Source organism: Barbus barbus (assembly GCF_936440315.1).
Source record: "Barbus barbus genome assembly, chromosome: 13".
NCBI classification, from domain to species: domain Eukaryota; kingdom Metazoa; phylum Chordata; class Actinopteri; order Cypriniformes; family Cyprinidae; genus Barbus; species Barbus barbus.
In genome coordinates this window covers 24911259-24963679 of record NC_136741.1, presented here as the reverse complement: position 1 = coordinate 24963679, position 52421 = coordinate 24911259, and the positions used below count along the sequence as shown (strand labels likewise).

The 52421-nt window shown below is 38.5% G+C and overlaps 1 protein-coding gene across 1 annotated transcript; it reads left to right on the top strand.

Moving 5' to 3' along the window:
- Nucleotides 1-18839: 18839 nt before the first annotated feature.
- LOC306879431 (RING1 and YY1-binding protein B-like) lies at nucleotides 18840-41611 on the top strand. Its single transcript, XM_079432369.1, has 5 exons — nucleotides 18840-19214; nucleotides 19849-19974; nucleotides 35505-35771; nucleotides 35854-35949; nucleotides 38393-41611. Exons 1-5 carry the CDS (start codon nucleotides 19189-19191, stop codon nucleotides 38640-38642), a joined length of 765 nt encoding a protein of 254 aa, XP_079288495.1. The 5' UTR covers nucleotides 18840-19188; the 3' UTR covers nucleotides 38643-41611.
- The last annotated feature ends 10810 nt before the right edge of the window (nucleotides 41612-52421 follow it).

The window sequence follows — 52421 nt, the reverse complement described above, 5'->3', positions numbered from 1 at the left end:
TTTACTTGTGTTATATTTGATTAAAATTTAAATTTGTTTGATGATCTGAAACATTAAAGTGTGACTAACATGCAAAAAAATAAAAAAAATCAGGAAGGGGGCCAACACTTTTTCACACCAATGTGTGTATATATAAAATTTGTTTTATTTTTTTTGGTGTAACAAATTTCATTCTAGTTCGGTTTCCTCTGCAAAACGGCACGTCAGCAAGTTTTGTTTAAATATACAGTGTTGTCTTATAAATAATACCCATTCAAGGCAAATGTCTCCATTCCTGTGGCACTTCACAGAGATTTTTGGGTTTCTTTATCTGTATGAACTGATCTTTTGCAGTGAGTTTCTGCAGTGTATGATGCTGCTGTTATTTACACGCATCCTGTTTGTGGTGAAGCGCGATCCCTCGCATGTCAGTCCTCCACTCTGATGAGTGTGAGATTAGCATGTTTGGGTTGCACGTTGTCATTTCCTTGGAAGTCAAGGAGCAGGAGGTGGTCGTTTGACGAAAAAAATGGGGGTGGGGGTTTATCAACAGGAAATGTTAGTAACAGCCCTCTCTTCCGAAAAATGTTCTGTTACCATCCTGCTAGCATGATAAATAAAGACATGTATTGTTAGGCACTCCTTTTGTTTTTTCTTTTTACATTTTTGTTCTGCTTTTTTTTTTTTGCGCTTCTAAACTGTTATTATTTTAGCATATTGGCAATATTAAGTTCTTAAAAGTCATTTTATAATGTTTAATTTTTATTTATTTGGCTTTAGATTGTAATTCAAGTCCAAATGTGCATGGTAGAACAGCCTCACTTGCACCAGTTTTGAGTGCAACTGATTGATTTGATTGATCGGTTTTGAATAGAGGAGTCTGGTGAAAACAGTTCAATATTGCGTAGAGGCGAGATAACAAACAGGGAAGCACTTGTCAAGCAGATAGATGGGGAACTGTGTAATGTGCAAGTCGAAATTGAGGAGATAAGGTGGTAAGATTCCACCTCCATTCTTTCAGAAAACAGACAGCATTTAACTGACTGCAGTCAGCAAACACGCATCACTTTAACAGACCTTTATCTACTAAAGAGCTTTAAAATAAAGCAACAACCAACACAATCTATGTTTAGGGGTGGAATGTCATACTTGAAGAGGTATCATACCAATCACAAGTGCAGTATGGAGTACCTCAAGGCTCAGTACTTGGCCCCTTACATTTCACGCTTTACATGTTACCCTTGGGAGATATCATTAGGAAACATGGTGTTAGCTTTCACTGTTATGCTGATGATACCCAGCTCTATATTTCTTCACGACCTGATGAAACTAACTAATTTGCAAAACGGAATGTATAGTTGATATCTCAAACTGGATGACTAGCAATTTCTTACTGCTAAATTCTGAAAAAAAACAGGTGTTAATTATTAGACCAAAAACTTTTGCATGTAATAACCTAGATCACTGTCTAATACTTGATGGCTGCTCTGTAAATTCTTCGTCATCAGGTAGGAATCTAGGCGTACTTTTTGATAGCAATCTTTCCTTCGAAAAACATGTTTCTAGCATTTGTAAAACTGCATTTTTCCATCTTAAAAATATATCTAAATTATGACCTATGCTCTCAATGTCAAATGCAGAAGCACCTAGAGATGACCTCTGCAGGCAAGACACCTAGATGAGCCCCAGAGACTGATCCCCAGTGAAGACCCTGTCTCCAAGTTGGCCATCGGGACAAGACCACAGGAACCAGATGAGTCCTTCGCACAATCTGATTCTGTTTTAGCCTAGATTTAAACTGCTGATTTTGTCTGGCCAGAGGAGAATGACACTATTTCGACAAACTATTTCCCGTCTAAATACTGTAAAGCTGATATAAATCCACCCAGCTTTATATCAAGCCGATGTAAAGCTGCTTTGACACAATTTGCATTGTTAAAAATCACTATACAAATAATATTGACTTGACTTAAAAAATGTACACTTTCGTACAACTCAAACTGTAAGTAATTAGCACATAAAATAGTTACATTTGAGATTTGGTTGCAACCGCTTTGAAGGAGGTAACGATTTCACATTAAATATGCAAAGTGCCTTTCTAAAATTTATATAAATTGTTAACTTCAAGTAGTGTCAATATTAGAAAATAATGCAATATTTCACACCGAGAAACGGCGAGTTTGAAATTGACCTTCTTGACCTTTTTGTCCCGCTCTTGTCAAAGTAGGGCCACTGGTGTTGCAGGAAGGATGCAAATCCACACAATCGCATTAATATCTGGCTTTATTCTGCATGTAACTCTCATTTTTCTTTATATAATTAATTCAGTGGATAAAATGAAGCCCCATTCTACGTTTTCGTCCCTGTCTATTACTCTTCTACTCAGAAATATGTCTAAGTACAGAAGTAGAATAGGCTGTGAATGCCATTTCACGTTAACTTTGTCATTGACAGTCTGGTATCTGTTAAAGTGAGGAGCAGCTTGGACGAAATGCTGTTTTAGGCCATGTGTTCCTGTTGGCTGTCTCCCCTGTTCAGTCTCTGCCTGAGTCTGTCTGATACCTTGGAGACAGACACTGTCTCTGTCTGTAACTAGAGCTCTTTATTTCTGTCCGTCTCCCCATCGCTTGGTCTCTCTTGCTCTTCGCAGTTCTCCTTTTTGTATTTTCTCTCTTTTCCTGTCTCAGTGTGTTGAGGATGGATGATATCGTTAAAGTAGCTCCCTCTGAGTGGGACCGACCGAGCTCTCCAGCAGCAGCCTAATCATTTGCCGACCTCTATCAAACCCTCCTCCTTCATCCCTCCATCTTTTATTCTCACTTCATTGCTCAGTAGCTTGTGGGAGCCCACAGGCTGTAGCCGCCTCTCCCCTGTGGGGTCCAGCATTGATTAAGTGACACTCTGTTGAATCGCCGTTTTTCATGGTAAAGAGGTGCCTATATTTCCCATTATGATGCCCACCCCTGGGAGCAGGACTGGTGCTTCTCACCGTACGCTGGCTTGAGCGTTTTCCAGCCAGGTTTTTAATAGGTTTCACCTGCAGCTAAAGGGACATTTGTGCCTTTTAAATGTATTCAGCTGACAAAACTGGATGAATGCGGTTTCAAGGGGCTTATTTTTTTCTCTCCGTCTTCTGCAGTGTGCAGTAATTACGAGCAGCTCTGAATCTCTGCTGTGAGCTGCTCATTAAAGTCCAGCTACATCTCATCTTTTAACTGTTGTTTGTGCATATTGTCAGTGGGAAGCTCATAACAGTGAGTGACCAAATTTGCTTTGCTGGGATCTTGCTGCTCAAATCAAACTTTAACAGCTCGTAAATGTATGAACAACGGACTAATATTTCCAGTTGTCACTTTCTCAGTAGTGTCATTTTGACATTCATTTGGAAATAAGACTAAACTGCTCACGCTCTGTTTTTGATTACCTAAAAAGAACTCGCTTATAAGACTGGTTTGGGAATCAAACTGGGAATAAAACTTTTCAGCTAAATTTTGCAGGAAACATTTCCATTATGTATTGTCAGTGGTGTAGCGGTTATATAGGTCTGCAAGGTGTGGAAAATTTCTGGTAAATAAAAAAAAAAATGAAATTTTCCAAACACTTTTCAAAAAATACTATTAAGTTTCCAAAATTTCTGGAATGTTTAATTTCTGCTAAATTTCGCAGGCAACAAGGTCCATTGTGTATTGTCAGTAGTGTAGCAATGGATAGGGTCCCAAAGGGGTGGAACATTTCCGGTAAAAATTCTGAACCTTTCCAAACACTTCCAAAAAATTATTTTGAACCGTTGACAGAACCCAATGCCATGCGCCTCCAGAATTTTGAAAGAAACAGAAATCATTGTGAATAAGAACCATTTCTTGGGTCTCAACCCTACTTTTTGGTAATGTAGCTTATTTATTTGGTTGTACGTTAGACCTGGATAGGAGAACATATTGTAATCCTTCGTAGTTCGTCATTAAAGGTGAGATTCTGTGCTCTGCTGTCAGATGTCATTACATTAGGCTGGTGAAATCTTTGAGACACATTGCCTCAAACTGTCCTGACCTGCACTAGGTCTACTACTGACAGAACAAGGACAATGTGTTCACCCCCACGCACAGGATCCCCCTGTGTGCCATACTAATAGAAAACTCAATCTCTTTTCCTTTTAAGTGGTGTGATTCCGGTACTTGAGCACATGAATAACCCTAAAGGAGAAATGAATCTCTTCCTCTCTGGGGTCTGGATTCTTCAGTGACCGTGCAAGTAAGGTTTCTTTTGTGCCGTGTTTCCCTTTCTGTCTCTCTCTGATTGTCAGTAGAGAAAGAGCAAATCCTCTTCTCTGGACTTAGTTGCAAGTAAAAGTCCTTGTGATGTCTCACGTTATGGGTGCTTTTGCTCTCGTTCACATGACAACTAGAGCAAAAAGCGTAAAGCAGCTGAGCTATAGAGAGCTACAGAGGCCCACAGAGAGTGCTTGCATCAACTGTTCCCACATGCCGAGCTTCCGGATGCACTCTAATTGGCGTAAGCAGCATCCGTTAAATCGCTCCTGTTAAACAGAGAAATTAAAGTAGTACATGCCTTAGAGTGTGTGTTAAATCACTCCTCGCTCGCAGCTGACGTTTGCTATCAGCCTACCTAATGGAAACTATTACCCCTGCCTATCTAACAAGGTCGATGTTTGGTACACTAGTGCAATGTTCGAGAGAGAGAGTGAGTATCTAGAAGCCATTGTCCCATCGTTAGCTCTCGGATTGCAAAGGCACTTTACGCTGTGCTGAATCTTGCGCCATATAGCTTTACTCCCAAGGCTACGGTAACAATTAGCCGAGGTGTCAAGTTCAAGTAGCTTGACTGTAATGTGAATATACTCCCTTTGTTTGCTCCATTGAAGTTATTTCCTGGCTAAAAGAAGATGCCTTTTTTTGTCTTTTCGTGCCAGAGGCTTCTTTCTTAGATTCATTCAACTTTTCAAGAGCGCCATGTTTGTGTAAAAGCTTCATAAGTCAGCGTAGTAAGCAAGGGTCAGCGTAGTTTTCTAAATTCAATCTGAAAGTTCTCACCACAGAGCTTTCTACATCACACCATAAATCTTGACTTTGAAGAACTGCTGCTTTGAGAAAAGCCACAGTCCCTTATTTGTTTTCCATTTGAAACAAAAGTCAGAGATTATTAATATTGTAGCGCAAGTTGCTGTTGGAAGGGAGAAGATCTGCTGGAAGAGACTGGGGGAATTGGAAGCCACAAAGGCAGCGAGCCAACCTGTCGAAGCACTTCTCTCCTTTCCTCCTTCTGAACTTTAGTCTGACCACTTCACAGTTCCATACTTCTGAACATTTGTCTAAACTTTTCCACACAGCAGAGTTTTGCACTAACAATGCCTTACGGTGAGCCACTTTAACCTATCAGCTAAGGAAAAAGTACAAGCAACACATGCTCTCCCCTTTTGTCCTAAACAAAACATACTGTGGAAAAACAGCTAAAGGCTACCTCAACCACCTTCGCACTTTTCACTTTTCAGTGAATGTTGTTTGACTAGCTTTCCACCTTGTTTTGTTTATTGGTACTCTAGCTGTTCATTTAATAAGCTCTTGTTACCTTGTACAGCGCTTAGCATTGATAGAGCCTGGCGTCCATTCACTCCAACCACTGTCTTTGTGTTCATAGTTTGCAAGGTTGTGGGTCTGTCACATGCTTGGCTTAGTGTCTTTTCTCTCATTCCACACACACACAGAGAGTGGCCCAGTGCCCCTAGGGATATGGTGTAGAGAGACAGATCTCCTTACATGTGCATGGCTGAATGTGTTAGCTTGTCACCCCCTAGACTGCCCTTTGAGACTCCTGTAGCACAGCTCTCACTGCCTGAGTGGTGTGTGTTACGACTGCACACACCCACACCCACACCCACACACACCAGAATGATGGTAGTAAAATGCATTGACAGAAACAGGAAGTGATGGCCCAGCCAACACACACAAAACATGCTAGCACTGTTACAAAACTTAGTGAACTGCCTTGTTGGCTATGTAACATCCTAACTTTAATGCAACTAATAATGTTTTACTAACAACTTAACTAATAAGTGACTAATATGGTATGCTGTACTTTTGTTATTCTCTCTGCTTTATATGTTGTTTTATACTGTCCCTATTTAAATAAAGAAAGTGTAGGATTTGTTTTTGGCATATATTGCTAATCTACATTAGCATTCAAAGGTTTGGGGTCAGTATTTTTTTTTTATTATTATTATTATTTAAATACATTTATAGCAAGGATGCAATAAATTGATCAATTGTGACTGTAAAAACATAATGTTACAACAGATTTATATTTCAAATAAATTCAAGTTATATACTTTCAAATAAACATTCTATTCACAATAGAACCGTTTTCAACATTAATAATAATAATAAAAAAAAAACATTCTTGAGCACCAAATCAGCATATTCTGAATGATTTCTGAAGGATCATGTGACACTGAAGACTGGAGTAATGACTGCAAAATATTAATCTTTGCTAAAATAATTACATTGTAAAGTATATTTGAAAATATATTAGAGTAGAAAATTTCACAATATTATGTTTTTTAATGTATTTTTTTTCCTCAAATAAATGCAGCCTTGGTGAGTATAAGACACTTCTTACAAAAACATAAATAAATCTTGCCAATGCCAAATTTTGAATGGTAGTATACATTTTAATCCAGTCTTTATAGTCTGAATAATATTGAAGGAGTGGATCACAGATCTACAATGAACTTCATAATAATAGTAATTATAATTTTTCTTGAATAATTATTAATCAAAGTAACATTTATGCATGTTAGAGAATAAGTTGAATTTCGTTGTGTGTGTGTGAGACCATGCCCGAATAAGGTTTAGGGCTGAGGCAACCAGACAGTCCAGGACAAACGTTCCGCTGCCGATGTCCAGCGTATCAGATATACGTCTTTGGAGATACATATTGCGTCGGACCTCTGATCACCTGTCACTAAAATAGTCATCATCAGAAGATATGCTTCAAACTTGCGTCCATATGTGGAAATTGTCTAAGTTTATCTAGGCTTTAGAACCAATCAGAATTTTGATGACTTATGCAACCTTTGTTAGGGTATAATTGTGGTGATTTTTGTATTATAAAGCTGGTCTGCCTACGATCTCTATCGCGAGTGTTAAAGCTGACTTCTACGGATGAAACTGCAAACTATTTCTTCAGTGAATTTCTTTAATTAATTGCAATCTGACTCCTGGTCTTTGTTCATCATACCTGGTCCATGGGTTTTAGCTGTTATTATCCAACAATATTTATTCAAATATAGAAGCATCATGAATTTTTTTGTTCCCCTCTGAACTTGTTGCATTGCGTTCTGGGATTGCTTTTTTAGTGAAGGCTATATATATGATATGATATATATCCTTAAAATATATATCATTATAAGGATATATGCATTGCTGCATGAATTTATGCATCTTAGAAGGAAGCAAAACGTTGCTACCTACCATTTGAGACAGACTTCATACCAGAAGCTTGCTTACTAGACCTTGAAATGCTGTTTAGATAGGCAGATCGTTAGGTTTTGGAGCCTGCACGGTGCCCTGCAAATGTAGATGACACTCATTCAGTCCAATATACATTGTGAAAGTCAAATCCATCAATCATATCACACTTTCATGTGCAGCTAGCGTGCTAACAAACGGATTGTACATTTCTAGGTTTAAACATATTCTGTCAGTGTCACACTCTCAGGCACACAATGAGGGGGATGTGTGAAGGGAGGTCTCATCAACCCGGCATGTCGTTAGAATGTGTCACCCTGCTGCTGTCTGGGTCTCTCCTTTTCTCTCTCCTGCCTCTCTCAAGGATTCTTGGGATTGTCAAGGACTTCCCTCGCCTTTTCAATGCCAGAATTTTGTTATTTGAAACTAGACACTGTGAACTTAATAGAAACCAGAGTTAGAGTCAAGACCTCTACCTGGTCCATAACAGACTCTATAAAAAACAGACTGAGACCCAGTGGTATTGAGGTACACTACCATTCAAAAGTATGGGTCAGTAAGATGTTATTTTTAAAGAAATCAATACTTTTATTCAGCAAGAATACATTACAACTGATCAAAAGTGACACTAAATCTGTAATTTCACAAAAGTTTTCTATTTTATATAAATACTGTTCTTTTGAAATTTCTATTTATCAAAGAATCCTGAAAAATTGTCACGGTTTCAACATATTAAGCAGCACAATGGTTTTCAACAATGTTTCTTGAACACTAAATTGGCTAATTACAATGATTTCTGAAGGCTCATGTGACACTAAAGACTGCAGTAATGATTGCTGAAAATTCAGCTTTGCATCACAGGAGTAAATTGCATTTTAATATGTATTAAAAATAAATAAAAAAATATATATTTAAAATTGTAATAATATTTCAAAGTTTTTACTGTCAGCCCTTAAGGTGTAAAATATGTTGGTAGTGTAACATTCTTGTGGAATGAGTAACTCGGTACTTAGAAGTCAAGCCCTGGAAAGTGTGTCAAGTGAGATAAGATGCTAATATACTTCAGTGGAATTTGTTGCTATTGGCTGCCCTGGTTCTTCTTATGTAATCTCTGAATAGACTATTACAGAGTCCATTACACTCTCAAGGTGATTGCTGACTTTTGAAACTTTGGCGATTGCTTCACCCTGCTGACCTTCATATAGGGCTGCAACCGTGTTTGTTCATTATTCAGTGGTTGTTCTGCTCAGGACTGCACAGGAGGAATGAAACTGTTATGTAAAATTAATGTAAAAAATAAACTAGCTGCACCCTCCCATTCCCAGATAAAAAATGTGCTGAAGAATTATTTAACACAGAGGTTAAAGGGAAAGTTCACCTAAATATAAAGATTCAGTCTTCATTTACTCGCCCTCAAGTTGTTCCAAAACTATATGAGTTTATTTCTTCTGCTATGCACAAAAAAAAAAGATATTTTGAAGAATGTGGGTAACAAAACAATTGACTATATTGACATCTGTAATATGGAAAAAATACTATGGAATCAATGGCTACTTACATTCCTCAAAATATCTTCTTTTGTTTTCAAAAGAAGAAAGATGAAGAAAGAACAACATGACATTTTTTTTGTTTGTTTGTTTTGTTACCTTTCATACATTGTTACTTGAAATGAACAATGTTGTATGGCAACATAATGCTGTATTGTACTCTGGCTTGACTAGGACCTACGGCTGAGGCAAAAGGGTGTCTATTTCTTTCTAATCTATCCCATGCATGAGTGTGTGTAACCTTAACATAGTCTAATCTGCATCTGACACCAGATCAATAAATCGCCCACCCAAGTGCAATTAATCTGCTGTCGTCGGCCATGGGACTTGTTCTTAGTTTCAGCACAAACCTCACCCACCGCACATCTGTATGGCATTAGCAACGCTGAGAGATTTACAAGCGCTTTGTGAATCCTGCGAATGCATAGGCGTCCTCCACTTACCCCAGCTGGGCAAGAAACACTGCAAAGCTGAGTATACCTATAAATATGAAAAGTCACATTTGGGATTCTATCATATTGGATCAACAATTTAGTGTGCTTCACATGGCATTGATCCTAGATGGATTTTTCCTCAGCTAGCAGCAAGCATTTAAACCCGTGAAACTGTAGCGATGTCTTAATCTTTGACTAAAGCATAATAAAAAAGTTCAAGTACCCCAGCCTAATTTTCTGTTGACCACATATTTATCTTCGGTATTAAACTATATTCAAGTCAGATGTGAATTGTTTCTGCAGACCAGATGCTGTTTTTTTTTTTTTTTTATCAAGATTGTGCTGTTATATTGAATTCATTAGATGTCTAAATATTACTCTCATATGCCAGTCTGGTTTTCTGAATGTCTTCTATTGGATTTAATCACTGGTCACTCATCACTGTTGAGTTTGTTTCCTCATCAGAACAGATTTGGAATTAATTTAGCTTTACATCCACCAATGGATCCACTGCAGTGAATGGGTGCCATCAGAATGAGTGTCTAAACAGCTGATAAAAACATCACAATAATCCCTAATCCACACGACTCCAGTCCATCAATTATCATTCTGTGAAGTGAAAAGCTGTTTGTAAGAAATAAATTTGTTATTAAGGTATTGTAACTTTATTTATATATTAATAATACTACTTCCTAAAGTGAAAAAGTCAATTCTCTGTTGTCCTCTCATAAAAATCCACCAATATATTTGATTAGAACAGTTTTCAACTTTATGGATAGACTGGTTGAATGGTTTACATTAATTGATGAACTTTTTATCAGCTGTTTGAATTCTCATTCTGATGGCACCCATTCACTGCAGAGGACCTACTGGCAAGCAAGTGATGTAATGCTAAATTTCTCTAAATCCATTGAAAATGTACATTTTGTCAACAAATTTCTTTGCCATTTTAAAGAATATACTGTATTACCGCTGCTGGGCCATGCCGTGCTGGCCACTTTTCCACTCTGAAAAGAACGGATTTGGCAGCCGCAGGGAATTGCCATGTGGTGTTTTCCTGCCACAGTTACATGGATCAATGCATAACGCATGACCTGCCCTGGGCGCATGTTTTATAGTTGAAGTGACTCGCTCCAGCGATCCTGCCATGACGTAGCTCGCTCTCTTTCGTCTCCATCTCCATCTCAATCTCAAAGCCAGCAGGGGAAGCTGCAGGCACTGTCATTTTAACAATTTTCCTCCAAACTGTGTAATCACTGTTCACCCAGATATGAATTGGAGCATAAAAATTTACAAAATATTGTACAAGAATAAAAATGTTGTACAATATATGTATATATACACTACTGGTCAAAAGTTTGGAATTTTGGATTTTTTAATGTTTTCAAAAGAAGTCTCTTATGATTACCCAGGTTACATTTATTGAATAATTTTTCTATTTTTAACACATTTAAAAATGTCATTTATTCTTTAGATGGCAAATTTGAATTATAATTTCTCAAGTCTGATTTGAACAGTATTTATTTGAAACATGTCTTTACTGTCACTTTTGATAAATGTAATGCATTCTAGCTGAATAAAGGTATTTCTTTCTTTCTTTGAATGGTACTGTATCACATCTTCCACAAAAAAATATTAAGCAGCACAACTGTTCTCTGGAGTCATGGACTGGAGTAATGGCTGCTGAAAATCAACTTTGCCTTCACAGGAATAAATTACATTTTCAAATGTATTAAAATATCTAACTATTGCATTAACTTGCTATTTGCTTATTTTTCCAATTCAATCTGATCTGATTTCTCTCATTGCATAATATCATGCAACAAATTAGAGTGGTCGAACAGCAGTCTTAATGACAGTGTTGGCTGTAATTCCATAGTTGTTGTTGCAAGCTGTTGCATTCCATTGCAGCATGAGTGAGTGCATCATTCATTTGATGGAAATGCTGAACAGCTATAACAGGTTTAAGCTGGAGTCCAAAAGCAGACCCAGAGCAGAACTGTTTAATGCATAAAGTATGCACACACGCTGTGCCAAGAATCCCCTTATTGACGGGAAAGGGCAAACTCCAACCCCTGGCGAAGCTTGGCCAGGTGGATTAGCAAGTCAATGCTAACATCATGTGTGGGTAATCTTACTGCAGACACATGTGACCTTTGTTAATGATTTCACTCAAAGCTGAAGGTGGTGTTTCAATTACAGCCAAATGAACTCTCCTGAGGGGTGAGTGCTTGGCAAAGTAGTCACTCGCAAATGTGTACTCTAATAGAAGTACTGCACTAATTTGCAATACAAATAATACCACCCTACACTGGGATCATGTACTGCTCTGGGCTGTGTAATTGAGCTCTGGTTCTTTTTGACAATTTAGACAAATTGATCTCTTTCCTTCCTCTGTGGGAATAACTCTCACATGTGTCTTATGATGTATGTTTATGCAAGGAATTCATGTTATGCCCTTGTTCATGTAAGACCACTCCATGATGGATCCAAATAAGAGTAATTTGTGAGAGTGATAATAATCATTAATCACAGAATTTGGAAAGTAACTATAGTGCAAAGGGCTTGAGAGAACTTGGGAAAGGTTCACACATCATTCTCAGAATGCAATTCTAGTTGCAATTCCTATAAAATTTGCAGGGAATAAATTATTTTCTCATTTGATGCATATTAAAATATATTTTAAAAGCCAGATTGAGAACAAATAATTATAATTAATAAAATTATTAAATAATCATTCTTGTTTTGTTTGCTCTTTTAAAGCTATAAATTGAACTGGAGACTATGGAAGCTTGTTTCTGGCAGAGGACTAAATAAATAAAAAATCAAATAAAAGGTAATTGCAACTTTTTTTCTCTCACAATTTTGACAATTTTTTCAGAATTGCAAAATATAAACTCAATTCTTAGAAGAAAAGTCGAAATTTTGAGATATAAACTCAATTGCAAGAAAAAGAATAGAATTGTGTGGTTAAAGATTTCACAATTTTTATGGAGAAAAAAAAAAAAGTAAGATAAAACTCTAAATTGTGAGAAAGTAAGTCAGAATTCTCAGACATGAGACTAAAATGATCAGGTAGGATGTGCAGAGTTGCAGGCTGGTAACGGTTTGATAATATTTCCTCATTGTATTCTAACATTGATATATTGTTGCATAACCCTTATGTTGTTCTTCTAGTCTTTATGCTGTCCTTGCTGTTTCAGTAAACTTCAGTGAAAATTGCAGTATGTTTTTTTTTTTCTCTTTAATCTCAAAAAGAAAGGTTTTGATTCCTCATGGTATGACTCTTTTAAGAATTCTTCTTTGAAGGATTCCTTTGATTGCATCACAACATTCTTCCTGACACTTAAGCAATGATTTCGTCATAAGGTGTGGAGAACTTATTTCTGCTATAATCAGATAACGGTATAGACAGTGTATCTTCTGTGTACACTTTATGTGCTCATTCACAATATTTAGTATTATAAATATTTAGAACCTAATATTCATGCATGTATTTGGTTCATTAAAACGGGACCACTTCAGGGCATTAGGTTTATTTGAAAGAGCTTTTCTTGGAAAGCCTATATGTTCCATGTGGCATTAGCGACTTGCCTGAGGTTGCCTGCTTGATCAGTCTTTCAAACACAATAGCTTTAATACCATCATGAAAGGTTTCTGCTTATGATAAAATGTCACCCTGCTTGTTATTGAAGCCCAAAAAAAAAGCCTTGGTCTTCTCTCACCTCAGCAACAACCCCCTGCCATCTTTCCTGATTCTCTCTCTCGCCTCATGTTCTGATGAAACACTCTCCATTATCCAATCCCACTTAACCTATTGTCCCCCATTCTCTGCCTTTCTCAGCCTCTGTCTCTGGCTTTAATGCATTTTCCCACCCACACCTCTCTGCTTCCCTCTCTCTCCCTCCTCTGCTTTTCTGAGTCTCACACTTATCACATGTAATAATATGAGTCTAATGTGAAGGTTTCTTGCCCTCTCAAACTGTTGCAGACACATCATAATGGAGCTTGGGGCTGTGGAGGAAAGTGATAAACACATAAAGTATCTTGTTCCTCTATCCCGTGAGTGCCAGATGGATATTTTCTGATAACTTCAACCATCTGGGAAGAGAACAGGTAATAGGCATGAAGAAAAAAAATCCAGAACTTCAGCATTGTCCATTTTTGTGCAGTTCACGTAGGGTTGTGTGAGTCACCAGAAAGAAAAGGGGAGAAAATAGACAAAGAGTCCTCTAAAGGTTCTCAGTTAAATGAATCAAGCACACGGGGGATTGATTGGCCAGTTGATTGCATCGCGCTCGTCATTGCGTTAATCAGTCAAATTGAACTGGTACCCACTGTTACCTGGTGAGATTTTACCACTTGGTTCAGTCTAAATGAGAATGAGAATGAGCTTTATTGGCCAAGTATGTTTACACATACAAGGAATTTGTTGTAGTGACAGAAGCTCCACAGTGCAACAGAAATATTATCCATACTAAGCTGAAGCTTTCCTAGCCATAGACGGCAAGCAAACGGAGCACCTGTTTACAGGTACAGTTCCTGAAACCAAATTGAGACAGCAAATTGAGTTTGAAGGTAAGAATATAGAATTGGAATAGAGTTCATAAAACTAGAAAAAAAGATGCAAATATGCATATACAAATATTTAAAACACCCATTTACCCAGAATGTAATACCTGTTTTGAATTTCCTTGAATTCCATTTCCTTTTCCTGCCCAAATTTTATTTAATTTACACTTCCTGTGGCCTATGGTTAATTAAATTCAAATTCCACATCCTGAAATGAAAGAGAGCAAATTCTAAATTTGGTTCCAGTCTGATGGCTTTTATACAACTTCCAGGAGTTAGGATGGGATTTTTATCTGTGTCTGCCAGAAGAATAATTTGCAGGGTTCACAGCATCTAAGGTATTTTGTTTAAGTCACTTTTTAGTATGAGGTTAACTACCTATTGACATTCATAACTTAATTTTGGTTTTCAAGTTTACCTGTGGAATAAAATTATCTTATTACTTGTGTATAGACTGAAATTCTTTACACAGTAGTGTATTATTGTGCTCCCATCAATTTCAAATGTACCCACCCTTAAATGGTATGTAAAACAAACTGTGGTTGGCCTAAATGTCAGTCAGACAGTTTAATGTCTAGCTCTGCGAGACTCAGGTCTCCTTGACCACATCGGGTGATTTATAGTCTTCTGGATAAACCGCTCTTGACAGAAGTACCACATAAAAGCATTACAAAGTCTCTAAACCTCTCTTTCCTTCATCTAAAGGTGACCTTTGCTCAAAGAGTTTGATTTGAGTTTTTTCCTGATGGAAAATGTGCTACAATTCTCGGTCTGTCATGCCTGATTGTTTTCAAGTGACTTTGGTTTTGATAAACCTTTTGGGAAGGCCTTTAACTGTGAAGAGTGACAATTTGAAAGATAAGCAAGCACTCTCCTTTTCAAAGAGAGAAACAACATCTGAAAGTGAGAGCGGCAGAGCTGGCAGCTGATGCAAAGCATCTTGTTTTCTTGTTTAAAGTTACAGTGCGCCTCTGAGTTAACAAACCATGGGATTGAGCCTTCCCACCATGCTGCCTGCGTGCATATGCATACTCCCCTGCACACACACTTAGCTCACAGGCCTTTGTTCTGCAACCTTTTGTGAAGCTTGCCCTGGATTCAGCAAAGCTCTACGCTGTAGAGTGAGACTAAAGGAGTCTCTCTCTCACTCTCGTTCTCTCCCCCTTTGGCCCCCAACGCTCAGTCTGGCTCTCTTTGTCGCCATTTTTTCAGTCTATTCACCTGACTTTAGCAGTCTGCCACTTTCCTTCTTTCTCTAACAAATAAAACACTCACGCTCTGAGCGTTTGCCAGCATTTGGTGGGATAATCTACCTTCCTCAAGATTTGGCTGCGCTTCTCCTTATCACTATGGGCTCATCAGAGCATAAGCAGCTCTTGGCTCTCTACCAGAGTGAGAGAACCACTTTCCAAACAGGAACTCTTATGGAGACATTCCTTGTGTGGAAAAGGAAATCATGTCCTCCATTTCCCCCTCATTCTCCCAGAGCACATACGCACACACACAAGAAAAATGCCTCGCTATTTAAGTTGACATCACTGAGAATTACTTTGAGTGTGTATATAAAAACATATGTGCACTGTAAGAACAGTCCATAAAAATATTTTTCATCTGCATTTTGACTTATGCATTGCATTGTGTTGTGTTTTAGGATCAAAGAAAATGTCCATAAACTCTCTGTTAGTCTATGGATTTTTTCCCCCTTAAAGTATGTATTACAGCACTATTAGGTCAAAATTAATCTAAAAGTAATCAAAAAGTAATCTGATTATAATACCTAAAATATGCAATGCAATGGATTACATTACTAACTACAGTTTTTGGCATGTAATTTGGAATCAGTGATGGGACAACAATTTGTACGTATGCCGTAAACACATTTTGTTTTCAAAGTTGTAAACAAAACAAAAATGATTGTAGTAACATACTATTTCACATTTAATTCAAAGTGTTACTTTGTAATTATTAGTGAAATTTACTAGCAATTTCTGAGTAAAAATTCCTACAATATATAAAAACTGAAAAAAAAAAAGAAAGAAAAGATTTTGCTTCTCTTATCTCTTGCCACAAATCTAAGTCATGGGTGATAGTGTGGGATCCTAAAAGAATGTGCATTTCAAGTACGCCTATCGATGGAGCCCTTCATTTGGTAGCATGCCAGCTGAGAGCTCAGGCCAGATTTTGTTTTGAATCAGTCAGTGCTCTGGAAAAAAAACACACATAAAATTCCCAGTGTCAGTGCCAGATATGCATAAACGGTCAACCACATCTGTCTCAAGAGAGAACAGGGATTGTATGTAGCTCAAATGTGTCACCAAACACTGTATTTACTGATCAGTGAAAATGTGTTTGAAGTCTAACACAAGCGTATGCACACACAATGAGTTTAGCCAACAAGAAGCAGCCCTAGGGGCGGCAGCCAGATGTGTTTTATCTGTAAGGTTAAAGGTCAAGTAGAACAAATTGCATAAACTCATTCCCAGTAGCAAGAAAACTATCCACAGGGCTGCAAATATGCATCCGATTCTTTCTTCTGGCTTCAACAACATTAAATACTGAATTAACAGGCCCATCTTTTCTTCTTTATCGTGTCTCCTTAGCTTAAATAGAAAGGAGAAGTACTGCAGAGTGTTAAGTGAGACAGGCTTGAAAATGGCAGCAAAGGTCAGAGTTGTGCATCAGAGGTAATTGTCGAACACAAACAAAATGATAGAAATCTAGAGGTCACCCCGATTTTGTCCTTGAGCCAGGCATATACTGCTCTTTTATTTTTAGTATGCATTGGCCCCCTCTGATTAAATTGATTCATAATGTGTTTTATTTACCCTGGAAACAAACATTTTAAATGGTTTAAAATGTCCTAGTAAAAGCAAGCAGGTCAGTACTTTTCAAAGCCATGTTTTTGTAGTAAACTTTGTTGTTGTTTTTTTGTGATTATGACTTCAATATGATTTTTTTTCTTGAAAGATTCATGAATACTTCAATTCACTAATAAGAATTTATTTATTTATTATATGCAAATGCTGGGTCTAAAGCCATTTATGTGAAACAAATAAGATTTAAAGTTTAATCATCTTTAGTTCTCACTTTTTTTCTTTGTTAGAACTTCCTCTTTGTTAAAACCCATGTATCCAAACACTGTGGGCTTTTAAAATGCATCATCAAAAAAAGGTTGACCGGCCACACTGAGAGAAGAAAGAAACCATGTTCTCACTTTCTGTCGATTTCATCTGTTTGCTAGATTCTCAGTTCTGATTGCTGTGTTCATCTGAGTCATCTTTCTAATTAATCTACTCCCACATCACATCTCATCATTCGTGAGACAGCACGTAAGAGCTAAAAATCTGTGACATCAATCTGGTACCACAAAGGTGACAGCCAAATGTACTGTTCTAATTTTAAGACATCACAGGCTTGCTCATCTAAATTAAGGATCTGACAAGTTCTTACAACTTTTCTCCAAGTTCTTTGCATTCATTTATTGAATCAGTGTTTGAAGGCAGAGCGTGAACTTGGTTTGTAAGCTCAGGTAATCAATGCAGTGTAATATTTCATATTCATCTGATGTGACTAAAAACACTTTGACAGCATCTGTGTTGTATTTTGTATTTACAATTGTGTGATTCATGTATCATTTTCATGTTCATACTTCATTGGCCTTTGAAGTTCTTGGCTTTTCCGAACCTTAGATGTTTGTATTCTTAGCTTCCTGGATTTTGTAAGGAACCATCTGCAAAGAGTTCCAGATCAAACATCCAATCAACATCAGCCGGTAATAAACTTATGAGTCTGTCATGAAGTTGCAACAGAGACCCAGCAGCACATGGAGAGAAAAGGGGGCACAGAGGGGCTGGAACCCCGGAGAGCAGCTAATGATTCACATTTCATATCCCCCCCACACAGGGGCCCTTGTGTCTGCCATGAGGGGCCTCTTCGAGGGTTTGTTTTCACTGTGCAATCCAAAATAAATGGAAGCCGCAGATGAGGACTGGACACTTAAGAAATTGAAATCATGAAGTCCATAAGAAAAACACTAAAAACACTCATATCATCGTCTGTTGCTCGTTATGTGTGTGTGTTCCCTTCGTGATCTCTTTGGCTGTGTGGCGATGGTGGTGTGTGTTTCACACCAAGAGAAACAGGTGAGGTAAATGATGTTTATACTCAGGACTTCTTGTATCCTCCATAAGACCACAGTTTATTTTGGCACAGTTTAGTTTCTGGTCAAGCTTGTCAAAGCAGATAAAAAGCCATAACTTACAAAATGTCAATATGCTAATGTCAGTGACAACAAAACTCCATTGGCTCTCATTCAGCAATTTAAGCTCAAAGTCACACTAAATGAAAAATATTTTTTTCTAAATCCATTTTATGAATGACTGATCCATACATGTGATTCATTTTTAAATTTTATTTTAGGTCATGATTTTTAATCAAAATGTCATAAATTGGTGACGTGACCATTTTTTTGATAATTAGTTTCACTATCATTTCCATTAAATTGTGACTTTACCAATGAGCCAAATATAATATCATATAGATAACAAAAACAACTTTTCATAATACTATATAAAATCTTGATTTCATTCTAATAATTTAGTTAAGACAGACTTAAAATTGTAGTTAGGTGATCATTCGATCCCTGCATTTCCATTTTTTGGCTTTTGATATAGTTAAATGATAATATAGTTTGAGATGGTAAACCATAAGACAAAGTCATTTCAGTATTGAGGTGTCCCAAGTTGAACTTGACTTTTCTCCCCACACAGCCCAATCTAGCGCACAGTACCCAGTACCCAGTGCTGCTGTTGATATACAGCAGAGTCATTCAGTCATCGAGTCAGTCTTTCACTACTGCTTTCTCTCACCTCGACAGGCACACGGACTAATTACGTTTGGCAATCGGAAAGTAGTGTAGTACTATTACTCTATCCGTGCCGATTATTTCTGGCGAGACTTTTAAACCGACGACAGCGGTGATTGGGCGGCGCAGTCACGGGGTCCGCAGTCTCTTCGCCCTGCCTAGAGTCAGTCCGTCAGTCGGGGAAGGCGAGTCTGCCTGCAAGCGCTTCTTTCTGTGTGGATCCACCAGACGCACACATACACGGACCTTCACACACAATTATTGTTAATTACTGAACCCTTTTCGCTCTTTTGAGAGTCTGTCTTTCCACCATGGGCGACAAAAAGAGCCCGACCAGGTAAGAAAGCGTCAACAGTCGATAGTTTGCGAGGCGATGTTGGTGTCCGCGCGGCTGTGTGTTTCTCGCTCGGTGGATATTCCGATGCTTTTCTCGAGGAGTGTTTCTCCTTTCTCTCAGAAACAAGCGCAGCTATGGCGGCTTTCTCTTCTTCTCAGAGGACTCTAAACACGACTCGGTGCCTCTCAGACAAAGAGATTTTCTTCCTATGGGATACGTCTGGCCTCTTCGGACGGGGTTTATAATCGAAGTTCGCCGTTAAATTGAGGGTTTTTGACATTCAATTTCACGCCGTTCACCGACGCGATATCTTTAGCTCGCTGGCTAACGCTAGCTGCCGTGCCAGCGGACACCAATCTAGTCCCTTTAAGTGTATTATATCTCTGTTAAGCCCGGTGACTAGAAGCTACGGAGAATAACCGTGGCTAGTTAGCGTGTAAGTTATTTCCAGTATTTTCCGGTTCCAATAAACCGTCCTCGCACGTCATGGCTCGGATTTTCTGTCACTTTTCTGTGCCACTTGGGTTACGTTAAGCGCATTCGAGACAGTATAAGTCAAGGTGTAACGTTAGGATGTTAGGGGGCAAACGTGGAAGTTGACCTTAATAATTTGGGCTTCTTTTTGTTATTTAAGGCCAAAACGACAAGCCAAACCGACAGCGGACGACGGATTTTGGGACTGTAGCGTGTGCACTTTCAAGAACAGCGCCGAAGCCTTCAAATGCAGCATCTGTGATGTACGGAAGGGCACGTCTACCAGGTATGGGCATTTACACTGGACTTCTGCAGCATTGCGATCCTGATCTCATCACTAATGCAGCTGATTTCGATGCTTTACTTGTTGATTTGCTCTTTAAGATTCATCGAAACGCCAGTCCTCTCATGCAAGTTGAATGTCATTTATTCAGTCTGATGACTGGCGCTAGATTGAGTGTGGCAGCCAGCCTGTGCAATCATTGCAGTGGCAGGCAAACTTTCTTTGTCTAGCATTAGCTCGAACAAATTTTTTTGCATTGGATTTGCGTGCAAATGTTTTGACTGCAGCTCCCTGATCATGCATGCTTGCTATTGCAGTGCTGCAGTGTTTGCATGTGTGGCTCCAGTCAGATTTGCCATTGAACGCTGCGGCTGGCATTTGTTGGGTTTGATCAAAGGTGTTTAATGTCTGGGTGTGTTTATATGCTGTCAAGCTATTATAGAGACGTTTGCTGTTCAGATCCAGAGCAGGAAACAAATTTTCTTGGGTTTTTAATGTGGCTGAAACGGTTTAAAGGTCAATCAGGTGTCAGCAATTCTTGTTCTGTCTTCAGGATGTGACGCTTATGTTATAACAGGTCTGTAAGGGAAACAGTTTCTGCTTCATTTAATAATTAGTCACATGTTGCCCATTTGTTATATCAGTTTAGCTAAGAGCAAAGAATCAGACGTTAATGTTGTCTTTCTGGTTTGTCTAATGGGATGATTGGATTGCTCTAATGTCTGTACTGTTTGGTTGGAAGCTGTCACTAACAGGTCTAGGTGTGCTCACGAAGATCATTTCATCAAGTGGTTCTCATTCTTTGTCCTGGAAAACTATACGTTTTGGAGGTCACCCTTATTTGACCCCTAGTTCAGGATGTCTGGTTGGTTTTTGAAAGCAGCATATGCATGCTACCTATGGTATCCCACAAAAAAATGTACTACTGTTAAAGAATTTAACCATCAAAAAAATTATTTTGATTTTTAAAATGTTCTTTACATTGTTAACATCACTGTTTTTTGGGAGCCCTAAATCGATTCTTTAATGGCATTGCTATGAAAACCCCCTTTTTTATGAGTGTACTGGGTTTTGCATGCTGTATCGCAGGGGAAGTATGTTGATAATATTTCAAGTACGGTAAATAGGGGAGAGATCCAAAATGCAGTGCTGGGGTACTCCAAAACCAGGATTGAGATCCGTTGATTAAATCAACAAATGAATGTGTTTGATTTGCCTGAAATGCCATCGTGGTCACATTCCTGTAAGTGAATGTGGCTGTGTATCCTCAGTTACGTATGTTGTATGTCTGTCTGTGCTTCGCTGTGTTTGTTATGATGTGTGAACCCGCCAACACTTCTCATCAGCTGACTGATGTGGTGTCTACAGCTATGAGTAATATGCGGCCGCACGCAGTAATCCCCGTGCTCTAACCTTTTCATCTGCTCTTTTACACCGAGTGCTTTCCTGACATTTGGGGAAAGAAGAGGTGTTGGGAGAAGTCAGACGCTCCAAAACGGCGTATTTGTCAATAACGATTAGTCCGTTAATTCCCTTTCGAAACCGAGCTCTGCTCATGGATCTGTTTGCAGAAAGCAGGCGCGTTACATTCGTGGTAATGACAGGAAATGATGCCATGCGTGTCAGAAACCCCTCGTCTCACTCTTGCTGGCAGAAGCCCAGCTCCTATCAGTCTGCTAAATAGAAATCGCGCTCTATTGCTGATGAGAGCTGCTCTGTCTCTGTTTGATCTGCACTGTCAAGCTTTGATGGATGTGATTGTTTGCTGATGTAAGAAGCCTGGCTCTCTTTGTAATGAGGACTAATTAGCCATCTTGTCCACGTTTGATGTATTCCAGTGGTGCACAGGAGGGAGCGTGGGGTGCTCGCAGAGAAATGATGCGCGCTGTGTACAGCGGTTTATGCTCCCATCTAGGCACCTTTTATCTGTTTCCCCTCAATGAATGGGTCTTTGTGGTGTGATAACGCATTCCACTCAGCAATTATTTTATCTTTGTTGGTCTTTGGAGTTCAAAGAATGCAGAGACCCCCTGTGCAAGGATGCTTGTAGATTAGCAGTGCATGTTTTTTTGTCTTGTAAAGAAGGTCTGTTTAAAGCGGCAGGATTGTTGCGGAGCTTAATCTGATTCCTGAGCACTTTGGATTCGAGCTGATCGATTATTTTCATGTGGCGTGAACTTGGCTGCCGTGGACTTTTAAGATGGTAATTAGAGGCAGTTTTTAGGGAAAATGTTGTCTGAGCCCATCAAAATCAAATGTCCTCACGCAGCATTCCTTGCAGATCGTGTTTTAATATTACATTGGAATCCTGAGAACAGGAGTGAAGAATGTGACACCTTGTTTCAGTATCAGATTCCGTGGTTTCTGTGTTCCAAGATGCATATCAGTCACCCACAGGTTAGAGGGAAGAATCCATTAGGGGATCCTTAAGTTGATTGATGTGCCAGATCAGGGAGAAGTGCCATTTGGCCTTGATCCTTCAATGCTGGTTTACTTGTACTTCCCCTGAAGCTCCCTGCCAGGTCCCAGCCAAAGTTTTTCCTCTTTTACACAAGTGTCCAAGTAATGTTTTTCCTTCTTTTTTTCAAAATCGATAGACTAATCAAATGCAAAACCACATGAAACATTTTACCAAATTCTATGAAGCGAATCTGATTTTGAATGTCAATTTGAGTCCTTTAAAGCTCACGCATGACAAGAGTGTTTAGTCTGTAGACATTAGCAAATTGACATTTATTAATGTAGGGTAATGGTAATTTATACTTTTGGTCATTTAATTCATGTAAGTTTATAACACATTAATGTTAATTTATACAACTTGATATGTTATTATATATGATATGTATTAGCATATGTAGAAATTAACATTAACCGAGATTAATAAATGCTGTAATAGTTTTGTTCATTATTAGTTCATGATACCTAATACATTAACTTAATGAACTGAACCTTATTGTAAAGTTTTACCCTTTTAAATTTCCCCCACAGTTTCTTCTCCGTGTTTGTCCAGTATTCTTCAACTTTCTATATTTTAACACACTCAGTGGTAGAGGTGGGGGAAATCGATTCACAGATGTATTGCAATTCCTTTGCGCTTCTGAAGCGATCCATATTAGATTATTAAATATTCTGTTTATTGATAAAGCATACACAGGACAAAACGTTACCGATATAGACTGTATGCAGTGTGCAACCTTGCAGAATTGGCTCTCCCAGTGCTTCTACAGCAGCGTATACTTTTATATTTAAAGGGAATGATGTGCATCACATGCTCAGTAGTTGATCAGTCTGCATATTTACAGAACACAAGACCTACTGATTGGCATAGGTTAAGGTCGTTCTGATATGTTATTTCATTTACACTGAATGAGAGCTGCCACTTAATGTATTTCTGTTTATTGGCCAGACCAGATCTTTTACTATGGCTTTTTACAGAATCCTTTCATTGAAAATGCAGACAGATACCTTGTTGAAACCTTTTAGAGTCACTGAATCAAAATTGAGTTGTTTTCAACATTCCATGTTCAACGAGTTTCAGTGTTGACAATCTCTCTCATGTGTCATGTGAAGGTAGGCACATAGAGCAAGCGGATAGAATATTAAGTATGTCACGGCGCACAAATGCATAGATCTGTTCAGCTGATTTGGTTCTTTCCTGATTCAATGGGAAATTGAGGTTTAAATGCCTTGTTCCACTTGGAATAACATAATATTGTCTTGACACTTGATTCGTGAAATCAGCAAGGATGGCTTAGATTCGGTGTGTGTAATTGATGAAGCAGAGATTTACAATCCAGTAATTTTCTTCGCCATTGCTTGAGTGCAGATTGTTGAGGATAATGAAATTACATAATCAGGCGGTGCTAACACTGTGTCAAATTCTCCCATGCCTCTACAAACACACTGTGACACACTTTTACTTATCCACAGTTATCAGCATTTAGACCTGCTTTAAACCACAGGCATAAGCTTTTAATCTATACCAGTGTGTTAACTGAGGGTTTAAAACTTCTTAATGAGATTGTAGACATTTAAGCGAATGAGCACAATAGTCGTCTTTCACTGAAAATGAGAAAGATCCGAATAAACAGATGGGATTTTAGTCTTGTAGAGTTCAAATAGAGGTGTTGAGTAGTGATGGGTTAATATCAGCCATGCTGACTTATCACAAAATATCTGGCAATTTTGTCATTTGGGATTGGCAGAATCTACCAACAGGTACTGAACATGTTGTAGTCAGCAATTAACTTGGATACTAAATTTCATCAGTTCTATGTACATCTCTTTTGGTGTCATTAAATTGTTGTATGAAGTGAGATCCAAAAGTCTGAGACCATCAGTTAAAATGGATCTATTTTTAATGTAATTTTACATTTTATTGTAGTTTTTTTTTTTTTTTTTATAAATATCAGCATGATGTTGTGCTTCTAGTAATCTACTGATAATATATAGTTAAGTAAAAATTGAATTATATTGTTTACAGTGGGATCTAAAAGTCTGAGATGCTAGTGAAAATGTTTTGTTGTATCTAATATATATATTTATTTATTTTTTTTTGTATGTTTTCTGCATAATAATTTGAGTGGAAAGTTGATTTGAAACAAATGCATTAATTTTTAGAAATCAATTTTTTGTTTTGGTGACAGCAGCACTTCACAAACTTGTACAGAACTTGATGATCAAATTGTCATTTGTTTTACATATTATTTGATTTATTAGATTTTTTTAAATGGGTTTGAAGAATCCCAGATTTTCAGTGTATTTTTAGACATTTTCGACCCCACTGAACACCATCCTCCCTGCCTTGGTGATAGGTTGATGCTTAGTATTGAGTTTGAACCAAGTGTAAGTGTGTGTGTTTGGGTGGACTGAAATTGGCCTGAAAGTGATTTAGCAACAGAGAAATTGCTAGCCGTGTGATTCTGAAGGGAGGCAGATGACAAGGCACCAGGGAGGGGATAATAAAAAAAAAAAAAAGAGACCAAAAGAATAGTGTGTGAATGAATGCAAGAGCGCGAGCAAGTGTGCGTGTTGTACGTGTGTGCGTTGTGAGGAGGGGGTTGTGGGCCACTGCATGCTGAGTTTGATGGACGGCTCTGTTTGGATGTGCTCACTCAGCCAAGAGCCTCTCAGAGGGAAGGCAGAATGGAGCACATCATTACCCAGCGTAGGGAAGCACTGGGCTCACCCTCCTTCAACTCTCGCTGTCCTCCTCCTCCTCACCCACCGCATGTCATTCAGTCAATGGAGCAGAGGAGGCTTCCGTTCGCCTGACTCATGCATATATCACGTAACCACAGTCAGTGACGTTCAGTGACCACACTTAATCAGCTAACTGAGTAGGAACTGAAGCCGTTTCGTTTGAGGGACTCTGCCTCGCTGTAGTCTGTGGCGCCGAGCGCTGATGAAGATGGTAAGGCAGACAATGGAAGCCGATGTAACTGACAGCAAGTCTCGATATGAGCTGGAATCTGTTTTTGCCGGAGGAAATATAAAGCAATTACAATCTGCAGCTCTGCTTGTATATAGATGTTAGCGCTAAGAGGATTAGTCCGCTTACTTTATTGCTCGATGTGTTTTTCTATTACATAGTGAAATTCTTCAGAGCAGGTAAGGGCATGGATTCGCAGATAACGTATGAAGGTGATGGTAAGGGAAACATCTTTTCAGTGAACTCTTCATGTGAAGGTTTTATTTTACAACAGCAAGCCTATTGGAAAACGCATGCAATATACCAAATCAAGCAACATCAACAAATGCTGCTAGAACCATTTTTTTTAGTAATTGTAAACACTTTTTTTTTGACAACCAGCCTCCAAATACAGTTTGTCTGTTGTTTTAATACTTTATTAAAATTCATTTAGAAATTAATTTAATTTAAATTACACTATTTACATTCTCTTTAATGCAGTCACTTTTTTTAAGTGTGACTTCAGTGCTCCAATGCGTTGTAGGCCCACAATCTCTAGATAGTTGAGTGTGTGGGAGTACATCGGTATTGAAACTTTTCTCTCCGTGCAAAAGTGAATCACAAAGGAGCAGTTCAGCGACAAGATGTGGTTTTCTATTTGAGCGCTTAACAAAAAGTGCTTCATTGTTGCATTTCTCCTTATTAGTTTAGCAGAGCAGCCCAGTCTAGACATAAATATTCAATACATTTTTGTGTTGAATAGAGTACATATTGCACAGCCTTTAGCTTGTTCATACCGATTCGAAACGTGACCTGTAATTATACAGGTCAGAGGCAAAGGCAGCACTCAAGGTTGAGTGAATTGGATAGAAAAGGGATCACTCTTTCAGGTCGTCATATGAAAAGAAACATGGCAAGCCTCTGTGTTTAGCACACATAAGGATCCATCTATCAACAAACACTACACCTGGTTTGCTGTCTGAGTGATGTGGGGAATAGTGCGGTTTCCTTTGGTGAAAGGTCAGACAACACAGGAAGCCTTCTCTTGGATGGATCAAAAAGAGAAAGAGGTGTTTAGAGAAAAAGAAACATTCTTTTTATCGCTTCCTTTTTGCTAGTTATAGACAGGCCCACACAACGCAGGTGACAAAGTACACTTCCATAATGTACTTAAAGTGCTCTATTTTCACACACTAATTCTGTACTTAATATACTAAAAATGTTTTTTTTTTAGTACTAAAGATAAACTTAAGATCATCTAAGTGTACTCAACTGTGCCATTTTGGAACGCCATGAATATGAACTAACATGCACTTTTAACATACTATCTCTGTATTTAAAAAATATATTTAGTCACCACTTGTAGTACACTTGAGTGTTCTAGTGTATGAAAGATGGTTCAAGTGTACTACAAGTGGTTACTAAATAAATTATTAATTTGTAATACAGAGACAGTATGTTAAAAGTGCATATTCATGACGTCCCAAAATGGCACAGTTGAGTACACGTAGATGATCTTAAGTTTATCTTAAGTAGTACAAAAAGATACATTTTTAGTATATTAAGTACAGAATTAGTGTGTGAAAATAGAGCACTTTAAGTACATTATGGAAGTGCACTTGTTTTTCACCTGGGAGACTCTGTGCCTGATTTCCAAATCCAAAATGCCAGTCATATTTCTTTTTTTTAGGACACTCGAGGAACAAATCCAGTGTTATGTTACTTGCAAACATTTTTATTGTATTTTTTTTTTTTTTAAATGAATTTGAATCTTTTTGTTCAATTTAATTTATTTTGATGTTCATTTAATGTCTATTAAACAGTCTGTGACATTTGTGTTTTTAAACCGTAAGAAATATAAACCGTATAAAATGAATAGAAAACTAAATAATTCATGTATTCTTTAGTTTGACCTCCTGAGGGTGATACTCAATCATTTTATGCTTTTTGCTGCTTAAAAAAAAGTGTAAAATACAGAAAAAAAGAAAGGAAGGAAAAAAAGTCAGCAGATTGCATTTAGGCCACTAGTTGTTTTTATTTTATTTTTCTACGCTGTCAGCTATCTGCTGCGCTTTCACATTGCAGTTCACATCCATATCTAGAGAGAGCAGTTAGATATCATGGTTAGATTTTTCACCACAGCTGAGATCTTCTCCCCAGAGAGCAATATCCTCAGGGAAGAGAGAGGGCAGAGTCCCTCCAGAAGGTGGAGATGAATGTTTAATGTCCTCCACCCAGTCGAGAGCGACAGCACAAGAACCCATGGCCTGTTTTCTAGGTGCTCTCTTTGCTATCTCCGTTCTGTACAGCAGGCACAAAGCCACTAATCGCTTAAAATGGCTTATGGGAGCCCGGTCCCAGAGCTTGTTCAACACGCGCACACATGGCAGCTTCATCATCCCCCCACCAGCCAAACCTTTAATGCTGCTGCGCCAGAGGATCAAGGCGCTTCGCGAACTGTCACTGCACATAACGGTCTCGTTTGCCGTGATGTTAAATCTAGTGGAGAATCTCACGAACGCTGTCAGGAAATGTCTAAAAAATGTAGCATATTTTTAGGACAAATATGAGTGCTTCGCATTGTTTTTTTTTTCGTTCAGAGTCCTCCATCTGAGCTTAATTAAATCCGTAGGCTCAGTAGAGAGTCTGGATTCAGTTTAACTAGCCTTGTCCTTTAAATGACACCATATTGCTTTTTAGATTGCAGTCTGCCTATAAAGGTACAGCCTTAGTCCAGTACCATGCAGAAGTAGCAGATATGTATGCCATTGACCTGATTGTCCTTTCTCCAGGCCACTTTGTGCCCCCATAGCACGCAAGAGTCAATGACCATGATTGCCTGGTTATGCTGCACTTGAAATGGAGAGCTGTGTTAATTGAGCGCTTTTTTTGTAGCCTCTCTTCACTGGAGCATTATCTCATTCTGTCTTGCCTCTACAAGCAATCTGTTTCATTTAACGCTGCCGAAATGTACTGCACCGCTAACATTTGTGTAACTGAAGCCTAGACCGGAGTCTCGCGGAAATGCCATCCGCTCCAGGAATTAAAAAGCCTCCATGTGCTGTGTTATTAATTACAGCGCATCAGTTTAAAGTGACACATGCCACTGTGGGGTCTTTTCAGACCAAAGCTTGTTTTCACACAATCTTACATTTAGAAAATGACCAGTTGTATATTAGTTTTTTTTTTGTTTGTTTTTTTGTATAAGGTAATGAAAAATTACAGGATTACATCCAAGTAATTTTTTCTTTAAAATACAGCATAAAAAGTGCAATAGCTGTTTGCAACAAAGCTCTTTAATCTAAGAATACCCTTCACGATAACCTTTAAGTTTTAAATAAAACAAATTCTCTTGCCTTAAGGGGTTTGTTGCTGTTGGGCCCAGATCTTTGCAATATGACTTTTGGATCTTGAAGTTTGTGAAGGGTTTCTGATTTTTAATGATCCATGCATTTTCAATTGGTTTAATCTGAGGTTTTCCTTTTGCTCATGTTGGTTTCTGTCCAACAAGGGCTTGTTGAGCATTAGGACTATGTTTGGAATGGAATACTAGCGTCATACTTGCTGTTTACAGCACAGTAAAAGTTAGTATGCTGGAACACATTGCATATTTAAATCATCAAGTGGCATTCATTTAGCTTCTGGAAGTAAATATGAATATTTCACATTTTTAATCAATTTTTGCATAAATGCTTAGATTTAGAGCCGGATTGAATGAGATGTTGTAAATCTAGATTTATGTTTCTTCCAGGTCATTGGTCAAACTGTAAATGGAAGTACAAGTCAAGTGCATTTCGTTGCATTGTGGGATACAGTGTTCTATGTTGTACTGCAGATTTTGACAAATGTAGGTCAACCGGATGTTCTATGCATAAAGGAAATGTACTATGCTCAGTAAACATACTATATAATGCAGAAGCATAATTTAATTGGATGCAAATGAAAATAAGCCTGTGAGGAAGAGAGATACAGTCCATTCAGTAGTTTGGAATATTTGTCTTAATGTTTAATGTTTCCTGCACGTGTTTTCTGTGTTTTCTAAATGATGGAGACCAAAGCACACAAGAGTGCATTGTCCCTTACAGCCTCATTTTCATTCAAGCCAAATTAAATGTGGCATATGCCCTGACTAATCCATAGTAAAAGTAATATGGTTTTCCAAAACAACCACAATGACCTCTCTTATCCAGCTTCATTCGGGTTTCCCTCGACTTGGCAACATCTCTTCGCTAATGTGAGTTTGGTCAGTGTCCATCTCAAACTGTGTGCCGTTCCACTTTTCCCACTGGAGAGATGCCACCTGTGTTCATACAAGAGTTCCAGTCAGCAGGGCGAGGTTGTGATGAGGCGGTCATGTGTCCATCAGTAAATAATGCATTGTGTGGTTTTTGTCGTGCTCGGGGAGTGTTGACAGCAGTCCTGACAAGCCAGTGAGCTCGTGTGGCTGAGTTACAGCTGGCACTGATTCATTGCTCAAACGCTCGGCCTGTTTCTGTCTTGCTGAACTGCCCCTGATACAAATCTCCCTGCGCGGCAGGAGATCCACTGAGGGGAGGTTAATCAAATCAATCACAGGCCTGTCCGGCACTAGACTCCTGGGCTAACCTCAAGTTGGAAGGGATTTCTGGATGCCCCTCAGGAGGTGAACTAAGCCAAGTACCTGTTAAGTGGAGGATTGTGCACTTTTGACAAATCCCTGGTCAGGATTAGAGCGAATTCCCCAGTGCTCAAAGTACTACGGGTGATGGACTGAACGATGCAACTGTCCTTGGCTTTCAGTACTGGTGTGTGTGATGAACTGATTGTTCTCATAAACCTTAGTCAGGGTAACGCCATATTTATTTTTGACAGGAATGAAAATGAGACCGTGAAGGATAGAAGTACAGTGCGTTCAGTGGATTGTACTTTTGTTTAACAACATACCGACAGTTCAGCTGACGAAACGTATTTCTAAAGAACTTTCAAGAGACAAAAACTCCATAAAACAGTTTTAAAAGTTGGGAGTTGGTGTTGTGAAAATTACATGATTTAGGACCTTTCATACAGTACATGCCATTGATTGCCAAGGTTGTAGATCACACACTCATTTTCATCCGCATTAAATTTAATTATGGTATCTAACCTGATTACAGTTGTTGTTAACTAGCTAATAAATACTTCAAACCTGTAACAACATTGCCAAAATACTGCCATTATAATTCATAGATACTGGCAGATGTCTGACATCTATCAGATAATAACAACTATTATAAATATAATAAAACTTATGCCAAGTTCACACTGCACGATTTTAGCCCGATTTTTCACTCGCCGACAGGTTTTGATAAATCGCCGACAAATGCCCAAAATCGCAGAGGCAAACAATCGCACAGTGTGAATTATCAAAGACGCGATCTGAGGGGATCGCCGACGCCCGTGAAATATTTGGCATGCTAAATATCTGGAGCTGTCGGCGATTCACAATCCTGCTGTGTGAATGAGTTCTGTCTGAAAAATACATCTGTGATGACCTACTGCCAATGAGAGAGTAAGATACAGGGCTGCGGGAAGTTTGGGGAGGACTTTTTTTTTTTTTTTTTTTTAAGCGATTAACGTTAGCCATTTACAAACAACGTGCCTACATTTTTGCATTAGAATATACAGAACAGGTAGGCTACATGAAGATGAAGGGTCTAGGGTTTTTCCTGTAAATAATATTCTTCTATAAAGGACAAAAGATTTATTGCATTTTTCTTTTTCATCACTTTGAGGGCTTTTATAGGCTATAAGAAATAACATCATCATAAAGTGCTCAACACGTTGGTTTCACTTTCAAGCAGGCTACTTAGATTTGCGTATAAAAAAAATTCCTAGCAGAAGTGTGTTTAACAAGTCATCTGTGTTAATTATTGTGTGTTCGGGAAGGACTTATAGACCATAATGTCAGCGTGATCTTGCGTTTGGCTGTAGTCTGCGGACCAGGCAGAGTTGTCGGCGATTCTTCCTATTGTAAAGTCATGCAGTGTGTAACTTCCTGTCGCTGATCTATCGTGCAATGTGAACACCGCAGCGACTGAATGCTACCCCAGACAGACGTGCAGTGTGAAAACAACGATGATCCGATGACTTTGTAAATTGTGCAGTGTGATCTCGGCATTATATAATTACTTTATTATATTAACTAAATATTTATATATTAGTGTTGTCAAAAGTACCGACCGCGATACCATTTGGTACTGAAATTTAAAAAATGTCCATTTTAAAAAATCTGCTCAACAGCGCTCAAATGTTAGTAAGGAATTAACGTTTTTAAAATGTCAGTACCGAATTGGTATCGCGGTTGGCACTTTTGACAACACTATCACACTTTTTTTCTTTCTTTTTTTTTTTTTTCCATTAATGAAGGCAATAAGCCATAAGAAGTTAGCTTCTTATGGCTTATTGCCTTCATTAATTAATTACAGCTGCATTACAATAATTTTTATCATGGTAAAACTAAACCATGGAAAAATCACTTTAATGCATGACCCCTCGCTGCTTAATCCTGTATTACCTCTCATGGCATGAAGTTTTTTCATCCTCTGGACTGGAAAGTTTGCCTGTATAACATTAATTTAACTTTGTACATTTTCACTTTTTCTGTTGTTTACTTTTCTTCCATTATTCTGCACTGTGTTAGTTCCTGATCTTTGTTTTTCTTGCCTTGACCAGCGCAGACCCAATGCGCACTATTCCCACATGCTCTAAAAGATGCTCTCCAGTATCCTTTGCCAGCAGGCCCTGAATCTCATCTAGATTCCTCGCAGAGGTTGTATTGATTGGAGTTGTGCTGGCCTCTTGAACATGATTCCCCATTATGAGGGATTGATTGGCTTCTCATTGGCTGGTCTCTGCGAGAAAGGCGGCTGTATCCTATCAGTCATAGGGAGTGAAAGAACCATCGCTATCTAAGGGTCACAGGTTTTCTTAAAATCTCTGAGAGACAGCTGTTTGCTTTATCTATTGGCTTTTTTGGAAGGCATCAACAGGACCAATGGGCCTTAAGATCACTAGAGCAGCTTCTGTCAGTACTTCAATATTGTATTCTTATTTATTTATTATTCTATGACCACTTAAACTACTAAACAGGCACAGCATGACATGATTCTAGTGACAACCTGTTGCGACAAATGCTGTGCGGACTAATTTTCCTATGTCATTGTTTTCTGAAATTTGACTTAAGACTTATTTTCAGTGGCACAGCGCAATGCATTGGCTGAGCATGTTTGTGCACTTATGTAGAGTACGTATCTGGCCTTAATTTTTCATTCATAAGTTTTGGAAATCTAACCACAATGTTTTCTGAAAACAGCTAAACATTTGCAACTGTGACTGATGTAAAATATTGAGGTGAAGAGGACTCCCAAGTCTAAATGTTTAGACAAAGCAAAAAAACACTCGTGGGCTTTGGCTCTTCCCCCATGATCATTCAAAATACTCTGTTACCCCCAGCTGCTGCCAGATGTTAGCCATTATGCTTGAGGAACGTGAGCTGGCTCAGGCTGCCTGGCGCTCTGCCTCAGATCTCAGACACAGCCCCTCGGCTTTTAATTAACTCAACACCGCGCAGAGGAGAGAGAGCCTCCAGCGCACAGCCACTGCCTGTCTTTCCACCGTTACAGAATGTGTGTGTGTGTGTGAGAGCATAGAAGCGCAAGAATGGCTTCCTCAACTACATGGATACTATGCATTAGTAAAGAATAGTGGTAACAATGGATCACAAAACTCACTTTAAGGATCATATTGTGAGTCTTGATCATTTTTCGGATCAGCAAGTAAAAAAATGATATCAGTGTAACTGCTTTCCATTTATTTCTTAAAGCACACTTTAAGTACTACTTCAATACACAATGCATGGAAACTAGTAGCCTAACTAAGAAAATTCAAACAAGATTAAAGGCAAGTGAACAGTCAGTGTAAAAAAAACATACACAGTTACAAATAAAATAAGGTCTCAGACCCAGATAGCAGCAGGTATTTATGGGCTGCTGTCCCTTTAAGACCTGATGTACAAATCCAGTATAATGATACACATCCGACTTCTTTCTGAGCTGTTATCGTTCTCTTAATACATAACCGTCTGTGTTTGAGAATGATCGCTGAGACTGGTATTTTGGCATAATTTTATGTGTGTAAACACAAACATGCCTGTCTGAAATGTGCCTCTGTGTACGGCTGTGCACACAGAAAAAAAAAAGTGTTTAATGTGTAATTTGGCAAGACGAAACGCATACAAATAATAAGCTATAACTCTATGATGTTATATTTTGCAATTAATCCGCAAATCACATGCGTGCCGAACCGTGGGTCCTGGTCCATAAAGATCAACTATGTTCCATTCAACCTCTAGTAAAGAAATTAATTTTCATTTTTATAAATCTCTTCGTACCTGGTAACATTTAATCCTGGTGTTTTTATAATGCATGTGAGAATAGGTGACTATTGTGCAGTTTCTTCTCAGCCTTGGTATCAGGTTTTCATTTTTTTTGTGTGATCACGGTTCTCACACGAAATTTTTTTTTTTTTTAACAGTTTAAACTCAGAAATTGCTAGTAAAATAATTAGAAAGAAAGGGGAAGTAACATTCAATTAAACATGATATTTTGAAGTAGAAAACCTGAAATAGTATTTTCTTCTAAAACACTGCTATAAACTTTAAAAATGCAATGTGTATTGTGAAAACAGCACATTTCAAACTTTTAAATGCATAAACAAAATCAGAGAGTAAATAAATACCTGATATAAATATATAATATGATCGACTTTTCCACACGCATATCTATCATAGTGCTTCATAACACTTTTTATGGATTTTTTTGGACAGCCCTTGACTGTAAAGAGCTAATATATATGTAAAAAATATTAATGTTTTTGACCTTTTTGAGTAAACTTTTCCCTCTCTGTGCGAGGACTACAAGATTGAAAACCGCTTTCTATCCGGTTTGTAGCAAATGAGGCCAAACCTTCTAGCTAATCTGATTAGTCCCTATGACAATGACATGCTGCAAATGTCCCACCCTATGATCCTCACAGTCATTTATTAAAGGAGTAGAGTAATGAGATTACACATTCAGCAGACCCACACAGCTGGCGATGGGCCGTCATCACATTCAAGAGACCAGTGAAAGGGTTTTAGTCACTGAAATGCCTGCGGAGGGCTTTATCTGGCTAGGTATGTCTTAATGCCTTCACCACAATCCACAGAATCTGTGCTTTAAAATGGTTTTGTGTAAACACTGGTTGAGGTGGATTACATGCGGTCGTGCGATGGTGTTTTGTTTATTATTATTATATGATGCATACTTGAAATTAGATTTTTTAATGATTCCTTAACCAAGTAATTTGGTCTGACATAGTTTTTGCTGCATGAATGGTTCCATAAGTGAACTGGACGGTAGTTTTTCAAAAACAAAAATGCATGTTGTTTGAGCTGTAGATAACTGCATCTAACTTTTCCAGTTGTTTAGTGATTATTTATCTCTTCCAGATGAATGAGTTTCTGGTTAAATGTTGCTAACCTAATTTAAGTTTTCTCCGGGTGTGTCTCACTCGTCCTTAAAAGTGAAGCTGCACCTCACGACTCTACTGCGCAGACTCGGGCTCCAAATGACGTAATTTACTCAAGATAGCAGCGGCCATACTGAGATGTATTCGCTTCACTTTTCTATAGTGGAAGGAAGCGGAGACGCGTCGTCCATCTTTTTTTTTACAGTCTATGGTTTGCTCCAAATAAAACTGTCGCTGTCTCTTTCAGTCTGTTTAATGGTTTTAAAAATAAAAATATTTTAGTTCACTCTAGTCTTCTGTTGACATGCATAATTTGAAGTGACGTAGCTATACTTTCAGAAAAGTGTGTATTTTAACTTGTATATCCTGGTTGAGTGCATTTCACCATAGATTTCTGCTGAAGCTGTATTTTACTGTAAATGCAATGGTTTGTTAAACCTAAAACATTCATTGAAAAGGATATATTACATTACTTCAGGCTTTAGATACTTTGAACTTGTACTTGTGTATAACCTCCAGGCTCAGCAGTTAAGTGAAGAGTTTTCCGCAGAGTTAGTGTCGCTCTGATACTCACTATCAACTCTGTTTGGCCCCACAGGAAACCCCGGATAAACTCCCAGCTGGTGGCACAGCAGGTGGCCCAGCAGTACGCCATTCCTCCTCCCCCAAAGAAAGAGAAGAAGGAAAAGCCTGAGAGGCCTGAGAAAGATCGAGCCGAGGGGGAGCGTCCCGACAGAAATCCACATGACACCGAACACACGGACAAGGACAAGAGCGAGAAGGAGCAGCCTGACCAAGAGAAGAAGGGCCGAGAGAAGGAAATCACCCCAGCCATCACAAAGAAACCCAACAGCAAAAAGAACAAGTATGTTAGTCACCAATAAGAATGTGTGAAACTTGACTTTCTGCTTTATGGAACGAGTAACCAAAAAAGTTTCTCTTCACAGACCCAAGTCAGACAGCCATCAAAGCCCACCCAGTGAACGAAACAGCATTCAGTCTGGCAAATCCACAACCAAGACCGAGAACTCCCACATCTCCAGGTATCTCACCTTTATCTTTGAAGTGATGACAGGATCATATAGCAACAACGCATGAGTGGAGTGGAGCAACAGCAGCTCACTGCTTTCTGTAATGACAAATCCGCTGTTAAGAGAAACCCTGATCAAAGTTTGCTCCATAGCCAAATTTGTGTTCAGTTACCTCTCCACTGTAAAGTTCTTTTAATGTGTGCTGCTGAACGCAATATGTATACAATGAAATCATATTTGTGAAATTCCCATCAAGTTGAATTGAGGCTGTTCTTGGCTAATGCTGTTAAAAAGCTTGGTATGGTAAAATAATATTTTAAAATGTTCAAAGGTTTGTCGTCAGTATATTTAGTTTTTTTCTTAAATTGAGACTTTTATTCGACAAGAACACCTTAATTTGATCATAAGTGACCGTAAAGGCATGGATAATTTTACAAAGAATTTATTTTCTATTTATCAAAGAATGCTGACAAAATATTAAGCAGTGTAACTGTTTTCATTATTGATGATGATGATGATATGCTGCTTGAGAACCAAATCAACATATTAGAATGATTTCTGGAGGATCATGTGACGAAATTGACCAATCCCAAGCTTTTGAATGGTGGTGTGTTAACATTGACCTGTTAACGAGTAATCCTTGTAGAGTTTTGGACTTTTCATTGTTCATTTCGGCTGTCCTGCTCCACAGGGCTCCAGACTGCAATTGAATGATTGCAATTTGCACAAGTTTGCCAGTATGAATTTTGTTAGAGAAAATCAGTGAGAGTATTGGTTTCTGTGGTTTAATTTGTCATTTTGAGGGTGCTGATCAGATGCTGGTACCCAACGCGCTGATCCTCAGCACTGCTCTCATACTCTGGAAAGGTGAAGCACTAGTCACTTTCATACAGTCTCATAAAGATGCTTAATGCTGGCATTTAAAAGCCAAAATAATGGTAGTGTAATAATAATAACTGCAGTTGAAGGTCTGGCTTGAAAATGTGTTGTAAGTCACTCTGACAGTGAACAAAGCTGGCAGACAGCAGTGATGAACGTCACTGTAGAAAGTGCTCTGATTCACAAATGCTTCTCTCTCTCTCTCTCTCTCTCTCTCTCTTTCTGTCTCTTGTCTCTCTCTCTCTCTGTCTCTTTCTCTCTGAATGAGCGAGTCTCATGGGCTGATCTCAAATGAGCAGCACAGTTTTACTCCCACACACGCCCTGTTGGCTGCCGTCCCACCATTCTGTTTCTGTCTGCTTCTGCCAGCAGAGCTCATTGTGTCACATTGTCTTGGAGGCATACTAACAACTGAGGCTGATACCAATCAGTGAGATTTAGCTTTGTGCTTTTGCCATGCACACAACTCTGGAAACATGTCTCTGTTTTTTGAAAGATTTAGTAGTGGGCTTTTTGTGTAAATGTCAGTTTTGGTGATTTTTGAAATGTATGCTGAGTGTTGATCTGGCTGATCTCTTTTAGTCTTTGCATGCTTGCTTGGTTTCTGATGTTTGGGAAATGTGAACCTGGCCTTATTTTCTCAAAATCATCTTTTCATCTCAAATTTCTGAATACTAAGCAGTGTTTAGGGAATGTTACAAGAGTTGGCACTTATAAAGTAACTTGATTTGATGTTGTTACTTTATAATTAGGTTAGATACTTTGGTCTTTTGCATTAAAGGCTGTGTGGGTGGACTGTTTTTACTGTGGACAAGTGTTTGTCCCCTAAACATGGTTTGCATGCAACGACCATATCCCTGTCCTTTTCTGCATTTAAATCAAAATCATGCAAATTCTGTGAAAGGTGACATGCAGGACTTACCCCCCATTGTCTAATTATTGAAACCTCATTGTTTGTAATGGATGGGCCCCAGAGAGAATCTGTAGTGGGGGGGGGGGGTATTGTGATGGCAATACTGAAATTTCAGCAGGCGTTACATGCTGATTTGGTGCTCAAGAAATATATTTTTTCTGATCATTGTAAACAGCTGTGCTGCTTAATATTTCTGCGATGAATGGGATCTTGCCATGCATGGATACTTTCACGAACAGAACAGTCAAAAGAATAGCATTTATTTGAAATAAAAATCTTCGTTATAAATATTCTTCATAATCTTCAATATCATTATATATTATTTACTGTCACTCTTGATTAATTTAATGTATCCTTGCTGAATAAATGTTAATAAAAAAATAATAATCTTACTGAACCCAAACTTTGAATGGTGGTGTATAACCCATACTTGTTTAAATGTATAATTTTTTTCATCATTCACCTGCCTTACCTGCTGTAATAAAAAAAAAATTCTTATATGAAATTGCAAAGAATAAACATGAATTCTATCTTCATTTGAAAAATTAAAGTCAATTATATATACAGCCATGTTACTTCACTATTTTTACTTACAAATAGTGATCTAAATTGCATGCGGTCACATTATCCTCCTGAATATTTATCTTCGTCTCCAATCTGCAGGCCCAAGCTGAAGAACGTTGACAGGAGCACAGCCCAGCAGCTGGCTATCACGGTGGGGAACGTCACAGTGATCATAACAGACTTTAAGGAGAAGACCCGCACCTCCTCCACCTCGTCCTCCACAGTGACCTCCAGCGCCGGCTCTGAACAGCAGCACCAGAGCTCCGGCTCCGAGAGCATGGACAAGGGCTCATCCCGTGCTTCGACACCAAAGGGAGACCTCTCGGTCGGGCACGATGAGTCATTCTGAGCACCACAGACGCTGTCGAGACAGCAGGGATGTACTTTGCCTCCATTTCCCCTCACCTTACCCTGAGCCAACTCGTATTCATTTCTACCACTGAGAGAGGAACATACGGTCCTCTTACCCACACACACACACAACATACATACACATACACATGAATGGTGCAACCATGGTGGACCATGGATTTGGGCCGTTGGGCAAACTGTCCCTCTTTTCCCTTCTTGGAGACATCCCACTCTTGTATGTATTGTTTTATATTTGTACGTGGATGTGCAGCTGAATCAACTTTTTTGTTTTGTTAAAAAAAAAATATATATATGTAAATGTCCGCTGTGCACAGTAACCACCAACATTTTAACTATTCCGGACCATTACTGCTCTTATTTATTATGTTGCGTCTTTCTACTTTTAGAGAGTTTTTTTTTTTTTGGTCAAAGTTTTTTCAGCTAAAGTAGCTCAAGCCGACGGCTCCCCTTTAGTGTTGAAACGATTTTTCCGGAGATTCCTGAGAAACTTCTCACAATGGTGCTAGAAACACTGTGAAATGGTTTCAGTCCTCAGACTGACGTTCACACTATAGAAACAGATCTCTCTGCTCCTAAAAACAATGGAAATATTTGTGTCCTGGTGTCAGGCTGCATTCTTCTGTTGCTTTGTTTGGGGGGTTTTTTTCTTCAATTTTGCAAGACTGATCTGAACATTTGTGCACTGGGGGTCCTGAGATCTGGTTTCATCAACATACTAAACAGATGATGTTTTACACCCGTTGCGTTATGGAGAAGACAGCTGGGATTCACAAACTGCAAGGAGACATTGCGAGCATGGTATGTGATCTTTGGATTATATCATCCAGAGATGAACTGAGCTTTCTTAACGCTCACTTGGCTTAACGTCTGGTTTTGCAGTTGGATTCAGAACATTTTGTTTGACAGCTTTTGTTGTCCTTCGTGGTCTACATATGATGTATTGTAAAAACACTAAAAGGGTTTGATGTCTCAAAGGTCCGTAGGCCTTTAAAGTTGAAGAACTACTTTTGCGTTTTCTAGTTATTTTTCATCGAAAGAAACTGATTTTAATCTTATGGCTTTACTCAGCCTTGTTTTAATCTGAAGACAGACTTGTGACATTTTCCCATTATTTTCAGAAACCTAGATGATGATGAGCAGTGCAGTATTTACTAAAACAGTCCCAGCGCTAGAAATAAGAGACATTGTGCTGAACATGAACTGTCGCTGAATGCATGGGAACTCTCGCAAGCATTCAGCACTAACATTTTTTTCAATTTGTTTACTTCGGTGTCACGAAAAATCGACGCGAGCATGATTCCACACAATATTCCCATTCCCCATTAACTCAAGATGTCTAGCGGTCCTACAATTCTCAAAGTAAGCATATCTTCCCTTTGAACTGTATTAAACCTGTACAAAGTATGTGTATATGATATGAGTTTTATTTATTGAAGGACCAAAGGAATTTGATATTGATGACATGCTAGGCAAATGAATAATTCAAAATGTAATTACCATATGTGTTATATAACATTTTAATAAAGTCTAATATAATCCATTTCAAATGTGTAATTCTTGTCCTCTTGATATATGCAGAATATTTGTCAATTCATAGACATTCAATCTGTAAAGACAACACTGACTTTTGTCAATGTATTGCGTGTTCATTCTGGAATGGCATATTATTACAGTGAACTCCCATCAAGCTGTTTTTCCCTCTGCAGATACTTTGTATGTTTTGAAATGAAGAGATAAATGGACATTTTGTTCCACTGGCAACTTTGATGCTTTGAATAGGTTACTGCTTTTGTTAACAACCTTTGAATTTCACTTCATTAGCAGGAGTAGACAGATTAAAGCATCACTTCACTGGGTTGTTTTGTGAGGGGTAACCGTTTGTCTTGTTTATATATTTGTGACGTTAACCAACCAAACCGGTATTGATTGTTGGATACAAAGCATTTAAGTTGTATGGATATTGATTTTGTTTTCTGACCCAGTGCAATTCAAGGTTCTTCTTTTCTTCACAAGTATGCAAAGTAATAACCAAAATAGGTGTTGTTTGCAAATCACAAATCTGTGGGATGTTAATTATTCTGTATTATTCAGATTGAGATTTTACGACATTTTAACCCCAAAAGTCATCGAATTTGCAATGTATAGCCTAAAACGACATTTTGTAAAATGTATGAATATAGCCATTTTTTTACTTGCCTTATCCGCTGTCAGAAGCAGTTACCTGAATTTTGGAAAATTTGTAAAGAAAAAAAGAACAAACAATGAATTGTATCTTTAATTTATTTAAATTTGAGGAGAAAAGGAATTGCTGAATTTAAACTGTGCTTATGTATAAAGCAAAATGGTGCAAAAGCCAACGTAATAGGCTATGAGTGGCAATGGAGTCTTTCCTTTTTACGCGCAAGCAGATCTGTTCTTGTGTACGACCAGTAACCTTAATTTACTGTGTAAAGATGGTTACTTTTTTTTTTTTTAGCTTTGTCAGAAACCCAAATATAGAATGCTTGTTTACATATGCTATAGCGTTAACTTTTTGAAATTACAGTGTACCTGTATAGTACTGGCTCCCTTAATTTTGTCAGTGTCTTGTAAAAAAAAATGCTTTTACAGTTTCCTTTTGCATAAGTTTTAATTTTGTTAAAGGAATCCCCCCCCCCCCCATTCCCCGTTTCGTTTTCTTGCTAATTGCTGTTATTGGTAAATTTCGTGGAGCTCATTCATTTCACTTGTAAAAGTACATTTTACTTGCCTTTCTTAATTTATTAATTGATCACTGCTCCTTGTCTATAGCTAATACAATGCTAACATTCAACAGACTTCTGGCATGTGCACGACTTCGCTTTTAGATGCTTCTTCATCATTCCCCTTGCTTCCAGTAGAAATGTCTATTGGTGCATTTTGCTTGTGTTTTTTTTCCACAAATAAAATGTTCAATTTATCAATGTGCGGATTTTTGGTCTTTTTCATACAATTAAACTTAAGCATACCCAGAGCTAAAATAACTGATGAATACAGTTACCCTAAAATGCATTTAGACACTTGAAATAATGTTTAAACAACTGATCTCAAGGTCTTTAGACCAGAAACTGCCCATTGTCTTTATCTTAAACAGTGTTTTTCTACCTATTTGGCATGCTAGTCTTTATTAATGTTTTGACATACTTGTCTTTAAAAGAAATGCCATTTGGTTTGATATTTCATCTAACGCATTGAGATTTATACATGTTAAGTGTGCAGATACTTTTGGGGCCACTGTAGATCTCCATACTACTGCATTGTCCTCCTCTGATGACCTCTTGATGGAAATAATTTGTCATGTAGAATAAAAAGCTTTTCCTCAGCACGCTGAGTGATGTATGCTGCTCTGATAGTGAGTCCTGGTGCCCTGAGGCCTGCTGGGAGCTGTCTCATCTGGGATGGAGATGTCAGAGTACAGCTCTCACCCCAGCACTGACACCAGACTCGGAGGAGACCAAGGGTTTTAGCCCTACGGAGATAATCAACTCTGTTCTCTTCCTTTTGCTAAATGACTCGTGTCAGTGTTCCTTGATGCACTGAACTATATGGAGGCTTCACAAAGCTATGGCGCTGCAGTGAGTGCTGGTCAACACTTCAGTCATTTCAACATTGGCCCTATTTGCTGACTTGTGAAAGAGCCAGTGATTACCAGACAATTGCATGATGTATTTTGATGACTGGTTTATGGTTTCGCATAAATAAAACAAAACGGGATGGAACAGCGACTTGTATACAGACACACTAAAAGGATTTCTTTGTTGCTAGTGCCACAGAGCAGAACTGTAAAACAAGAAGCTTTCCGAATCCCCCATCAGCCATTGATCGATTATTATTTGATGTTTGTTGGTACTGTTATTTTAGTATTTATCAGTATTCATATTTTGAATTGGCTCTTTATATTTTCAGTTCTCATTTTAATAAAAAAAAATGTATCATTTATTTTGTGCTTTTGTCATTTTTCTTGATCATCTATTTGTAAATTTTATGAGTTAACAGATGGAGAGATTATAAATACAGTACTGCCGCTTTAAGAGAGTGGAGATCGAAAGTTCAAATTAGCTGAAATGTGCTCGAGTATATAGGAGAAAGTCACAAAATAATGTTCCGAACATTTATTGTCCATTTATGCACAGCTAAAAGCAACAAGAGTTCTATGAAGGTAAATTACAGGGTAAGATTTGTGAAAGTATATTTTTCCGTGCTTATACTTTTGTCACGTTTTTATCGCCAAAATACGGTCAAAAGCACTGCAAGCCTGTGAACAGTGATTTGCAAGCGAAAACAACAGTTTAAAGAACTACAAAAAGGATTGACCGCGTAGAACCAATCTGTATGTGTAAAAAAACAAACTGTCAAATGTCTAAATGACTTGTGTATGTAGGGCAAAAAGTTCCCGAAATAATCCGATATGTACAGCTCCGTCTTTCTTTTCTCTGCGCTTATAGTTTTAGCACAATTCTCTTATGGCGTTATTTTACTGCTATATTCTCTCACTAACTGAGTTTTGCAAGCGTGAGGGGGGGGGCGGGTCCACCTTCTTTTTGTAGCCAATCAAATGAGGCTCTCGCTGACTCTCCATTTACTCTTATCTGATTGGTTCAAATAAACATATCATACGCCACATACGCCAAGACATTTATCTTCATTTAGTTCGGGAACATTCTCGCTGCCGGAATGATACTTTTAACATATACATACAGTAAAAAAATAAATAAATACCAACTTAATTAAAACATGATATTTTAAAAGTTGTGTACCATTAGGCTATGTGTTCATACAGAATTTCAAACTGTGTATTATCCTTCTCCTAAACAGGCTATATGATATATTTAATTTATTGTAATATTAAATTATAATTTTGATGATAATTAAAGAAAGACTAATATCTGCACTAGCTTAATACATGCATAATTTCACCTTTCTATTGATCAGGTTTAACAAAAATTTGGTTCAATAATAATTGAACCAACAGAAGCAACAGTAATATTTTTTTCTTTGACATGTAATTTAAGGGGACTTTACAAAATATTACTAAAATATTAATTAAATATTTATCTCTAACTTATTCACTATTTATCATCTGTAATACCATCGTGTAACCACTAGATGACTGTTTAGCTCTCTATATATAAACACATAAGAATGGCTGTGTGGCTGGGAACTTTGGATTCCCACATAATTAGTTACTTGAATCTGGATATATATTTAGACATGATTAAATACATATTTATCAAAGTTTTTGCATTAGTCAAATCTGGACACAAAGAAAGCATTTTGTTACTCATTTTTGCTTCATATAATAGCTTGATCGGTCACATGAAAGTAATCAGAATCAATACTGAAATTTCAATGTATACAATTGTGTTCAAAACCATAAACATGGTTTGAAAAATTGACATTCAGATTTAAGTAGCTTTATTGGCAATGCAAAAAAAGGTTTTACAAAGTGTAGCACTCTGATACCATAGTGTAGAGCATTGTCACATAACATCATTTTAATTATAAAGTTTAACATCAGTGGTGTTAGCAGATTATGAAATTTCAATGTAAAGCAAAACCAAACCAAATAATGTTAACACCAGCTCGAAATTCAGTATGAACACATGGGAGTCTAGCCTAAAGGAACACGACTTATAAAATATTGGGTTTTAATTAAGTTGGTATTTAATTAATTAATTAATTAATTATTTATTTTTACTATGTGTACGTTAAAAGTATCGAGAACATTCCTGAACTAAATGAAGATAAATGTCTTGGCGTATGTGGCGTATGTGTTTTTTTGAACCAATCAGATAAGAGTAAATGGAGAGTCAGCGAGAGCCTCATTTGATTGGCTACAAAAAGAAGGTGGACCCACCCTCCTCCTCATGCTTGCAAAACTCAGTTAGTGAGAGAATATAGCAGTAAAATAACGCCATAAGAGAATTGTGCCAAAACTGTAAGCGCAGAGAAAAGAAAGACGGAGCTGTACATATCGGATTATTACGGGAACGTTTTGCCCTACATACACAAGTCATTTAGACATTTGACAGTCTTTTTACACATACAGATTGGTTCTACGCGGTCAATCCGTTTTGTAGTTCTTTAAACTGTTGTTTTCGCTTGCAGCACTAAGATGGCGCCGCTGATGGCAGATATTGTGTGTTGCTCTTCAGTGTTTGTACTGTTTTTGTTTGTTTTTCCTGTTTTTTGTTTTTCAAATACGAGCAGTTTTACCAGGGATGACCAGCTGAACATTCGGCAGAACACACCACAAAATCTTTTACCGGATTTTGATTTTTCGGACGTTTTGCTGGACATTGTAGTTGGCGGAGCCGTAGCTCTGGTCAAACGCTACAGGAGGCGCAGGCAGGGGAAGCGAGCTGGCGCGCTCGTGAAGCTTCGTCAGCGTGGATTTAGAACGGCGTTGCCTAGCATCCATCTGGCGAATATCCGCTCTCTACTCAACAAAACGGACGAACTCCTTCTGCTCTCCCGGACAAACAAGGATTTTTCTAACTCTGCTGCCCTGTGTTTCACGGAAACCTGGCTAAATGGCGACATACCAGACAGCGCGATTCATCTGCCTAATTTCACGCTGATCAGAGCAGATCGCGACGCGGAATCAACGTGGAAATCATGCAGCGGCGTGACGTGCTTTTACATCAGTGAGAGGTGGTGTACAGATGTAACTATGTTAAAGAAGATGTGCTGTTCAGATCTAGAAACGCTCTTCATTAACTGCAAGCCGCTCTACTCGCCGCTGGATTTCGGCTCGTTCATTCTCGTGATTGTCTACATTCCATCGCAAGCGCACGTGAGCTCAGCTTTACAGAAACTCGCTGATCAGATCACAGAGAGTGAGCAACAACACCCGGACTCTGTTTTAATCATTCTCGGAGACTTTAATAAAGCAAATCTCTCTTGCGAACTGCCAAAACACAGGCAGCACATCACATGTCCCACCAGAGACAGTAATATATTGGATCACTGTTACACAACAATAAAGGACGCATATCACTCTGTCCCACGAGCTCACAGAGACTGTAACATCTTATATCAGTTTCTGTGAGGATGTGTGCATTCCTAATAGGACTACAACAATGACAAACCATGGTTCACTGCAAAACTCAGACAGCTCCGTCAGGCCAAAGAAGATGCTTACAGAAAGGGGGATAAAGTCTTGTACAAACAGGCCAAATACACACTGGAAAAAGAGATCAGAGTGGCAAAGAGGAATTATTCTGACAAGCTAAGGAAAAAATTATCTTCCAGTGATCCTGCTTCAGTGTGGAAAGGCATGAAGGATATCACCAGTTACAAGACACCATCCCCCAGCACTCTGGAGAATCAACAACTGGCAGACGACTTGAACGAGTTTTATTGTCATTTTGAAAAAACACCCCACACCCACCCTGAACACCTCTCCACACAACCATTAACGCCTCCAGCAACCCTCCTCTCCCCCACACGTTCAGTTCAAATCAGCGAAGAAAATGTGTGCCAGGTCTTCAGAAAGAACAAAAGAAGCAAAGCACCAGGCCCAGACGGTGTGTCACCAGCCTGTCTGAAATCCTGTGCTGATCAGCTGGCCCCCATCTTCACACAGATCTTCCACAGCTCACTGGAGCTGTGTGAAGTTCCCTCATGCTTCAAACGCTCCACCATCATCCCCGTCCCAAAGAAACACAAAATTACTGGACTTAATGACTACAGACCTGTGGCTCTAACGTCTGTAGCCATGAAATCATTTGAAAGACTGGTTTTGGCTTATCTGAAGGACATCACTGGTCCCTTACTGGACCCCCTGCAGTTTGCCTACAGAGCAAACAGGTCTGTGGATGATGCAGTCAACATGGGACTGCACTTCATCCTGCAGCATCTAGCAGACCAGGGACTTATGTGAGGATCCTGTTTGTGGACTTCAGCTCCGCTTTTAACACCATCATCACGGAAACCCTTCAGAATAAACTAATCCAGCTCTCCATCCCCACCTCTGTCTGTCAGCGGATCAACAGCTTCCTGACAGACAGACAGCAGTTAGTAAAGCTTGGTAAATTCACATCCAGCACTCGTACCGTCAGCACTGGAGCTCCTCAGGGCTGCGTACTCTCCCCGCTGCTCTTCTCCCTCTACACCAATGACTGCACCTCTAAAGACCCCTCTGTCAAGCTCCTGAAGTTTGCAGACGACACCACACTGATCGGCCTCATCCAGGACGGTGACGAGTCTGCTTACAGACAGGATGTTAAGGAGCTGGCTGTCTGGTGCAGTCTTAACAACCTGGAGCTTAATACGCTCAAAACTGTGGAGATGATCATGGACTTCAGGAGAAACCTCCCTGCTCTCTCCCCACTCATCTTCATGAACAGCACTGTGACTGCAGTGGAGTCATTCAGATTCCTGGGCACCACCATCTCTCAGGACCTGAAGTGGGATATTCACATAGACTCCATTGTCAGAAAGGCCCAGCAAAGGTTGTACTTTCTTCTCCAGCTGAGGAAGTTCAATCTGCCACAGGAGCTGCTGAAACAGTTCTACTCCACCATCATTGAATCCATCCTCTGCACTTTAATAACTGTCTGGTTCAGCTCAGCTACCAAATCTGACCACAGAAGACTACAGAGGGTAGTCCCGACTGCTGAGCGAATCATTGGTACAACCCTCCCCACTCTCCAAGAACTGTACTTATCCAGGGTGAGCAAACAGGCTGGTAAAATCACTCTGGATCCCTCACATCCAGCACACTCCCTCTTTGAACTGTTACCGTCTGGTCGACGCTACAGAGCTCTGAGCACCAGAACGACCAGACACAGGAACAGTTTCTTCCCTCAGGCAATCCATCTCATGCACAATAAATGTGGAACGCACAACTATAATACATTATCCATTCACCACACTCACTTATTTTATTTTTATTTTCTCATTTCTAATTTGCACATACTTGACCTGTACATACATAGTTGTCTATATTATATATTGTGTTTTTGCTGCTTCGTACATTGCCTATTTGGATATTTGGATATTATTATTTTATTATTTGTGTCCTGTCCTGTTGCTGTCTTTCTGTTGCACTGTAGAGCTTCTGTCACTACAACAAAGTCCTTGCATGTGTAAACATACTTGTCCAATAAAGCTCATTCTGATTCTGATTCAAATCACTGTTCACAGGCTTGCAGTGCTTTTGACCGTATTTTGGCGAAAAAACCGTGCCAAAAGTGTAAGCGTGGAAAAATGGTCATAAGAAGTCATAAGAATGCAGATCATATTTATTTTGTGTTAGCATGAAGCTGCAGTTTCACAATACATGAATTACACTTAAGAGTAACAGCAAAATGCTGCAAATATTTTTTTCTTGCGCTTGAAATGCGATTTACACCTTTACAAAGCTTCTCTTGCGCATCCAAATTTAATTTACGCTTACAGTCTTATGTACACTTTCACAAATCTTACCCTGCGCATGCAAATCTTTATTTATTAAAGATTTTACCTTCACAGTTTTTACTGTTTACCTTGTCAACCCAATTTCTGTTTACCTAGCGATCTCATAACATCGTTTTATGTAATGCTATTTGCAGACGGATGTCAAAATGGCACGTGACACTGGTGTGGAGGACTGCATTGAAGCCCTGACACGTGAAAGGGGTTTAATGCTAGCCTTTGGCTCTTCCCATGCGATAATAAGCCTGAATAAGCATGTAAAAGTGGTCAAGTTTGACTTTGTGTGTGATTATTCACAATCTCAAAACCACTTGTCTCCATCATCACCCAAAATCTGCCATAATCCTTCAGCTGCATTCACTAAGCCTGTCTGTTGCAGCACTCGTCCAGTCTCCAGTGTCTTGTAGCTTCTTTCATTAAATGGCAGAACCAATTGTAGGTTTAACTCCTCTCCCTGGGCTATCCGGTGACAGGCTCTGGATCGGGCCCGCTGTGTCTGTCCCGATTGATGCGTTTCCAGACAAGCCCAAGGCTTCTCCAGAGAGCCAGGCGGAGAGTGGGGCCTCATCTCTACCATTACCCACCGTGTTCCCACTCCAGATGGGTCTCTTCCACAGCATTCCCTACCTCCAGACCACAGAGTGAGGAATTCCGTATGGTTGGGAAGGAGAGAACATTTGCAGATAAGGGAAGAGCGTTTTATGTGAAGGAAACTAACAAGCCCACTGTTCCAAAAAGGTTAGAGCATGTGTTGGAAAAGAGAAATGGAAAATGTGCTTAATAGGAAGATAAAATTTGTTTTTTAACCTGTGGATGGGTAAAAGATACCGAGTTAATAAAAAGAGTGTTTGGGCATGTGTGAATGAAACTGGCACCAACTATGCAAGTTGGTCTAAATATGAACAATATATTGTATTAACATAACAATATTGTATTATTGTAATTTTTATTGTTTCATTAAAAATATTTTATTTTATTTAAATTTTTGTATTAATTATTTTGTATTAATTATTTTAATTAATATAAAATAATAAATTGAATATATTAATATAAATTAAAATATTAATAAATTACACCCATTTATTCATATTGTTTAATTTAGTAAAACAAATATGTATAGTGTTTTTGTTTTTAAAAGAGCTCAATATTTCACCGTTGTGTGCATGCTATTTGATTTCTGATGGTTTTAGCAATGTCCTTCCTAATAATTAGCCTAATCTGTGACCTTTTTTTGCACTTTTAATTTGCAGTCATCCCAACAAATGAGATTCACACACAGCAACCCAGCTTGAATATAGTAATATCGACCTAAAAGTTCTAATGATGAAGCAAGAAATCAGAATGCATGCATCTCACATTACTCAATGTTTATTAGATTACTCTAACTGGCTCTTATTACAAAATCACCATACAAGTAGATTCATGCTGTTACAGAGCGTGACTGTTGTGTCTTTCTGTAACCTGTGACATCTATGATTTGTATTTGGATAGGTAACCTATGACCAAGAATATTCGATTGTTTACTTCCACAGAAATGCACTCGCAGATCTTACCATAAAACAGCACAACTCCTCTGGCTTCCACATGTCAGTCTTCCAGCAGAATCAATAAGAAAAATCATTTACTCTGATGAGTGTGAGTCAATAAAGCATTGATCTCCATTTTGCGGGAAGGAATTGTTGCCAGCTTAGAATTTGAGCCTCTCTTTGTTCAGTCCGGCGTGACTTCCATGATTTGATGAATGTAAGACAATAGTGTTTTCGAAGGTTTGAAAGGATAGAGAAGCAGTGGAGATTTAGACAGCTGCGGTGGTTTGTTTAAGTGTTTACATCAGTTTTGTCACTATGAAGCTTTTTCTCTATCTCTTGTCATCCAATCCATCCCCCACCTCTACTAACATCCCTTTAAGTTTGTTATCAATCTGACACAGATATTACAGTATGCCTGAGTGCTTCTTACATTTTAAAGTAGGATTTAGTGGACTTGTAATGCCCAGTTAGGAATGAATGTAGCCCTACCAGATAGACAGATTTGAACTAGATTGTACATGCCTATGATGCCGTCTACACAGGTGACTCACTATTGACTAGGTTTGAATGTGCATATGTTGCCCAAAATGCTGTCTAGATAGGAGTGTCTCTAGGTTTTAACTAGGTTTGAATGCCTTTGAATGAATGTTTTTGATGCCCAAAAATGCTGCCTACTAGTTAGGTGGTCAAAAATGCTGTCTGCTGTATAGGTAACCAACTAGTTTTGATTGTGTCTATAGCCAAAAATGCTGTCTTGGTAGGTGTCTCAGTAAGTTCTTAATGGGTTTGTATACCTATATGCTGCACAAAACAATGTCTCTAGATCTACTGACACTTTTAAAAATAAAGGTTATTTTGTTATCAATGGTTTCATCAAGAAACTGTAACATACTTGGAAACTTTCCATAGCACAATAGTTTCCTCATGTTGAAAATAAATGTTCTGTAGATTATTAAAAATGTTCTTCACACTAAGGACAATTGGTTCTTTTAAGAACAGTTCTTTGGGGAACCCATCTATGGTATCACCGTGAAAACCCTATTTTGAAACCTTTATTTTTAAGAGTCTACTAGGTTTAGACTAGTTTGAACATGTCTAGGATGTCCAAAAATGCAGTGTAGGTAAGTGACTCAGTAATGCTGGATCTAACTAGGTTTTGATTAGGCTGAAATGTTTTAATGATGGTCAAGAATGCTGTGTTGGTTTAGTCGGTATCACACTAGATTTTGACTATTTTGATTGTGCCTATAATAGACACAAATGCTGTCTAGGTAGGTGCCCAAAAATGCTGTCTAGGTCCATCTACTAGGTTTCGACATGAATAGAGCATATGATTCTGAAAATGCTCTTGGGGCCTTTGAGACGCAGCAACAGATAATAACAGGCCACAACCAAAAACAACAAATTTAACATCAAATCTTCTTCTCCTAAAACATGGGATGTGTTTACTTTACAAGTACAGCAGAGAAGTCAACACTGTGCGCTTCGATAATCTGAGCCACTGTTATCATGCTGAGCAGTCAAGTGTGCTCTCTATGAACTTCATTGCTCTATCTTTGTTTGCCTCTAACTGGGTGCTTCAATGAGCTGTGATGGAAAATGATGACTAGAAAATGTGCGCGAGTGAAAAAAGGGCCCATGGAGAGACAAAATTTGCATGACCAAAGTCATTATGTTTGAACAAGATAGTGACAAACAAGGGAATTCTCTGACAGAAAGAGGAAACATAGCATGAATTAAAACGCATAGTTAAGAGTTGTTCAAGAACCAGCCTGAATACTGAACTAAAACCCCATTATTAATAATTGATAACCCGGGTGCCTTTGTGTCATGTGAGACAGACATATCTGCCGGTCTTGAGTAATAACTCGACTGCTGGTCATATCTTCATTTGTCTCACTTTGCTACAGCTCCTGTGGGCTCGTCTTTGAGTCTGCTTCAAAAGAAGACGTTCTGCCTGGCTATTACAACTCTAGAGAAGAACCTCTGGAGGCTTGCAAACTGAACAGCTATTTTTAAAGCATTTCGATTGACATCATCTACATAGGAAGTGATGCGTTGTGCATATTAAAGGATTCCTGCATGTCACGAGATGTGTAAATGGAGATTTAGAGATGTGTCCTATGCATTCTTACCTCGGTTTCCTTCATTACGTCACTATTTTAATATTCCAAACTCTCTGTGTGCCTAATTTTCCAGTGTGTGCAGAATTTGAAACATTAATGAGAGGTTTATATCAGTATGAGATAAAAAAGAGAGAAATCAAAGGAAAACATGTAGTTCTAAAACAACCCCAGAAACATCCTCTCTGGTCAATTAGTGTATGAATGTGTTCGTAGTGTATTGTGGTCTGATTTGACCTCCTTGCATGACTGGCAGGCAGAATTGTTGCTAATTCTCTTAATTTTGCAATGAGTGACTTTGCATTGGAACCCTCTCTTTATCACGTTTAATGCAAGCGCTTTATAATTTCAAGTAATTACCACTCAGCAAATGCTTTCTCGTTGCCAACCAGTGCAATGTGTAATCATTCCTGACCCACTCAGTGATCTGCTACTGTTAAGTATCTGAACTGCATAATGTGAGGGCCTGGCCGCTAAATAATTAATGAGAATAAATTGCACCAAATGCAACCTCCATTTATCTGAACACTAATAACTTAGATTTTAAGCGCCTGGCTCTAATGTCATGGCTGGGCAGCGAGTGTGTGTATAAGTCCAAAGCAACCACATACACACTCTACAGATTACAGTTTCTCTCTTCATTAATTGTGCAAATATGAATTCAAC

What these genes read in the sequence shown, in the direction of transcription:
- LOC306879431 (XM_079432369.1), top strand. Translation starts at nt 19,189, where the DNA reads ATGGGCGACAAAAAGAGCCCGACCAG. An exon ending in GACAAAAAGAGCCCGACCAG is followed by an intron (nt 19,215 to 19,848) that starts GTAAGAAAGCGT and finishes TTGTTATTTAAG; the next exon opens with GCCAAAACGACAAGCCAAAC. An exon ending in CGGAAGGGCACGTCTACCAG is followed by an intron (nt 19,975 to 35,504) that starts GTATGGGCATTT and finishes TTGGCCCCACAG; the next exon opens with GAAACCCCGGATAAACTCCC.